The 72,089-nt window shown below is 37.6% G+C and overlaps 2 protein-coding genes and 1 non-coding gene across 3 annotated transcripts in view; 1 reads left to right on the top strand and 2 right to left on the bottom strand.

Annotated features, from left to right (window-relative positions):
• Window positions 1-7,012, top strand: part of LOC148547583 (uncharacterized) — a 7,290-nt gene extending 278 nt beyond the window's left edge. The window contains exons 1-2 of the mRNA XM_088495213.1: window positions 1-815; window positions 6,987-7,012. The exon at window positions 1-815 is cut by the window's left edge and continues 278 nt beyond it. Of these exons, the coding sequence (XP_088351339.1) occupies window positions 1-815; window positions 6,987-7,012 (841 nt within the window). The remainder of the gene's footprint in view (window positions 816-6,986) is intronic.
• Window positions 7,013-17,398: 10,386 nt separating this feature from the next.
• LOC148547582 (small nucleolar RNA R71) lies at window positions 17,399-17,506 on the bottom strand. The gene has a single exon (XR_015897685.1). It is a non-coding gene; the product is annotated as a small nucleolar RNA R71 (small nucleolar RNA).
• Window positions 17,507-27,322: 9,816 nt separating this feature from the next.
• Window positions 27,323-39,184, bottom strand: LOC148547581 (uncharacterized). Its single transcript, XM_088495502.1, has 2 exons — window positions 38,866-39,184; window positions 27,323-27,684 (listed from the first exon to the last, which is right to left on the bottom strand). Exons 1-2 carry the CDS (start codon window positions 39,182-39,184, stop codon window positions 27,323-27,325), a joined length of 681 nt encoding a protein of 226 aa, XP_088351628.1.
• Between the last annotated feature and the right edge of the window lie 32,905 nt (window positions 39,185-72,089).

The following is a 72,089-nucleotide window of genomic DNA, read 5'->3' as shown; positions in this document are numbered from 1 at the left end:
GGCTATGGAACAAGCACTGCAAGCACAGGTGGTACCTGAAGGGCAGCGTGTGGAGTTCGCTACCTATTTGCTCACTGGTGAAGCGTCGCATTGGTGGCAGGGTATCCGACGCCTCCTGCAGCAGGGTGATGATTATATCACCTGGGATGTCTTCCAAGAGGAGTTCTATAAGAAGTACTTTCCGACTTCTGCTAGGACGGCCAATGAGCTTGAATTGTTGCAGCTGAAGCAGGGTACTATGTCCGTATCTGAGTATACTGACAAGTTTGAGGAGCTGTTCAGATTCTCTCGTATGTGTCAAGGGACTCCGGTGGAATATGAGGAATGGAAGTGTGTTAAGTATGAAGGAGGACTCCGGAGCGATATTTTCAGTTCAGTGGGACCAATGGAGATTAGGACTTTCTCCGAATTGGTGAACAAGTGTAGGGTTGCTGAAGAGTGTGTGAAGAGGGCAGCCACTGAGAAAGGAAATCACAAGGGATCATTTCCACAAAACCGAGGAAAGAGCTTTGCACCTAGAGGTCCGCCCTTCAAGAGGGGAGGTTCTTTTAGGAGGCCCAACAACAACAACTCCCAAGGAAAAAGGTTTGGGAAGCAGCCTCAGAATGATCAAGCTTGTACTAGGTGTGGAAGTCACCATCCGGGAGTACCATGCAAGGCCGGATGGGGTTTGTGCTACAATTGTGGAAAGGCGGGGCATAAAGCCGCAAGTTGTCCGGAGAAGCAAAAGCAAGGTGCTGGGAAAGCACAACAGACTGGTCGGGTGTTCACCACCTCAGCTGTGGGTGCAGAAGGATCTGAGACACTCATTCGAGGTAACTGTGAAATGGCTGGTCAAACTTTAAATGCTTTATTTGATTCGGGAGCATCGCATTCATTTATTGCATTTGAGAAAGCCCATGAGTTAGGATTGAAGATCGTAACCTTAGGTTATGACCTAAAGGTACATAATGCTACCCATGAAGCCATGGTAACTAGGCTAGGATGCCCGAAAGTTTCGTTCAGGTTCAAGCAGCGTGATTTTGTCCATAATTTAATCTGCTTACCGATGATCGGTCTTGATCTTATCTTGGGATTGGACTGGTTATCTGAGAACCATGTCCTGCTTGATTGTTCTACAAAGTCGGTGTACTTTATGCCGGAAGATACAGAAGGGCCGGTCGTGGTGAATAATTATTACTTGAATTCGATGATGGTGAACTGTTCTGGAATCGAATGTCAGGGTATCCTGTTGTTAACCGCTGGTGTTTCGGGTGATGATCAAAAGTTGGATCAGATTCCGGTAGTGTGTGAGTTTCCGGAAGTGTTTCTCGATGATATTGAGGAATTTCCACCTAACCGAGAGGTCGAGTTTGCTATTGAGTTGGTGCCTGGGGCGGGACCAATCTCAAGTGCTCCTTATAGAATGTCACCATTAGAGATGGCCGAGCTAAAGTCTCAGTTAGAGGAATTGTTGGGTAAGAACTTTATTCGACCAAGTGTTTCCCCGTGGGGTGCTCCAGTGTTACTGGTGAAGAAGAAAGATGGAAGTATGCGGCTCTGTGTGGATTACAGGCAGCTGAACAAGGTTACAATAAAGAATAAGTACCCATTGCCGAGGATTGATGATCTCATGGATCAGTTACAAGGAGCTGGGGTTTTCTCTAAGATCGATTTGCGATCCGGTTATCACCAGATAAGGGTAAGGGGTGAGGATATCCCTAAGACCGCTTTTAGGACTCGTTATGGTCATTACGAGTACACTGTAATGTCCTTTGGGTTGACGAATGCTCCTGCAGTATTCATGGATTACATGAATAGAGTATTCCGTCCATTTTTGGATAAATTCGTTGTTGTCTTCATTGACGACATACTGATTTACTCCAAGACTGAAGAAGAGCATGCGGAACACCTGAGGACCGTGTTGCAGATTCTAAAGGAGAAGAAACTCTATGCGAAACTGTCTAAGTGTGAGTTTTGGAAGGATGAGGTGAAGTTTTTGGGTCACGTGGTGAGTAAGAAGGGAATAGCCGTAGATCCAACTAAGGTAGAAGCTGTAATGGAATGGAAGCAACCAACCACAGTAACTGAGATAAGGAGTTTTCTGGGTTTAGCTGGCTATTACCGAAGGTTCATCAAAGGCTTTTCGCAATTAGCTTTGCCGTTGACAAAGTTAACTCGCAAAGACACTCCGTTTGTTTGGACTCCTGAGTGCGAGGAGAGCTTTCAGACATTGAAGAAAAAGTTGACCACTGCACCTGTGTTAGTGTTACCTGAGCCGAACGAGCCTTTTGAGGTGTACTGTGATGCATCGTTAAAGGGCCTAGGATGCGTACTGATGCAGCATCATAATGTGGTGGCGTATGCCTCACGACAGTTGAGACCTCATGAAGTTAGTTACCCTACGCACGATCTGGAACTCGCTGCAGTCGTATTTGCCTTGAAGGTGTGGAGGCATTATCTCTATGGGGTTAAGTTCCAAGTCTTTTCCGATCACAAGAGTTTGAAATACCTCTTTGATCAGAAAGAGCTTAATATGAGGCAAAGGAGGTGGATGGAATTATTGAAGGACTACGACTTTGAGTTGAATTACCATCCGGGAAAAGCGAATATAGTGGCGGATGCGTTAAGTCGGAAGTCGTTATATGCGTCTTGGATGATGCTTCAAGAGGAGAAGTTGCTCAAGGGATTCGAGAGTCTAAAAATTGGTGCTCGAGAAGTATCTGGAAACTTGTGTTTGAGCCGATTAGAAATCTCAAGTGACTTTAAGTCCAAACTCCTAAAGGCTCATGAAAATGATGAAGCGTTATGGAAGGTGTTACCGGCTATCGAGCAAGGAAAACAGTGGAGAGTGTCGGAAGAAAAAGATGGGTTATGGAGATTCAAGGGTAGGATCATTGTGCCGGATGTTGGTACTTTGAGGCAAGATATCTTAAGGGAGGCACACAAAAGTGGATTCTCCATTCACCCGGGAAGTACTAAGATGTACCATGATTTAAAGGTGATGTTTTGGTGGCCGGGTATGAAGAATGATGTGGCGGAATATGTTTCAAAGTGCTTAACTTGTCAAAAGGTAAAGATTGAACATCAAAGACCTTCCGGGATGTTGCAACCTTTAGAGGTTCCGCAATGGAAGTGGGAAAGTATTGCAATGGACTTTATGTCGGGATTGCCAAGGACTAGGACTGGTTTTGATGCTATCTGGGTGATTGTGGACCGACTAACGAAGTCAGCTCACTTTTTGCCCATTCGGATGACTTACACCCTTGAGGAGCTAGCTCGGTTATACATAAAGGAGATTGTGAGACTCCATGGTGTACCTGCTACTATAATCTCTGATAGAGATCCTCGTTTCACTTCGAGATTCTGGGGTGCATTTCAGAAAGCTTTTGGAACCCGATTAAGCTTGAGTACAGCTTACCATCCTCAAACAGATGGTCAATCTGAGAGGACGATCCAAACACTAGAGGATATGTTGAGAGCTTGTGTTTTGGACCAACCGGCGAGTTGGGATCGGTATATGCCGTTAGTAGAGTTTGCATACAATAATAGTTACCATGCGAGCATCGGAATGGCTCCGTATGAGGCATTGTATGGGAGGAAATGTCAATCTCCGCTATGTTGGTATGAAGCTGGAGAGAAAGGCTTGTTGGGGCCGGAAATGATAGCTGAGACCACTGAACAAGTCAAGAAAATCCGAGATAGGATGCTTACGGCGCAGAGTCGCCAAAAGAGTTACGCCGATCAGAGGCGGAAGCCCTTGGAATTTGAGGAAGGAGATCATGTTTTCCTGAAGGTTACTCCGACCACAGGAGTAGGTAGAGCGATTAAAGCAAAGAAGTTGAATCCTCGATACATTGGTCCATTTCAGATCCTGGAGAGGCTTGGGCCGGTGGCGTATCGGGTGGCTCTACCACCTCATCTTTCGAACCTGCACGATGTGTTTCACGTGTCGCAGCTTCGGAAGTACACTCCTGATGCTAGCCATGTGTTAGAACCCGAATCGGTTCAGTTAAGGGAAGATTTGACGCTTCCAGTGGCTCCAGTCAGAATTGATGATACTAGTATCAAACGGTTGCGTGGAAAAGAGGTTTCATTAGTCAAAGTGGCTTGGAGTCGGGGCGGTGTTGAGGAACACACTTGGGAACTTGAGTCGGAGATGCGAACGGATTATCCGCACTTATTCTCAGGTAATTGAATTTGAATTTGAATTTTGTGGGCAAAATTCCCAATTAGGTGGGTAGAATGTAAGATCCGGTTAATTAACGGCTAATTAACCCATAAATGAGAATTTATTCTGGAAAGCCAAAAATGTTATTTTTATGGCTTAATATGATAGAGGAAATTGAGACGAGAATTTCGGTACCAATTTTATAGAATTCGGACCAAGATTGGACCGAACGGGCCAAACCGGTCCAACCGGACCCCAAGTGGGCCCTTGGCCCAACATAACTAAACCAAAACCCTAGTTTTCAGCACTCTCTCTCCTCACACAACACCAAAATACGCTGAAAATTGAGATGGAAGGAGGAAGAACACTCTCTCAACTTCCTTCTCTCACTTGATCTTCAAACCACCATAACTTTTGATCTAGAGCTCCGATTGCCGCTCCGTTTGCGGCCACGCGTTCACCGCGGAGAGCTCTACAAAACCCATACAATCAATCTTGAGGTAATCCACGTTTTACTGTTCGAAATTCCAGCCCTTGATTTCGAGTTTCATGAGCAAAAATGTTGAGATTTTGGGTTCTTTGATGTTATAGGACCCAACTCTCTTGAAGGAGAGGGTTAATCTTGTCTCCTTGGACCTTGGGTGTGGTAAGATTCTCAACCCTAGTATAATTTGTTGTTCTATGATGTTTGGGTATTGAGATGTTGTGTATGGGTATGATGATTGTGGCTTAGGTTGTGTATATGTGAATATTGGAGCTTGATTGGTGATTTTGGAAAGCTTGGAAGAGGGTTTTGTGTGATAAAATCTGTTCTTGGAGGTGTTGATACCTTGAGAGCTTGTGGACAAGTGGTTTGGAAGTGCTCCGGTTGAGCTTGGGGAATCGGCTAAGGTATGGTTTTGGTTTCCCGTATCTAATATGTAATGTGGTAGGAAATACTTAGGCTAGAGGCCCTAAGATAGGCATTGAATTGTTGGTGTTGTTGAATGGTTGAAATATATGATGTGTTCATATATGTGATTATGAATATTGATGCCTTGATTGTGTGAAATATGAGAAATGCATGTTGTGATATATGCTTGATGGATGATTGAGGTTGAATTGATGGGTGGTACCATGTTGATGGTGAGTATGATATTGATTATGTATAATGATGGTTAATTGGAAATGGTATTATTGGAAATTGGGATGAGGAAGGATGTATGACATGATATTGTGTTTGTCCTTTAGCCATTTGATTGAGAAGTGTTAAAATGGTTGGATGTGGTTTTGGAAACCTTGGTAAAGTGTCAATGTGTGAGTTGAGGATGGCTTGTTGTTGATTTTGGTACATTTTGAATGATTTCAAAGAGAAGGGTTGAAATTGGCATGTTTGATTGATTTTGAAAAGAGTTGAAAGTGGCTTGTTTTGAAAATGGCACCTTGTGGTTTTGTATGAAAACATGGTTTTTGGGCATACTTTGACGGGACATAACTTGGACTACGGATCTCTGATTTGTGCCAAATCTGTTTAGAAATGAAATTGGATCCGGGATGTCCATGCCGTTCGAAGAACGGGTGAAAAACGATTTAAAATGAGGAAGTTATGTCCGTCGGAAGATTGGGGTTTGAATCTGTAAATTCTGCAGCTTTTAACTTAGAAAATTTTTAGCAGAATGACCCCTCGCGCGTAGGCGCACTTGGTGCGTACGCGCCGTTCTTCGAGAAAGCGCCATCCACGCGTGCGCGTACGCGTGGACCTGTTTTCATCCCAAAGTTGATTTTTGAGTTTTAAAAGCCAAATTTCATACTTCTAAGCCTCCGATCTCACCATGTATGTCTTAAATCATTATGATATGCCTAGCATGAGAAAAAGGGCTAGTGAATGTGGTAACTTGCGAGTGAAGCAAGGGAAAAAAATGAATGATCATTGAGGATCAAAGATGATTATGTGAGATGCGGAGGATGGCGGTGGAAGTGCTTGTTGTGCCATGGGCCGAAGGGCCGTAATTGTTAATGAATTGGCTGGTTATGGATTTAACCATGAGCCGGATGGCTAGATTATTACCGTGTTACGGCGGAGCCATGATTATGGCTAAGTATAAATGCATATATGCTGTTGAATGAATTGTGAATGTTTGCACTTCCACCATCGGAGATGAGTGTTTCCCTGGGTAGTAGCAGTGGCTAGCCACCACGTGCTCCAGGTTGAGACTCGAAGCTCTGTTAACCCAATGTCGTAAGTGTGGCCGGGCACTGTGAAAGGCCCGGATGAGCTCGCCCCCGTAAATATTCACCAGTGATGGTGATGGATAAATATTCACCAGTGAGGGTGATGGATATGGATCATGATTATGATCAAGTTTATGACGAGTATAACTCGAGTTGGGGATGCGCGACAGAGGGTCAGTCCAATGGTTAGCTACCAGGACTTGTCGGGTTGGCTCTATAACCGACAGATGATATCATCAGCCACTAGGGACAGGCATGCATCATAAGCATACTACATGAATTGTTTGAGATTGCCTATTTGACTGCATATTACTCGCTATTTGTCTAAATGTCTTAATTGTTCTTATTTGTAAATCTCTTGTCTGATATAACTGTGTTTGCTATATTATACTCCTGCTGGTGGTTGGGAGGTCTGAAGGAATTGGAAAGGAAAGTATTAGTTAGAATGAAGAATCTTTAGTCAGTTGCCACTTACGGTTTAGCTTGTTTATAAGCTTTGATATTATCTGGAGGAAGTTCTAGGATTGCCTTCGGCTTTCCTCTATTATTATGTATTATATATGTGGAAGCTGTTACCGTGCTGGGGACCTCTGGTTCTCACCCATGCGGATTTTGTGGTTTTCAGATGCAGGACGCGAGGCTTCTCGTTGAGGCATGCTGGGGACTTCTGGATTAGCGAAGATTCTTGTTCTCGGGACTCTATCTTGATTTATATATCTTGTTTAGATACTTTTATCTCCATTAAATAATACAAACTGTGATGACTCCTTCTAGAGGGGATTTTGGAGATTAGGTTTTCGGTATTTGTGTCCCTTTGGGTTTTCCTTGGGGTTTTCCTTATTTTATTATATGTATATATTGCTATGCTCGAACCGGTTACCTTCGCAGCCGGATTTTGAGTCTTGATATTCCTGTTTTTGATACTCTTTATATATATGATCTTGCGTTAGCTTATCCTTTGCTCGTTGTGTTAGTGATCGGAGTGTTGCGCTTTCAAGTTGCGGTTTTTGTTTACCCCTTTTTTTTACAAGGCTCCTAGTTATAATCAATCATTCATACTACTATACGTACTAAATTTTTGTTTTAGAGGTCGTAATACCTTGCCATCTCTGAATTATGACTTAAGCATAAGTCTCTGTATGGTAGGGTGTTACAGTAGGACTGCACACCGATCGGATTGGATATAGCCTATAATTCTATCCGATCCGCACTGCACTCATTGGAGCAGATCGGATACGATATCCACATTTTTTCAGATCGGATCGAATATCGGGTATATTCGCATAATTAAAAAAATTATTTTGAGACTCTGTTGGTCTATTTTTACAAAAAAAGTCCAAAAAATCTTTTTTTCACCTGTTTAAACCTATTTACTCCTAAAATATTATCAATAAAAGTTCTCTTGAATAACAAAAAAAAAATAATAATAACACAAGATCTAAGTTTAATGATTCTAATTTGAAGTATAACATAAAAAATTAAAAACAAGATATCATAAACTATGCTATTTATATGAGACATACAGATATGCGGATATGCAGATCAGATCCGCGGATACCACTGCCAAATATGCAATACGATCCTACCATAGTGCGGATCAGATCTGATCTGATCCGATGGCTCTGTGGATCGGATAATATCCGCAAACTTTGGATCGGATGTAGATAATTACCGCAGATATGCGGATATTATCCGATCCATGTGCAGCCCATATATTAAAGCTCATAAGATTTGTTCGTTGACACCAACTGAGAAATTGTAGGTCCATCGTTATGTGTTGATAAGTTGTTCAGTGTTGGACAAGTTTTGCGAGTGAGTTATGTTCTTATTTCTAACTTAGATTTCAATTATTTTCTATAACTATTGCATAACCATAGTCTACTTTACCTGGAAGTGTAGATGTGAGATTGTCAGAATATACCGTGATAGAAAAAATACAATCAGACTCGTTGAAGACTACATTCACGCCAAATTTCATGAGTAGTTTAGGAATTACGTGAGTTATTTATATTTAGTAAAATTTGTTTGTTCCTAAAAAGAATTTAGGATCACATTTTAGAATTCTAATCTATCTAACACATATAGGTCACAAAAAACGATGATTTAGATGTCACTCATGAAATCAAGTGGTTTGCAGAAGGGCCTAATAATGTTGTGAAGAGATTTGAAGAGTATAACGTTCATGAGTTCAAATTTTGTATAATGAAGAAAGATCAAGGACTTAAATCACAGAATAGTGATGTGGTTATGTCTGCTATTATTAATAGTATTTCAAATGGTAGGAACTATGTTATAGTAGCAAGCGACAATACATACTACGGTAAGTGGTAGATATAATAGAGTTAGACTACTTTGACAAGTTGAGGGTTGTGCTGTTCAAATGTATTTGGGTTGATACCACACTTAACAAAGGAATCAAGATAGATCACTTTGATATCACAAGTGTAAATTTTTTTAACTTGATACACATTGATGATAATGAAACAGATGAGCTATTTATTCTTGCAACGAATGCAAGAATGATTTACTATGTTGATGATCCAGTTGACAAAGGTCGGTGTTCTGTTTGTCATATGAAATTCAGAGATTTATATGATATGAGAGATTTGAATGAGGATAAGTTAGGTGAATCTTTGGTGGAGGACATACTATTTTGTTAATAACAAGTAGATAACCTTGAAGAGTTTTAATTGGCGAGGGACAAGATTAACGAAGCAAAATAAAATGAAATGCATGTTGACGAAAACGATGATAATGACTGAGATGGTGATCATGAAGTAGATGAGTTAGACGACATTGATGCATTCTAGTAATTTGTTACTCTAGAGTTTTTTCAAGTTTAAGAGAATTTAGATAGACATGAATGTTTTTATAATAATATTATGAGATAATGTAGTTTTATTATTTTACAACTATTTGCTTTGACGGTTCTATATATTTAACATTCATTTATAGTGATAGTGAGCAATATATCATGATATAACTATTAAAATATCTAATAATAAGATAATCTTAAATGTTCAATTATTACTTTTGACTAAATTTATGAGAAATATAACAAGATAAAAGACAATGCATAAACTAAAGATAAAGATAATTAGTTATTTTTTGACTAAACTTATGAAAAATTTATTGTAAGCAACTTAAATTATAAGAGGAATTTTTCTATTAATTCTTTAAAAAAATTATTATTGACAACTTAGATCAAAGAAATAAATTAAAAAAATAAATACTAAGAATTACCTTTAATGTGGGGCTGATTTTCATATAATAAAATTATAAAATCTAACATTAAATTAAAAATATAGTTCTAGATTTGATTTTAACTAATTTAAATATTTTTATTCAAAATTTGATTAATATGTAGACTAAAAAGAGGATTTAAATCTACCCTTAATTGACAATGCAATAATGTTTATATTTATGGCCATCGATTAAGCAAGTTCACCAGCTAGTCCACTATCATTTGGAGGTGTAGGATTATTTCTTGCATGGAACATAACCCTTGATTCAATAAGATTACTGAACTAGTTTAATTTGAAATGCAAAATTATTCATCACATGAATTCATACTTGAATAAAATTACAAGTCTTAGTCATAAGAAAATTAATACTAATTAATTTATGAGTAATTACTCATTTATGTAAAAGTTCGTAATTTTGTTAAGTAATAATAGAACTAATTTGTAAAATTTTTATAACAATTTTATGTGATAATTAATTTGTCTAACGAAATAAAATATTAGTAACTGATTTAATAATTAAAATTTGGTTTAATTACTCTGCTGGTCTCTATAGTTTCGTAAAATTTTCAATTAGGTCCTTATACTTTTTTTTCTTTTAATTGAGTCCTTGCACCAAAATTTTTTTTAATTGGGTCTCTACACTTTTTTTTTTCTTTTATTTAGGTCCCTATACCAATTCTTTTTTTTTTAGTTGGATCCCTATAAAATTAAGTCAATTACTACTAAGAGGGACTTAATTGAAAAAAAAAATTTGGTGCAGGGACCCAATTAAAAAAAAAAGTATAGGGACTTAATTGAAAATTTCACGAAACTACAGGGACCAACAGAGTAATTAAACCTTAAAATTTATTAAAAATTAAAATTTTCAAGTAAAAACATTTACAAAATTGATTTAACGTATAACTCCTACTATATTGTTTCGTGCATAATAAGTTTAATAAATTTTGTAATAGTTATACGTTTACTGGTATTTTGGTATTTGAAAAAGGATAATTTTTGGTATTAAGAGTTATTTTGGTATTTGAACAATTTTTGTATAACAATTTGCATAATAATGTATTACAAACTTGAATTGCTGTCATTTTGGTATTTGAAAAAGAATGAAAAAATCATGATGGAACTTGATGGCCATGGACAAAGTCAAGATAATGACGTGAACTTATTCGTATAATTTTTGGGTATAATGGCCCGTAGAGCAATGGAGTGTCCAATTTTAATTTAAAGATGGATCAGATGTCTAAAGATAGACAACACAAAAAAGCAGTGGAATTACATTGAAGTAAGTATATACACTTTAGACATTTTGAAATTTTTCTTTTTAATTAAATTGCTCATTGTCTGCAGTTTTAAGTGGTTGGTATGCTACTTATATTTTATGCGATACTGTATCTATTTATGGTTGTTTCCTCATACTATATTGAAGGTTCTTGTTGGCATAGAGAAGGGAGTTGAATCTATGGCCTTCTTTTAAACTTGATTATTCTTGCCTCAAACCAGAAAATAAAACTTAGCTTATATTCTATCTGCGAGATGGATTATGCAGGAGACAATTTTATTTTGTCTCATAAATTGTGAAAAACAAAATCAGTGTAGGAAATAAGAAGATGACACAGCCATGTATTCTGGTTCAGTTGCCTCGTGCAATGCAACCTACTCTCCACCACAACAGCGGTGAAATTTTCACTATCATATCAAATATTACATATACCAATTTCTTAGGATTCAACTTAATCCTATCTTGGACAAATCAAGCTTCTACCTAAATTTGACTTGGTCAGGCAACTTCCTAGACTCTCAACTCACTAAGTGCTTACCCAACTTAGCAAGGGATACAACTCAAACATCAGAAATAAAACAGAAATAAATTCAAAGAAGATCTAAAATAAATCTTGGCTTTTCTCTCCAAGTTTCTCTCAATGCCTTTTCTCTTAATCGCTTTTTCTTAATGTCTCTCTTTTATTCCTTTTACCACTTGATAGAAACAAAGAAAGACATAACATACAAACAAAATACTCAATAATAAATCATGAAGGAGATGATCAACAGCAGAGTTAGATGAAATATTAGAGGGGGGCTAAAAATATTTACACAATAAAATAAGACTAAAATAAAATTTTAAGGGGGCTAAACTAAAATTTACATATAATTTGTAAGGTCCCACATCGGTTGGGGAGGGGAACGAAGCATGCCTTATAAGGGTGTGGATACCTCTCCCTAGCATGACACGTTTTGACGAGTGAGTGTGGGGGTTTCGGCTATCGTCCCTATTGTCAAAGGCAAAACCGTGAGGCCTTGTGTGCCAAAGCAGAAAATATCGTGCTAGCGGGTGGTCTGGACTGTTACAGATGGTACAGAGCCGGAGCCCGGATCGATGTGTCAGCGAGGGCGCTAGGCTCCCTTAGGGGGTGGTTTGTAAGGTCCCACATCGGTTGGGGAGGGAAACGAAGCATGCCTTATAAGGGTGTGGATACCTCTCCCTAGCATGACGCATTTTGACGAGTGAGTGTGGCGGTTTTGGCTATCATCCCTATCGTCAAAGGTAAAACCGTGAGGCCTTGTGTGGCAAAGCGGACAATATCGTGCTAGCGGGTAGTCTGGGCTGTTACAGAATTGTAAGGTCCCACATCGGTTGGGGAGGGGAACGAAGCATGTCTTATAAGGGTGTGGATACCTCTCCCTAGCATGACGCATTTTGACGAATGAGTGTGAGGGGCTTCAGCTATCATCCCTATCGTCAAAGGCAAAATCGTGAGGACTTCTGTGCCAAGACGGACAATATCGTGCTAGCGGGTGGTCTGGGCTGTTACATAATTTACATGTAAAAAATCAAAATTAGGGGGGCGTTGCCCCCCTTTCTCTCCATGTAGCTCCACCCCTGGAGATGATGTTGTATAGCTTTAACGCTATAAGTTGAACCTGATTCATCACTCTCCTGTGAAGCTCTCCATCTTAGCGGAATATTTCTTTGATGTAAAAACAATGTCCAAAATTTTGAACTCTCACAAGGAAGCTCTCAATGAAACTTAAAACTCTGGTTCTCTCTCTTTGCTTGCAAACTGAAGTCATTTTCCTAATTGTATGAGCTTTGTTTTTTCAGCTAGGGTTTCTTTCATAAGTTAGCTCCTTGATTCTTGAATCTAGAGCTAGATGAGGTCTTTCTTCTTCTTTCTTCCATCAGCTCCAAAAATAAAAAATTTGAAATTAGAAATAAGTAACGCAGCTTCCTTGAAAATAGATCGTCAATGAATTTGATAAATCCAAGCCCTTAATCTTGTGCTTTGCCTCCAAGAAACAATATTGACCATTAATTCACAGTAGAAAAAATTTATCACCATATTTCTCCACATTTTCTGAAATGGATGTGCAGAGGGAAGAAGATATTATTAAGCAATTTACATGCATGTAAATGAAAACAAATAACCTTTTTCTTCTAATTGTATTTTGATTAGACATTTGTTTTTCTTTCTTCTGGTTTGGTGCCTAATGAGAGGTAGAACACCTTTTTCTTCTTAGATGTTTGGTGAGAAAGTGAACTCTTTTTTTTTTCTCTGTGTACTACCCGAAGTAATATAGCATCCCAGCTGAGGGTTGCTATTCCTTTCATGATGACAATGGGCTAGACTCATAGTTTGGATTCAATTTCATTCAACAGTCTTGAAATCACTTTGCTTTTGTATTTGGGCCACTTGTCTTCTATATTTGGGCTACACACTAATAATTTAGGCCTACAACATTAAGCCACACATCAAAATACACTTGAGTTATCAATCCAAATAAAATCATGTTTATCATTACCGAAAGTGTTATTATTATTTACTTAACTCAATAATATCCCATTTGATAACAAACATCACTAAACATGGAAACAAAGAGAATGAAATACAAAGTTTAGATTAAAAACTTTCTTTTGATGATGCCATTTCAGATGTGATAATCTCTCCCTTTTTTTCATAAAAGTAGCTTCCCCTTAATGTGAGCTTTTCAACCAACAATTCTTATGTCATATTGAAATTTATGCCTGATGAGCGGATAATTTATACGCTTTTTGGCATTGTTTTTACATAGTTTTCAGTATGATTTAGTTAGTTTTTAAATAAAAATCACATTTCTAGACTTTACTATGAGTTTGTGTGTTTTTCTGTGATTTCAGGTAATTTCTGGCTAAAATTGAGGGACTTGAGCAAAAATCAGATTCAGAGGTTGAAGAAGGACTGCAGATGCTGTTGGATTCTGACCTCTCTGCACTCAAAGTGGATTTTCTGGAGCTACAGAACTCCAAATGGTGCGCTTCCAATTGCGTTGGAAAGTAGACATCCAGGGCTTTCCATCAACATATAATAGTCCATACTTTGATTAAGAATAGATGATGTAAACTGGCGTTGAACGCCAGTTCCATGCTGCATTCTGGCGTCAAACGCCAGAAACAGGTTGCAAAGTGGAGTTAAACGCCAGAAACAGGTTACAAACTGGCGTTCAACTCCAAGAAAGACCTCTACACGTGTAAAGCTCAATGCTCAGTCCAAGCACACACCAAGTGGGCCCCAGAAGTGGATTTCTGCATCATTTACTCATTTTTGTAAACCCTAGTAACTAGTTTAGTATAAATAGGACTTTTTACTATTGTATTTGGATCATCTTTGATTAGTTTTATGCTATCTTAGACCTTTATGGGGGCTGGCCATTCGGCCATGCCTGAACCTTCATCACTTATGTATTTTCAACGGTAGAGTTTCTACACACCATAGATTAAGGTGTGGAGCTCTGCTGTTCCTCAAAGATTAATGCAAAGTACTACTGTTTTTCTATTCAATTCAAGCTTATTCCTATTCTAAGATATCCATTCGCACCCAAGAATATGATGAATGTGATGATTATGTGACGCTCATCATCATTCTCACTTATGAACGCGTGCCTGACAAACACTTCCGTTCTACATGCAAACAAGCTAGAATGAATATCTCTTAGATATCTAATATAGGGGACCGAGTTCGAGATATTAGAATCTTCGTGGTATAAGTTAGAACCCATGGATGGCCATTCTTGAGATCCAGAAAGTCTAAACCTTGTCTGTGGTATTCCGAGTAGGATCTGGGAAGGGATGGCTGTGACGAGCTTCAAACTCGCGAGTGCTGGGCATAGTGACAGACGCAAAAGGATAGTAAATCCTATTCCAGTATGATCGAGAACTGCCAGATGATTAGCCATGCAGTGACAGCGCATTGGACCATTTTCACAGAGAGGATGGGATGTAGCTATTGACAACGGTGATGCCCTACATAAAGCTTGCCATGGAAAGGAGTAGGAATAGTTGGATGAAGACAGCAGGAAAGCAGAGGTTCAGAGGAACGAAAGCATCTCTATACGCTTATCTGAAACTCTCACCAATAAATTACATAAGTATCTCTATCCTATTTTAATTATCTTTTAGCACACTATAATCTCTTAATACATTTGAATCCGCCTAACTGAGATTTACAAGGTGACCATAGCTTGCTTCAAGCTGACAATCTCCGTGGGATCGACCCTTACTCACGTAAGGTTTATTACTTGGACGACCCAGTGCACTTACTGGTTAGTTGTACGAAGTTGTGAAACAGAATTAAGAACATAAACGTGCGTATTGAGTTTTTAGCGCCGTTACCAAGGAAGGAATGATCACGATTTCGCACACCAAGTTTTTGGCGCCGTTGCTGGGGATTGTTCGAGTTTGGACAACTGACGGTTCATCTTGTTGCTCAGATTAGGTAATTTTATTTTAATTTTAAGCTTTTTATTTCTTATTTTCGAAAAATACAAATTTTTTTTCTTTTTCGTTTTTCTTAATTAAATTTCAAAAATCCAAAAAAAATTATAAAATCATAAAATCAAAAATAATTTTTGTGTTTCTTGTTTGAGTCTTGAGTCAAGTTTTAAGTTTGGTGTCAATTACATCTTTTTAATTTTCTAAAAATTATTTTCGAAAATTTCATGCATTGCATTCTTCATGATCTTCAAGTTGTTCTTGGCCAGTCTTCTTGTTTGATCTTCATATTTTCTTGTTTTGTGTCTTTTCTTGTTTTTCATATGCATTCTTGAATTCTTAGTGTCTAAAAATTAAAAATATTTAAGTTTAGTGTCTTGCATGTTTTCTTTTCTTCAAAATTTTTCAAAAATAAGTTCTTGGTGTTCATCTTGACATTCAAAGTGTTCTTGGTGTTCATCTTGACATTCATAGTGTTCTTGCATGCATCACATGTTTTGATCCAAAATTTCATGCATTGAGTCTTTGGGTTGTTTTTCTCTTTCATCATTAAAAATTCAAAAATCAAAAAAATATCTTTCCCTTTTTCACTCATAAATTTTCGAAAATTTGATTTGATTTAGTCAAAATTTTTTTAAAATTTAGTTATTTCTTATGAGTCAAATCAAATTTTCAATTTAAAAATTCTATCTTTTTCAAATCTTTTTCAAAAATCAAATCTTTTTCAAAATTTCTTTCTAATATTTTCAAAAATTTTTCAAATTGATTTTCGAAAATCTTTTTCTCATCTTATTTCATAATTTTCAAAATATTTTTCTTTTATTCCATATTTTCGAAAATATTACTAACAATTAATGTGATTGATTCAAAAATATTAAGTTTGTTACTTGCCTATTAAGAAAGGTTCAATCTTTAAATTTTAAATCGTATCTTTTAGTTTTTTGTTAGTCAAGTAATCAACTTTAATTTTCAAAATTAAATCTTTTTAAATTTCTTTTTCAAATCTTTTTCAATCAAATCTTTTTAAATTCCAATCACATTTTTTCAAAATCAATTTCAAAATCTTTTCTAACTTCTTATCTTTTTAAAATTTATTTTCAAATCTTTTTCAATCAATCTTATCTTTTTGTTTCAATCATATCTTTTTCAAAACTACCTAACTAACTCTCTCTCTAATTTTCGAAAATTCCTTCCCTTTTTTTTCAAAATTCCTTTTTAATTAACTAATTGTTTTAATTTTAATTTAATTTCAATTTTTATTTTTGAAATTTAACTTTAAATTTTATTTTTATTTTAATTAATTTTCAAAATTCCCTCTCTCTCATCTCCTTCTATTTATTTATTCATCTACTAACACTTCTTTTCATCTCATATCTCTGCTCCTATCCTCACCCTTGTGTTTGGATTATCCATTTTTCTTCACTCTTATTCCCTTTCTTCTTCTACTAACAATAAGGAACCTCTTTACTGTAACATAGAGGATTCCTCTTCTTTTATTGTTCTCTTCTCTTTCATATGAGCAGGGACAAGGAAAAGGGCATTCTTGTTGAAGCTGATCCAGAACCTGAAAGGACTCTGAAGAGAAAACTAAGAGAAGCTAAATTACAACAATCCAGAGACAACCTTACTGAAATTTTCAAAAAAGAAAAGGAGATGGCAGACGCACCTAACAACAATAATGCAAGGAGGATGCTTGGTGACTTCACTGCACCTAATTCCAATTTACATGGAAGAAGCATCTCAATTCCTTCCATTGGAGCAAACAACTTTGAGCTTAAACCTCAATTAGTTTCTCTGATGCAACAAAACTGCAAGTTTCATGGACTTCCATCTGAAGATCCCTTTCAGTTCATAACTGAATTCTTACAGATCTGTGATACTATTAAGACCAATGGGGTTGATCCCGAGGTCTACAGGCTTATGCTTTTCCCGTTTGCTGTAAGAGATAGAGCTAGAGTATGGTTGGACTCTCAACTTAAAGATAGCCTGAACTCTTGGGATAAGCTGGTCACGACTTTCTTAGCCAAGTTCTTTCCTCCTCAAAAGCTTAGTATGCTTAGAGTGGATGTTCAAACCTTCAGACAGAAAGAAGGTGAATCCCTCTATGAAGCTTGGGAGAGATACAAGCAACTGACCAAAAAGTGTCCTTCTGACATGCTTTCAGAATGGACCATTCTGGATATATTCTATGATGGTCTATCTGAACTATCAAAGATGTCATTAGACCATTCTGCAGGTGGATCCATTCACCTAAAGAAAATGCCTGCAGAGGCTCAGGAACTCATTGACATGGTTGCAAATAACCAGTTCATGTATACTTCTGAGAGGAATCCTGTAAGTAATGGAACACCTCATAGGAAGGAAGTTCTTGAAATTGATACTCTGAATGTCATATTGGCTCAGAATAATATATTGATTCAGCAAGTCAATATGATCTCTCAGAGTCTGAATGGATTGAAGGAATCATCCAACAGTACTAAAGAGGCATCTTCTAAAGAAGAAGCTTATGATCCTGAGAACCCTGCAATAGCAGAGGTGAATTACATGGGTGAACCCTATGAAAACACCTATAATCCCTCATGGAGAAATCATCCAAATTTCTCATGGAAGGATCAACAAAAGCCTCAACAAGGCTTTAACAATGGTGGAAGAAACAAGTTTAGCAATAGCAAGCCGTTTCCATCATCCACTCAGCAAAAGACAGAGAGTCCTGAGCAGGATCCATCTAGCTTAGCAAATATAGTCTCTGATCTATCTAAGGCCACTTTAAGTTTCATGAATGAAACAAGGTCCTCCATTAGAAATTTGGAGGCACAATTGGGCCAGCTGAGTAAAAGAGTCACTGAAACTCCTCCTAGTACTCTCCCAAGCAATACAGAAGAAAATCCAAAGAGAGAGTGTAAAGCCATTGATTTAATCATCATGGCCGAACCTACAAGGGAGGAGGAGGATGTGAATCCTAGTGAGGAAGACCTCCTGGGACGTCCAGTGATCAACAAGGAATTTCCCTCTGAGGAACCAAAGGAATCTGAGGCTCATCTAGAGACCATAGAGATTCCATTGAACCTCCTTATGCCATTCATGAGCTCTAATGAGTATTCTTCTTCTGAAGAGAATGAAGATGTTACTGGAGAGCAAGTTGCCAAGTACCTTGGTGCAATCATGAAGTTGAATGCCAAATTATTTGGTAATGAGACTTGGTGCAATCATGAAGTTGAATGCCAAATTATTTGGTAATGAGACTTAGGAAGATGAACCTCCCTTGCTTACCAATGAACTGAGTGATCTGGATCAACTGACATTGCCTCAGAAGAAACAGGATCCTGGAAAGTTCTTAATACCTTGTACCATAGGCACCATGACCTTTGAGAAGGCTCTATGTGACCTTGGGTCACGGATAAACCTCTTGCCACTCCCTGTAATGGAGAAACTGGGAATCTTTGAGGTGCAAGCTGCCAGAATCTCATTAGAGATGGCAGACAACTCAAGAAAACAGGCTTATGGACAAGTAGAGGACGTGCTAGTAAAGGTTAAAGGCTTTTACATCCCTGCTGATTTCATAATCCTAGACACTGGGAAGGATGAGGATGAATCCATCATCCTTGGAAGACCCTTCCTAGCCACAGCAAGAGCTGTGATTGATGTGGACAGAGGAGAATTGATCCTTCAGCTGAATGAGGACAACCTTGTGTCTAAAACTCAAGGATCTCCTTCTGTAACCATGGAGAGGAAGCATGAAAAGCTTCTCTCACTGCAGAGTCAACCAGAGCCCCCGCAGTCAAACTCTAAGTTTGGTGTTGGGAAGTCTCAACAATGCTCTGAACATCTGTGAGGCTCCATGAGAGCTCACTGTCAAGCTAATGACATTAAAGAAGCGCTTGTTGGGAGGCAACCCAATATTATTTAATCATATTTATTTATTTTCTATTGTTATTTCATGTTTTATTAGGTTGATGATCATGTGGAGTCACAAAAACTACTGAAAAATAAAAAACAGAATAAAAAATAGCATTGAAAACAGCACACCCTGGAGGAAGGGCTTACTGGCGTTTAAACGCCGGTAAGGAGCATCTGACTGGCGTTTAACGCCAGAACAGAGCATGAAACTGGCATTAAACGCCAAAAATAAGCAGCAGTCTGGCGTTTAAACGCCAGGATTGCACCCAGAGGAAAGCCGGCGTTAAACGCCAGAAACAAGCATCAGACTGGCGTTTAACGCCAGAAACATGTACCATACTGGCGTTCAACGCTAGAAACATGCTATAGACTGGCGTTGAATGCCCAAAACAAGCATGGAAGTGGCGTTTAACGCCAGAAACATGCTGCAGTCTGGCGTTAAATGCCAGGATTGCATATATAGGGCGTTTTACACGTTTAAAAGGTGCAGGGATGAGAAATCCTCAAACACCTCAGGATCTGTGGATCCCACAAGATTCCCTCAGGATCTGTGGACCCCACAGGATCCCCACCTAACCCTATTCTCTCCTTTTCACACCTTTTCATAACTCTCTTCCCCAAATACCCCCTCACTACTCACATCCATCTTCTCTTCCTCATAAACCCCACCTACCTTCAAATTCAAAATATTTTCCCTCCCAAACCCAACCCTAAATGGCCGAACCTTAAACCCCTCCCCACTTCTATATAAACCCCTCATTCCTTCTTCTATTTCACACAACACAACCCTCTCTTCTTCCACTTGGCCGAAACCTACTCTCTCTCCCTCTCCTCCATTTCTCTTCTTCTTCTACTTCTTTCTTTCTTCGTTTGCTCGGGGACGAGCAAACATTTTAAGTTTGGTGTGGTAAAAGCATAGCTTTTTGTTTTTCCATAACCATTTATGGCACCTAAGGCCAGAGAAACCTCTAGAAAGAGGAAAGAGAAGGCAATTACTTCCACCTCTGAGTCATGGGAGATGGAGAGATTCATCTCAAAGGTCTATCAAGACCACTTCTATGAAGTTGTGGCCAAGAAGAAAGTGATCCCTGAGGTTCCTTTCAAGCTCAAAAGGAATGAGTATCCGGAGATCCGACTTGAGATCCAAAGAAGAGGTTGGAAAGTTCTCACCAACCCCATTCAACAAGTCGGGATCCTAATGGTTCAAGAGTTCTATGCAAACGCATGGATCACAAGGAACCATTATCAAAGTGTGAACCCGAATCCAAAGCATTGGCTTACCATGGTTCGGGGGAAATACTTAGATTTCAGTCCAGAAAATGTAAGGCTGGCGTTCAACTTGCCAATGATGGAAGAGAACGCACGCCCCTACACAAGAAGGGTCAACTTTGATCAAAGGTTGGACCAAGTCCTCATAGACATATGTGAGGAAGGAGCTCAATGGAAAATTAACTCAAGAGGCAAGTCGGTTCAACTAAGAAGGCATGACCTCAAACCAGTGGCTAGGGGATGGCTAGAGTTCATTCAACGCTCAATCATTCCTACTAGTAACCGGTCTGAAGTTACTATAGACCGGGCCATCATGATCCATAGTATCATGATTGGAGAGGAGGTGGAAGTTCATGAGATTATACCTCAAGAACTTTACAAGGTGGCTGACAAGTCCTCCACTTGGGCAAGGTTAGCCTTTCCTCACCTCATATGCCACCTCTGCAATTCAGCTGGAATTGACATAGAGGGAGACATCCTCATTGAAGAGGACAAGTCCATCACTAAGAAAAGGATGGAGAAAATAAGAGATCATGGACCTCAACATGAGCATGAAGAAATTCCTCACCATGAAATCCCTGAGATGCCTCAGGGGATGCACTTTCCTCCACAGAATTATTGGGAACAAATCAACACTTCCTTAGGAGAATTAAGTTCCAACATGGGACAACTAAGGATGGAGCACCAAGATCATTCCATCATCCTCCATGAAATTAGAGAAGATCAAAGAGCTATGAGGGAGGAGCAAGAAAGACAAGGAAGAGACATAGAGGAGCTCAAGAGCACCATTGGTTCTTCAAGAAGAGGAAGACGCCACCCTCACTAAGGTGGACTCATTCCTTAATCTCTTTGTTTATTTGTTTTCCTGTTTTTCGATTTTTGAGCTTTATGTTTATTTATATTTGTGTCTTATTACATGATCATTAGTGTCTAAGTGTCTATGCCTTAAAGCTATGAATATGAATCCACCACCTCTCTTGAATGAAAAATGTTTTAATTACAAAAGAACAAGAAGTACATGGTTTCAAATTCATCCTTGAAACTAGTTTAATTATTTTGATGTGGTGGCAACACTTTTTGTTTTCTGAATGAATGCTTGAACAGTGCATATGTCTTTTGAAGTTGTTGTTTATGAATGTTAAATATGTTGGCTCTTGAAAGAATGATGAAAAGGAGAAATGTTATTTGATAATCTGAAAAATCATAAAAATGATTCTTGAAGCAAGAAAAAGCAGTGAATACAAAAGCTTGCAGAAAAAAAGAAAGAAAAGAAAAAAAATGCGGAAAAAAAATAGAAAAAGAAAAAGCAAGCAGAAAAAGCCAAAAGCTCTTTAAACCAAAAGGCAAGAGCAAAAAGCCAATAGCCCTTAAAACCAAAAGGCAAGGGTAAATAAAAAGGATCCAAGGCTTTGAGCATCAGTGGATAGGAGGGCCTAAAGGAATAAAATCCTGGCCTAAGCGGCTGAACTAAGCTGTCCCTAACCATGTGCTTGTGGCGTGAAGGTGTCAAGTGAAAACTTGAGACTGAGCGGTTAAAGTCAAGGTCCAAAGCAAAAGAAGAGTGTGCTTAAGAACCCTGGACACCTCTAATTGGGAACTCTAGCAAAGCTGAGTCACAATCTGAAAAGGTTCACCCAGTTATGTGTCTGTGGCATTTATGTATCCGGTGGTAATACTGGAAAACAAAGTGCTTAGGGCCACGACCAAGACTCATAAAGTAGTTGTGTTCAAGAATCAACATATTGAACTAGGAGAATCAATAACACTATCTGAATTCTAAGTTCCTATAGATGCCAATCATTCTGAACCTCAATGGATAAAGTGAGATGCCAAAACTATTCAAGAGGCAAAAAGCTACAAGTCCCGCTCATCTGATTGGAGCTAAGTTTCATTGATATTTTGGAATTTATAGTATATTATCTTTTTTTTATCCTATTTGATTTTTAGTTGCTTGGGGACAAGCAACAATTTAAGTTTGATGTTGTGATGATCGGATAATTTATACGCTTTTTGGCATTGTTTTTACATAGTTTTCAGTATGATTTAGTTAGTTTTTAGTATATTTTTATTACTTTTTAAATAAAAATCACATTTCTGGACTTTACTATGAGTTTGTGTGTTTTTCTGTGATTTCAGGTAATTTCTGGCTGAAATTGAGGGACTTGAGCAAAAATCAGATTCAGAGGTTGAAGAAGGACTGCAGATGCTGTTGGATTATGACCTCCCTACACTCAAAGTGGATTTTCTGGAGTTACAAAACTCCAAATGGCGCGCTTCCAATTGCGTTGGAAAGTAGACATCCAGGGCTTTCTAGCAATATATAATAGTCCATACTTTGATTAAGGATAGACGACGTAAACTGGCGTTGAACGCCAGTTCCATGTTGCATTCTGGCGTCAAACGCCAGAAACAGGTTGCAAAGTGGAGTTAAACGCCAGAAATAGGTTACAAACTGGCGTTCAACTCCAAGAAAGACCTCTACACGTGTAAAGCTCAATGCTCAGCCCAAGAACACACCAAGTGGGCCCCAGAAGTGGATTTTTGCATCATTTACTCATTTCTGTAAACCCTAGTAACTAGTTTAGTATAAATAGGACTTTTTACTATTATATTTGGATCATCTTTGATTAGTTTTATGCTATCTTAGACCTTTATGGGGGCTGGCCATTCGGCCATGCCTGAACCTTCATCACTTATGTATTTTCAACGGTAGAGTTTCTACACACCATAGATTAAGGTGTGGAGCTCTGCTGTTCCTAAAAGATTAATGCAAAGTACTACTGTTTTTCTATTCAATTCAAGCTTATTCCTATTCTAAGATATCCATTCGCACCCAAGAACATGATGAATGTGATGATTATGTGACGCTCATCATCATTCTCACTTATGAACGCGTGCCTGACAAACACTTCCGTTCTACATGCAAACAAGCTAGAATGAATATCTCTTAGATATCTAATACAGGGGAACGAGTCCGAGATATTAGAATATTCGTGGTATAAGTTAGAACCCATGGATGGCCATTCTTGAGATCCGGAAAGTCTAAACCTTGTCTGTGGTATTTCGAGTAGGATCCGGGAAGGGATGGTTGTGACGAGCTTCAAACTCGCGAGTGCTGGGCGTAGTGACAGATGCAAAAGGATAGTAAATCCTATTCCAGTTTGATCGAGAACCGCCAGATGATTAGCCATGCAGTGATTGCGCATTGGACCATTTTCACAGAGAGGATGGGATGTAGCCATTGACAACGGTGATGCCCTACATAAAGCTTGCCATGGAAAGAAGTAGGAATGGTTGGATGAAGACAGCAGGAATGCAGAGGTTCAGAGGAACGAAAGCATCTCTATACGCTTATTTGAAACTCTCACCAATAAATTACATAAGTATCTCTATCCTATTTTAATTATCTTTTAGCACACTATAATCTCTTAATACATTTGAATCCGCCTAACTGAGATTTACAAGGTGACCATAGCTTGCTTCAAGCCGATAATCTCCGTAGGATCGACCCTTACTCACGTAAGGTTTATTACTTGGACGACCCAGTGCACTTGCTGGTTAGTTGTACGAAGTTGTGAAACAGAATTAAGAACATAAACGTGCATATTGAGTTTTTAGCGCCGTTACCAAGGAAGGAATGATCACGATTTCGCATACCAATGCCACAAATTATTGAGCATGATCAACTCAGCAACAAGTCATAACAATTAAGCATCAATTATTCACCAAAACAGCGTAAGTTCTCATATAAAAAATAATCTCATTAAAGCAAAAACAATTATTCATCAAAGTATCAGAGCATGAGAATCATCAGAGCCATCAAATTAATCAGCAAAGCATCAAAGCCTAAACAATTGATCAATTAACACCAAAGCATTCAAAAATGCAGTTTTTCACAGCACATATTCAATTACTCCACTTTAACTCTGTAAAATCTGGTCAAACTGTAATTAATTAAATAATAAATTAAATAGGAGTGAATATGGTTAGAAAATTTAGCAATCAGAATTTGATAACTTAAATGTGATATTCGGATTTAGTAAATTTTTCAGAGTCGGAAAACATAGTTTTCTGCGTAAAAATGCGTACTGGAATTTCGATCGGCACTACCAGCTGAGATCTGTCTGGTACTGTAGCTGAGAAAAGTGATTATAAGAAAATAAGGTTAAGAAATAAGGATTTATAATTAGGGAAGGTAGAAATATTTAAGATGCGATTTAAAGCACTAATCTCAAAGGTTTTGACCCAAAGTTAGGCCAACGGACTAAACCAAGTGAATTGGGCCCAAGTGGATCCAAGCCCAGCATATATAAGCCTTAACTTAAAGCCATTCAGCCACCACAACTCTCATTTAGTGTGGTTGTTGGCTTGTTGCTAAAATGAAAAGAGAGAGAGATGAGAAGAGAGAAACCCTAACTCTCTTTGATCTTCAAATTATCATAACTTTCTCTCCATAACTTCGATTGACGAGCCATTTACGGCTACGCGTTGCTCTTCTCCTCCTCTTCGAGTCTATCTAAGTTTTGTGGTGAGTATATAACTCTCCTCTGCCCAGTTTCAATTTTCTTCTTATATTTCGAATTTAGTTTGGGTTTTGAGGAAATCTTGCGATTTTGGTTGCTTAGGAGTGCTCTAGTATGAGCCATTGGTGATATTCATCACAAAATTTTGTGGGTTAAGGTAAGAAACCCTCTAACCCTTGTGATTTATTATTTTTATGAACCCTAGGTTGATGTATGTATGTGAAATTGGTTATGTTAGTGTATTTGGTGATTTTGGTGCACAATTGGGAGGTTGGTGTTGCTTGTTGGGCCTTAGTGAGGCTTGGAGCTAAGGGTTGGTGGAGACTCTCAAGAAGAAGTTCAATTATTTTGGCTACAAGAGGTACGGTTTAAGTTTCATTTAAGTACCGTGTGGTGTGATGAGAATTCCTAGAATAGATGCCCCTAGGATTAAGTTTGGATTGTGTAAATGGTTGGTGCTAATATGCATAGTTGATATGTAATGTGAATTGATGATTGAGTTGAGAATTGTGTGGATTTGTATGTTTGGTGTGTTGAGAATTTGATGAATTGGATAATGAATATTGGGTTGTGGAATATGCATTTATATTGTGAATTTGGGCCGGAGGCCGAAAAGAGGTAAGGAAGGTAAGTTGATGTGTGTATTGTGTGATGATATAAGAGATTGGATGGATTTTAGATATTGAATGTGTGAATAATTGGTTTGATTATTGAATAATATAGTTTGGGGAATTAAGGTGAGGAATTTGATAGTTTTGGGTGAAATTGTGTAGATGAGATAGGTTTGGTTTTAGTTGAATGTAATTATGTGAATGTGGTTGGGTTGTGGTCATTTGGATGAGCGGAAATAAATTTGGCTGGTGAAGATTGGAAAAGTTAGTGATTTCTAGTTTTGGGTAAAAATTTATTTTTGACCAACTTTGGCGGTCCGTAACTCGGTCCACGGAGTTTGGAATTATTCAAAATTAGATTTTTATGAAAGTTTATTCAACAATCTTTCCAACGGTTCAGAAATAGTTGAAAAAGGAATTTTGTAGAAGACGTTATGTGTGTTGGAAGTTTGGGGTTTGAAAATGTAATTCTGCAGCTTTTTAACTTAGTAAACAGTTTGGAAAATTTTGCTTCCACGCGTACGTGTGGTGATGCACACGCGTCAGTCTCAATTTTTACTCACCCACGCGTGCGCCTGGCTGACGTGTACGCGTTGCTGCACGGATGCGAATGCCTCGTAGAAATCCAGAAAGTTGTGCGGGTATTGTGCTGGGTTTGTGCGAGACTCACAAAACGCACCCACGCGTACGCGTGGCTGACGCGCACGCGTCACTCTGATTTTCTGACTTCCACGCGTGCGCATGGGCGACGCTCACGTGTCACTCTACTTTTCAGCCTTCCACGCATGCGCATGGGCGACGTGCACGCATGACCCTGTTTTTAGCAAAAGTTGATTTTTGAGTCCTTAAAGCTGAATTTCAGAATTTTAAGCCTCCATTCTCATCCTCAAAGTCTTATATCTTTATAGTATGCCTAGTAATGAAAAGAAGCTAGGATATGTGGTAAATTGTGGATGAAGTAAAGTGAGAATCAATGATGAATGATGAGTATTGATGATGGTATGAGTTACTGAGGGTGATGATGAAAGTCTTACGTTATGTATTGAACTCTTTTGAACTTATAGGGGCTCTTATGTTTCTTTTGGGAGAGATTAGGAGATATTGTTGTCAACTACTTTCATACTGTACCCTGGTCGGCCTAAACTTCGCGGGCCACAACTAGTGGCTATTTACTTATGTTATATATATATATATATGTATACTGTCCTTCTCTTATTCTCCTTTATGCTTTTATCTGTATATCGCTTTCGGCTTCACGCTTTATCTTTCAGTTGTCGATGGGTGAGCGATACGACTTCGCGATTTTATTTTTACTCTTTTCAGGCTTCTCGATTAATACTCCTTTCAATTATACTTATAATTATGTATTAAAAATTCACCTGAGAGTCATACCACAGTAATATCATTGACTTATGACTCGAGCATAAGGATTTGAATATTAGGGTGTTACAAACTCCACTTTAACCTACTCCCCCTTTTGTTATCAAGTGAGGAAACTAAAAGTAGTCTAGACTTGCAAAAAATGAATTAGTTCCCAAAGTTCACATAAATAGAACTGAAATAAGTGCAAAGTTAAAGTTACAATCATCTAGAGAATAGTAAAAACAGTGTCTAAAACCAAATTGTTTCAAGGAACTAAGTGCAAGATAATCAAAAGTCTTTAACATGAGACATCCCTAGGCATCCGAGCCTTCATCCTCAGTGTCCAATGGCTCCTCTTGATTAGTGGCCACAGTGTCATCTTCATGAATGTTGTCCACATATTTCAGAAGAACTGCTACTCTATCTCTTGACTTGCACAATGCATTTTCATTCCAAACGACAAGCTTTCTCTCTTGTTGGCTTGTGGAGATAAGGTGATTGGACAGATTCACAAACTCCTGCAGAACATCCTTAACAACTCCATACAAAAGTGATTTGTGTCGAGTGGAGTTAGATGTTCTAGTGGTGGAAGGGGGAGGAATGTCATCAAGTTCTTCCTCATCATCATCAAAGACCACTCTTTCAGATCTTGTGGGTCCTTTCTTTTGTTGTTTTACTGTACCACCCCTTTTTGGGTAAGAGTTTTTATTTTCAAATGTCTCATTGGTCAGGTCAACACTAAAGAATTCAAAAATGCAGGTTAGAAACATGCCATAAGAAAGTGACACGTTTTTATCACTCCTTATACAATTATGCATATGCCTCATCATTAAATAAGCAAAAAAAATTTTAATTTTCATAATGATAGCATACAATACCAGTGTGTCACAAAATGAAACCCTTTGGTATGAATCGCTTTGAGGAAGAATTATATGATTCACTATATGATGAAATTGAACACGAACTGGACCTAGAGCTTATGCTTAGGAGTGAGACCATCAATTGGAGATATTTTCACAAACAGAAGCTAGGGCATCTTGGTATGGAATACCTAATCCTTCATCTCATTTTCTAGAGGTATAAGCATTGTCACTCATATCCGAATACCCTAGGACATCACTAATGGTTTCACTATTCAGATTTAACTCACGCCCTTTGATATAAGAATGAACATTTTCATATTGTTCATACCCTGGGTCAAGCTATACGACCCGGGCTGATTAAAGACAATTCGACCGACCTCCTCAGGTCTGGAATTTCCAACCTCTTCTTAAAGAGTTCGGCCAAATTGCTACAGAGAGCCCAAGCAGGCCCAAATAAAGGGACACAGCCCAATCTAAAGGTAGCCAGAGCCTAGAAAGATAAGGGCGGTCCCCCAAAAGATAAGATGACTTCACTCAAAGATAAGATAAGATAAGATAACTATCTTATCTCCAGAAAAGTCACTCTACACTACTATAAATACACTGGAGCACCCAGGTATAACTCATACTCTGATTCTACTAAAAATCTGCTTAAAGCCCATGCTAACTTAAGCATCGGAGTCTCTTGCAGGTACAACCACCCTCCGGTAACGAAGGATTAGCAGCACTATCAAGTCCAACAAGTCGGACACGTCAGCTCCGGCCACTACCGCATATCTCGACTGAGATCGACCTACAGTTTCAGGTAACCCCCGGAACATTGGTGCCGTTGCCAGGGAACTTGGAAGTCATCCCATCACCATGGCAGACAACATGAACAACGAATACAACTTTGATTTAGAAAACAGGACGCCGCACAAGAACGTGGACACCACACCTTAGCAAAACAGAGAAAAGCATCCAACAAATATAGAAATTCTAGAAGCTCTCCGAGAATAGCAGAATCGTCTCAAACAGCTCAAACAGGAGGCAGAACACCAACGCGAAGCTGAGAGGGAACTTTGGAGGGAAAGTAGACGACGTCGAGAATTAGAAGATAAGCTCCTAAAGCTTGAAGCTAATCTCAAAGCTAAAACAGTTCAACCCGGTCACAGCAACAACCCCCATAAGGATCAAGATCCTTTCAATAAATAAATCATGAAAGCTAAGGTTACAAAGGATTTTAAAGCTCCCGACATGACCCTATACGATGGTACCTCCGATCCAAGCTATCATCTCAGCAACTTTAGAAGCAGAATGTATCTCACTGATGCTTCGGACGCTATTCGTTGTAAAGCCTTCCCAACTACTCTAACAAAAACGACAATTAAGTGGTTCGACAGCTTGCCTCCAAGATCCATCACAAGTTTTGATGACTTAGCCAAGAAATTTCTTACCAGATTTTCCATTCAAAAGGACAAAGGCAAACACGCCCCAAGCCTATTAAGAATCAAACAAGGAGATCGGGAGAGTCTTCGATCTTACATGGAAAGATTCAACAAAGCATGCCTGGACATACAAAGCCTACCAACAGAAGCAGCCATCATGGGTCTCATCAATGGCCTGCGAGAAGGACCCTTAGTCACTCTATATCAAAGAAATAGCCAACATCTCTAAATGAAGTGCAAGAACGGGCAGAGAAGTATATCAACATGGAAGAAAATTCTCAGCTCAGAGAGACCTCAAAATTCGGACTCTCCTACTCCTCCCGGAAAAAGGATAAAGAGTCCAAGAAAAAGGAATATCAACACGGAGAGGCGCCTAAAAAATATCACAATTACACTCCTCTTCGGGTGTCTCTTGTGGATGTTTTCCGAAAAGTATGCCACACCGAGAAGATTCCACCACCTCGTCCAATCAAAAGCAAAAAAGGAGTGAGAAATCGGACATAATACTGTGAGTACCACCGAATCTATGGACATCCTACAAACGAGTGCTTCGACCTGAAAAATATCATAGAAAAATTGGTAAGAGAAGGACGACTAGATCGATACTTAGCCAAAAAAACGGATGAACCCAGAAAAAGAAGAAGGGATGAAGAGGTCGGACGAACTGAACGACCACCCCGCACCCTAGAGAGGCACGTCCACATGATAAATGGAGGATTCGCAGGAGGAGGGATCTCCAAATCATCTCGCAAAAGGCACCTTAAAGAAGTATACCATGTTGGAGGAGAGGAAAGATCACCCGACCTCCCTACCATTACTTTTACCCAAGAAGACGCAGCAGGTGTCATCCCGGGACATGATGATCCCATGGTCATTACTATCATATTGGCCAATGCCAACCTCCACCGCACACTGGTGGACCAAGGGAGCTCGGCGGATATCCTGTTTAAATCCGCATTCGACAAACTCGGCCTACAAGAAAAGTGCTCAAAGCATATCCGAACAGCTTGTTCGGACTAGGAGACACTCCAAGCCAGCCTCTTGGATATATTTTACTACACACAAACTTTGGAAAGGGAACCCGATCAAGGACACTTAACATAGACTACATCGTAGTCGATGTGAGCTCAGCCTACAATGCCCTAATAGGTCGGACAATGCTAAATCAGCTTACCGCAGTAGTATCAACCCTACATCTATGCATGAAGTTTCCAACCCCAGAAGGGATAACCACGATAAAAGGAGACCAGAAAACTGTGCGACGCTATTACAACGAAAGTCTGAACCTTAGAGGCAAAGGAGAAGAAATCAACACTATCGAGCTCGGGGGAGTTCGAGGTCGGGAAGAACTTCGACCACAACCGAAAGGCGAGATCGAGGAAGTACAAATCGGGGATGTCCCAGATAAGACAACAAGTATTGGGGCAACTTTGAAAGGAGACATAAAGGAGTCTCTAATACAGTTTCTAAGAGATAATGTCGACCTCTTTGCATGGAAGGCCGCAGACATGCCGGGCATAGATCCCAAACTAATGTGCCACAAACTAGCAGTATACCCAGGATCTCGGCCAGTAAGCAGAAGCGTCGAAAGCTCGGACTAGAAAGATCCCAAGTTGTGGAAGAACAGGTACAAGCTCTATTGGAGGCAGGATTCATAAGAGAAGTCAAATGGAAAAGTGGCGAATGTGCACTGATTACACCGACCTCAATAAAGCATGTCCAAAAGATCCTTATCCACTTCCAAGTATAGACACTCTAGTGGATGCCTCCTCTGGATACAAGTACCTTTCCTTCATGGATGCTTATTCAGGATATAATCAAATCCCAATGTACCCACCTGATTAAGAAAAGACCTCATTCCTAACCCCAAAAGCAAACTACTGTTATGTCGTCATGCCATTTGGACTCAAAAACGTAGGAGCTACCTACCAAAGATTAATGAATAAGGTCTTCATAGACCATATCGGGAAACTCATGGAGGTATATGTGGATGACATGTTGGTAAAAACACAGAGGGAGGAATCATTAATATCTGACCTCGCCAAAGTGTTCGACACCATCAGAAAGCATGGCATGCAACTTAATCCCACAAAGTGTACCTTTGCAGTAGAAGCTGGCAAATTCCTAGGTTTCATGCTAACACAACGAGCAACCGAGGCGAACCCAGATAAATGTCGAGCTATACTCAACCTGAAAAGTCCGACCTGCGTCAAAGAAGTACAATAACTCAACGGAAGACTGGCAGCCTTGTCCAGATTTCTAGCCGGATCGGCCATAAGATCTCTCCCCTTTTGCGCCACACTAAGGAAGGGAAAGAGGTTTGAATGGACCACAGAATGTGAGCAATCCTTCCAGGATTTCAAAAAGTTCCTAGGACAACCACCCATTCTTACTCGGCCACGAGAAGGAGAAGCACTCATATTATACCTCGTAGTGAGAAGTCGGGCAATAGCCTCAACGCTAGTTAGAGAAGACGAAGGTGGGCAACAACCCATCTACTTTATCAGCAAAGCCCTACAAGGGGCCGAACTGAACTATCAAAAGATAGAAAAGTATGCATACACTCTCATACTAACTTCTCGAGGACTTCGCCCATATTTTCAAGCTCACACCATTAAAATTCGGACTAACCAACCCATAAAAGGCATTCTACAGAAGACAGACTTAGCTGGAAGGATTCTATAATGGGCAGTCAAGCTATCTGAGTTCGATCTCAATATGAAGCTCGGACGGCCATCAAGTCTCAATATTTGGCCGATTTCATTGCTGAGTACACTGACACCTTGGGAACTCCTACAAAATGGAACCTCTATGTAGACGGCTCTTCAAACAAAACCAGGAGTGGTGCATGGGTGATAATTTAAAGCAACCAGGGAACCCAAATCAAACTCTCCTTAAAATTCGAGTTCCCTGCTTCAAATAACCAAGCCGAATATGAGGCATTACTAGCTGGTTTGAGACTGGCTAAAGAAGTGGGAGTTCAAAAGCTTATCATCTTCAGCGATTCGCAAATAGTCACCTCGCAAATAGCAGGGAGTTACCAAGCTAAGGACCTTACCATGAAAAAGTACTTGGATAAAACTAGGGAACAGCTTGAACAACTCGGGGATTATGAGATCCGCCATATACCTCGGGAACAGAACGCTCGAGCTGATGCACTCTCAAAATTAGCCAGCACCAAACCAGGGGGCAACAATAGAAGCCTCATCCAAGAAATACTGCAAAATCCATCAATCTCGGAGGAAGAAAAGGTCCTAGCAATATCAGGTCAAGACCAAGGATGGATGACCCCCATAATCAATTACCTCAAATCAGAGACACTCCCTACAGATAAGAAGGAGGCAAAGAGGCTGAGAAAAGAAACATCTTATACAAGAGAGGGATCTCGACACCCCTATTAAAATGTGTGTCGACCTCCAACACAAAGGAGGTCTCGGAAGAAATACACAGTGGCATATGTGGCAACCATCTTGGAGCACGAGCTCTCTCTAAAAAAGTACTTCGAGCCGGATTCTTTTGGCCAACTTTGCAAAAAGAAGCAACAGAGTTCGTAAAGACATGTCCACCATGTTAGAAATATGCTAACTTCCACATCGCCCCACCTGAGGAGCTCATCAGCATAACATCACCTTGGCCATTCGCAAAATGGGGACTCGACCTCCTGGGACCCTTTTCCCAAGGATCAGGACAAGTCAAGTTCCTCATTGTAGGGGTCAATTACTTCACAAAATAGATTGAGGCAGAGCCCTTAGCTAATACCACTGCTCAAAGAAGTCGAAAATTCTTATACAGAAACATTGTCACAAGGTTTGGGGTTCCTCACTCCATCACCACAGACAATGGTACTCAATTCACAGATGCAGGTTTCAGGAAGTTGGTAGCTGACTTAAAAATAAAGCACCAATCCACATCCGTAGAACACCCACAAGCTAATGGACAAGCATAAGCAGCTAACAAAGTCATATTGGCTGGGTTAAAATGAAGATTACAGGACGCAAAGGGAGCCTGGGCTGAAGAGCTCCCACAAGTCCTCTGGGCATATCGGACAACTCCACACTCTACCACAAGGAAATCACCTTTCTGACTGGCTTACAGAATGGAGGCAATGATCCCAGTGGAGGTCAAAGAAGGATTCCAGAGAATGATCTACTACAATGAAGAGGCCAACTCCCAACTCCAAAGGGAAGAGCTCGACCTACTTCTCGAAATCCGAGAAAGAGCTAGGATCAGGGAGGAGGCGTTAAAATGTTGAATGGCCTCAAGATACAATCGAAAGGTAGTACAGTGAAGCTTCGCCAACAACGACCTCATCCTAATCCGAAATGATATCGGGACAAGTCGACCGGGAGAGGGGAAGCTAGCAGCTAACTAGAAGGGACCCTACCGAGTCACAGAGGTACTAGAAAAATTTTACTACAGGGTGTCCGAACTCGAGGGGCGAGAGCTACCAAGGTCTTGGCACCCCTGCAACCTAAGAAGGTATTACAATTAAGAGGAAATAAAGATCTTAGGTCAAGGTGCACTCTTTTTCCTGAAAAAAGGTTTTTTAACGAGGCACCGAGCCAAGATCTGTAAAATTGTCTGACTTAGAGGGGGTAAATACCCACATGTATATATTTTATTTGCCTATATATCTACTTTCTATTGGAATAAAACTTCTCAGATTTTCTACAAAGTTTCTCTACCAAGACGCATTAATCTTAACAATAAATTTCATCGTCCGATTATAAAGCTACAGATCGACTAAGTGAGAACCAAACTCACCGCCAGATTTCTACAAAATTGGCAAGATGAAAAGGTAATAAAAATAGGTTAATGCAAGAAGTTATAAAAAGTAATCCATAGAAAGAGGCCTGACGAGGTCTGAGTAAAAATGGATTGCTAAAAATAACTTAGAATGGACCGACATGAAGAAGTCGGACCAATCGACATAAAAGCGACAAAAGTTATAAAAAGTAATCCATAGAAAGAGGCCTGACGAGGTCTGAGTAAAAATGGATTGCTAAAAATAACTTAGAATGGACCGACATGGAGAAGTCGGACCAATCGACATGAAAGTTACAAAAGTTATAAAAAGTAATCCATAAAAAGAGGCCTGACGATGTCTGAGAAAAAATAGATTACTAGAAATAACTTAGAAAGGACTGACCAAAAAGAAGTCAGACCGGATCAATCAAAGCGACAAAGTTATAAAAAGTAATCCATAGAAAGAGGCCTGGCCAGCCCTAAGTAAAATAGATTACTAAAAATAACTTAAGAAGAATTGACAAGTGAAGTCGACCAATAGTTACGGATCGGATCGACATGAGAAGTCAGACCAACGAAAGGCGTGCGCTATAAAGGACACAGCTCGACCTAAAAAGCCACGACCACGCAAAAAGTCATCAAAATTGTTTAAGAGTAAAAAAAGTTCCATAAGAACATTAGCAAGTCATCAAACAAAGCTAGCCCCAAAGGTCACTCCGACTAAAGCAAGAAACAAACAAACACAAAGGCAATCAAAGAGGTCGGACAGCAAAGTCCAAAACTCTAAAGATTCTTAGAAGCATCAAAGGTTGCAAACAAACATACCAAAAAGTTACTACAATAAAAACTCAGAAGGCCACCGGAAGGTTGACCTTAGGAGTTCAAAAGCATTTGTTTTTTCCTAAATAAAGTTGCTAAGAAAAGCAACCGAAATGTCAAGGCCACATCAGGGCTCAATTACAAGAAAACAGAGTTTAAAAAGCCCACAGATCGGGCTATACAAAAAATACATCACAGAAAAATCATCAAGGGTTCAAGTTCTCCTCAGCAGCAGCACCCTGAGTTGTAGAAGGAGGAATAGTCTTCAAAGCAGTCGCATCCACGGTCCCATCCTCACGATTGAGTATCTCACAATCCGGATCGGGTTGGGAATGGTCGACCTCGGCAGAAGGATTTGAAGAAGTCGCGGCTGCAGAGGCTTTAACTGGCGGCACAGGTGGAGGATCCTCTCCTTTATCCTCATCCGGGGCAGGGACGATTTTTCCATCTTCAACAACATTATCCAAACTAAAAAGACTTAGGTCGAGCTCGGGAACAAGAACTCAGACCTGAGCTTTTATGTTCTCATACGCATCAGTCACACTGCCTACAAGATGATCCTGGAGCTCAGCATAGTCAGCATGAGCAGACTCCAGCCTCTTCCTGGTCTCCAATAGCTCACCATAGGTTAGAGAGTATAACTCTCCTTCGACTTCCTGGGCATCTCCTTGGCCAAATTCGCAACCGCCTCAGCTCAGATAGCACGAGACTTTTCCTTCTCCAAATCCAATTCCAACTTAATAACTCTAGCGTCCAGATCGTCCTTCAGACCTTTGATCCTATCAAACTCCGACTTTGCATCCTCCAATAACTCTTTAGTTGTATGAATTGGGAAACCTTGGATAGTTTGGGACAAGGCTGCACTCATATGGGCCATCCGAATGCTACTACTGGTAATATAATTCAAATGACGAAGAATGGAAACATCGTCCATAGGAAGTCGGCCATAAGGAGCGATCTGGTTATCCACAAACCCCGCAGCATCAAAGTTAGGGGCATCCAGATTGAAAGGCTTGACAGTCCTTTGCTTCTTGGGGAGAGGAACTACAGCAGAAGGAGAGGCAGCACCCGAGGTCTATTGAGGAGGATCAGAAGAAGCCAGGCGAACCTGAGGAGTTGGTATGACCTTCCTCGGCCCAAAAGTGTCCGAGGTCGACCTCTCCAGTGTAACCTTCGAAGATCCCTCCCCAGGACCTTTGGCCGAGATGTTCTGGGCCACAGTCGCCTTCTTCGCCCTCTTAAAAGCCTTCATGGAAGCAGTAGTCTTCACCATCTCTGAAAAAAATAAAGCAGCAAAACCAAAGTTACAAGTTAGAAAGAGATGGAGTGACAAAACAAACAAAATAACAAAGACAAAACTAAAAAGAAATTGGCAGCTACCCAATTCAGTTCGAAGAAGGGAGGGATTCCCCAAGAACCTCTTCGTATCAAGATGAGGAGGCTCCCCCCAATTCTCCTCCAGCACATGTACAAAAGCCTGCTCGACTTCATCCAACATTTTTCAAGTATACCTAGACACTACCACATTCTTTTGCCAGCATAAGGGGAATGCAGGTTTATTATTTTGGTGCAAGAAGAAAGGCCGAGCTTCTTCAATAGCTCGGACCTTGAAATAGAAGTTCTTAAAATCCCTAAAAGACTCATCTAACATAGCAAAAACTTTCTTTCCCTGGGCAGCTCGAAAAGAATTCCAAGAAGCCTTCTTCTTAGCTGCCCCAGGTTTCGTCAAAACGAAAAGGTAAAAAAAGAGAGTTTGAGAAGGTCGGACATCCAACTCTTGGCACAACAATTGGAAGATCTTTATGAAACCCCATGAGTTTGGGTGAAGTTGAGAAGGAGCTACATTACAGGACCACAACAGGTCGGTCTCAAAGAAAGTAAAAGAAAGGGTGATGTTCAGTTGGCTAAAAAAGTAATCATACGCATAAAAAAAGGGGCGTTCCCCCGAGTCAGAGAAGGAAAAGAAACTCTCTCCTCAGGATCAGGCACTACCAACTCATAGTTTTTCTCCTGCTCTCTATTACTACAAATCCTATGATGCCTCCTAACCCGTACACAGTATTGGAATCGACCACAGAAACACACATCAAGACAAGAGAATCCAGCCAGTCAGACATGCCATCTGGGACCTTGGTAGACATCTCAACAATATTTTTGCGAAGAGACATGGGTCAACTAAGTCCTACAGTGAGAAAAAAGAAAAATAGGTTACTAATCAAACAACTCGGACAAAATAGGAGACATCTCGGACAAAGTATAGAGATAACTCGGACAATAGCATGCGAATGTCAAAAGACTCAGAAACAGCAGTAAAAGAAAACCCCAGGACTCACACCAAAGTCCAGGGGCATCCTTTGGACGCAGTAACAAACTAAAGATTCAGGAAAAATCTTGCAAATCTAAGCCCTAAAAGCACAAAAGATTAATCCTTCTCTGACAAAGAAAAATCCATACAAAAACAGCGAACATCAAGCATGCAGAAAACATCAAAAAGATGCAACCTTTACTCAAATTTACAGTCCATTATTCCAAGATACAGATAGAAGAAGATCCATGCATAAAGAAATCAAATAAAAGGGGCAGAAACAAGCAACAAGTCAAATAAACCCTTCAGGCGCACATTACAGGCACAACGACGCAGACAAGATTCCAACTTTCCAAATCCAAAATAAAAACTTCCTCATCCCCAAACAAACACAAGCAACAAAAAATGGCGTGAAAAGTAAAAGAGAGAGAGAATATGAAAAACCAACCTGCAGTGGAGAGGAGATGAAAAACCCTTAGAAACCAAAGCAAACGACAAAACCACGCCAAACAATCGCTGTCCGAGCAAAAAGGAAGTGCAAAGAAAGGAAAGAACAAAAGAACGAAGCGCTAAAGCAAGGAGTCTAAGAGAAAAAGAAGAAACTGAAGGAAGAGGCTTTTGAATTCAAATGAAGAGACAAAGAGGGAAACAAAGGAAACGGCAAAAGAGTTAATAGGTTTTTACTCCCGCACGTTCCCAAGAAAATGTAAAATGCACATTGCAATTAAAAAGGGTGAGGAAAAAATGCTCCATATTCAAGCCAATAAGTGGAAACTCTACAACGAGATCAAGATGCTCGAGCCCGGCTTCCCCAACAAAGAGATCGAAGTCTAAAAAAAGACACGACTCCAAAAGAAAGACCACGCACAAGCAGGGGTACTGTTCATACCCTGGGTCGAGCTGTACGACCCGGGCTGATTAAAGACAATTCGACCGACCTCCTCAGGTCTGGAATTCCCGACCTCTTCTTAAAGAATTCGGCCAAATCGCTACAGAGAGCCGAAACAGGCCCAAATAAAGGAACACAGCCCAATCTAAAGGCAGCCAGAGCCTAGAAAGATATGGGCGGTCCCCCAAAAGATAAGATAACTTCACTAAAAGATAAGATAAGATAAGATAACTATCTTATCTCCAGAAAAGTCACTCTACACTACTATAAATACACTGGAGCACCCAGGTATAACTCATACTCTGATTCTACTAAAAACCTGCTTAAAGCCCATGCTAACTTAAGCATCGGAGTCTCTTGCAGGTACCACCACCCTCCGGTAACGAAGGATTAGCAGCACCATCAAGTCCAACAAGTCGGACACGTTAGCTCCGGCCACTACCGCAGATCTCGACTGAGATCGACCTACAATTTCAAGTAACCCCCGGAACACATATCATGTTTGCATAAAACTCGCGGACAAGATTAGGGTAAACAGGCTTCTTAATTTTAAAAAGTTGATTCCATTCCAAAAAGGTTATATTTTTCACAAAGGTGAGTCCTTTCTTTTCCAAAGCAAGTAACTCAACAAGATACGTAGGGCACGAGGGTCGATGAACAACCACTTGTCTATAAAACTCATAGTTCATGATAGAAGTGAAACGGTGAAGGTTGAAGTGAGAATGAGAGATAGCAAAATGAGATTTGAAAGCAAATTGGTCAATATTTGGAGGTTCTTTAACTGAACAAAGAGGGATTCGAGGGTTACCTCTTTGAGAGCGTTGAGAAACAGACTTAGGTTTGGGTCTTTGTGGTTCAAGATACTCTTCTTCAGTGGCTGGACGTTTTCCCTTTGAAGCAATTTGTTGTGAAAGAGCACTTGATGGTTCGGCTTTCTGAGAGGAGGAGGGATGCCTTGCCATCGTCTTGGTTTGAGCCATAGGGTTTGTGCGAGGAGGTAAGAAAGATGGAGAGGGTGTGTGAGAATGTTTTGGATCATGAGAGTGAGATGGTGCTCGACATTTTTCAGAGATTCTAGGAAGTTGGTGAGAGAACGTGCCTCTACCGGTTGCAGTTTTCTTTCCCATCTTAATAACACAAGGGTGTTGTAGTTTTTCAAAAAATTTGAAATGATGAAAATGAAAAAAAAATTGAAGAGGCATGCAAGATATATGAAGAATTTATGTTATGCAACTGCAACAAGTTAAATTTTTCTTGAAAAAGTGGAAGTTTAGAACTCTATGAGCACTTGATTTGAAAAGATTTGACCGATGGTTGAAAAGATATTTTATTAAAATAAAATATTAAGTGCAGAAAAGACAAAACAAAAATTTTCAATGTATGACAAAACCAATGAGACCCACTTACACACAAACCAACTCTTATTTGGCCCAAAGGGTTGTGTTTAAGGAAACACAATGGACCACTTGATATCTAGAGAAAATGGTTGGCCCACATGAAATCCATTCAAAACTGAAGACCATATACAACGTTCATTGATGAAAACTCTTCACTTGCCCAGAAATATCTCATCTCGACCTGAGAGACAAAAACCTCATACAATATATCAGCAAAGTTAAAACAAGAAATCATAACTAAGTATGCCTAAACTTATTCTTAATTTACAGAACCTATCTTCAGCCAAGGGTTTAGTGAATATATTAGTCAGTTGTTCCTCTGATTTAACAAATTGAATGTTTATATTTTTCTTTTGAACATGTTCCCTTATTGAGTGAAATCTCATTTCAATATGTTTTGTTCTTGAGTGTAAAACATGATTTTGAAAATACTAATAGCACTCATGTTATCACACAATAAGAGAATATTATCCACATTCAATTTGTAATCAGCTAATTGAATTTTCAACCATAACAATTGGGAACAGCAAAATAAAGCAGTAATATATTCAGTTTCAGCAGTGAAAAGTGCCACTGTAAACTGCTTCTTGCTTAACCATACATTCAAAAACCTGCCCAAAAAATAGCAAATACCAGAAGTACTTCTTCTGTCTACTCTATCTCCAGCAAAATTTGCATCACAGTAACCAATTACAGAAAAATCATTAGACCTAGGATACCATAAACTAAAGTTAGATGTGTCATGAACATATCTAATGATTCTTTTAACTATAGAAATATATGACTCTTTAGGTTGTGTTTGGAATCTTGAACAAATTTCAACACTTTGCACAATGCCAAGTCTAGATGATGTTAAATACATAAGAGAACCTATCATTCTTCTATACCTAGTCTCATCAACATCTTTCTGAATTTCACCCTTTTCTAACCGTGAATTTGGGTGCATGGGAGTGCTCATGGGTTCGGTATTCTTCATTCCAAACTTTTTAACTAGTTTCTTGGCATACTTCTCTTGGTGAATAAAAATTTCATTAGGAGTTTATTGTATTTGAAGTCCAAGAAAAAAGTTAAGTTCACCCATTATACTCATGTCAATTTCACTAGTCATGAGTCTACCAAAATCAGCACAAAGTGATTCATTGGCTGAGCCAAAAATTATGTCAACAACATAAATTTGAACTAGGATGAAAGAATCATTAGAATTCTTAATGAATAAAGTAGTGTTTGTGGTGCCTCTTTAAAAATTATTTTTCAAAAGGAAAGAGCTAAGTCTTTCATACCAAACTCTTGGAGCTTGTCTTAAACCAAAGAATGCTTTAGAAAGCTTGAAAATATGGTTTGAAAATTCTTTATTTTCAAAACCAGGAGGCTGAGCCACATACGCTTTCCTGTCAATAATACTATTCAAGAAAGCACATTTCACATCCATTTGAAAAAGTTTAAAGCCACAATGGGCAGCATATGCAAGGAGAAGCCTTATTGCTTCCATTCGGGCCACTGGTGCAAAGGATTCGTCAAAATCTATTTCTTGCTATGCTTTCATCTTCACCCAATTTGTTCCTAAAAATTCACTTGGTTCCTGTCACTTTCTTTGCAATAGGATTTGGAACAAGAGTCCAAACTTGGTTCTTGTCAAACTATTGTAACTCTTTTTTCATGGCTTGACCCAAGAGGGGTCACTAAGAGCTTCTTTGACATTTCGAGGCTCTGTTTGAGAAAGAAATGCCGAATTATTTTCTTTCAAAGCCCTTCTTAAAGTGGATCTTGTGGTGACACCTTGTGAAGAATCCCCAATGGTGAAGTTTTGAGGATAATTCTTTAGAAATCTCCATTCACGAGATCTTGGAGATCTAGGAACAGATTCAGGAATGTTTGGATCATTGGTGCTGGAGTTTCTAGGAATATCACTAGTTGAAGGAGATAAAATAAGATTGTCTCCTGTAGAATCTTCTACAGTAGCTGATTCAGAATCAGGTTGCCCAGTTTCACCTTTTTCTTGATTTTGGGCTTCACTTCTATTGCTATCCACTTGGTTACCTGCATCACAGTCTTCTAACACACTTGAAACAATATTAGAATCACAAAATATAACATGTATGGACTCCTCAATGACTCAAGCATCTTGATGATAAACTCTAAAGGCTTTGCTAGTTATGGAATAGTCAATGAAGATACATTCATAAGCTTTTGGATTAAACTTTTCTAAATTTTCTTTGGTGTTTAAAACAAAGCATTTACTCGAAAGATATGAAAGTAAGTCAAATTTGGTGATTTTCTTTTCCAAAGTTCATAAGGGATTTTCTTTAAAAAAAATTTTATGATTGTTCTATTCAAAATGTAGCATACCGTATTCACAGCTTCAGCCCAAAGAAATTTAGGAACTTAACTTTCACATAACATGGCCATAGCCATTTTTTGAAGACTTCTATTTTTTCTTTCCACAATAATATTTTGTTGGGGTGTTCTTGAACAAGAGAAATTCTGTGAAATTCCAAGTTCATCATAAAATGATTTAAAAAGTTAATTTTTAAATTGTTTACCATGATCACTTCTAATAAAAGTTATCTTTAAATCCTTTTCATTTTAAACTCTTTTTTGCTAAAAATCTCAAAGGCCGAAAATGCATTATTTTTGTCTGCAAGGAATAGAATCCAATTAAATATTGTATAATCATCTACAATTACTAAGTCATAGTGTTTACCTCCTAGACTTTGAGTTCTAGTTGGGTCAAAGAGATCAATATGTAACAATTCAAGAGGTGTTTTAGTAGAAATGTCTTCCTTTGTTTTGAAAGAATTCTTTGTTTGTTTTTCCATTTAACACGCATCACAAGTGATGTCTTTGTCAAACTTGATTTTAGAAAGACCTTTCAATAAATCCTTTTTAACAAGTTTGTTTATTTGAAACATACTAGCATGGTTCAATCTTTTGTACCAAAGCCATTTTTCAGATTCTTTTGAATGAAAAGAAGCTACTTTTTTTATTCTTAAGCTCATCTAGAGTGGGGCCATACACATTATCACAATGTTTTACCATAAACAAAACTTTATCAGAATTTTCATTCACAATAAGGCATTCTAAACTTTTGAAAATTACTAAGTAACAAATGGGGTTCTTGAATATGAAGCTCTTTTGTCAAAGTGTGGTTTTTTAAAGAGAACCTCATTATTTGTGAAATAACCCAGACCAAAAATTTTTGAAATAGATTCGGTTCTTGATGATGATGCATTTTTATAAAAATATGATTTTCAAAGGCAACATCATTGTAGAGAAATACCCAAGACCAGATTTATCAAATAAGAGTTTTGTTTTTTAAGATGATGCCATGATTTTAGCAAATGATTTTTCAAAAACTGTATCATTTTTAGTTACATAACCCAAACCTAATTTTTCAAATAATGGTCTTTGATTAGTAAGTAATTTGTCCAAGTTGCTTGAACTATGTACAAATTTTGCTAAATCATTATTTAAACTTTTAATCATTTCATTCAATCCTTCATTTTCAGCAACGAGTTCTTGAGAAGGATCAAGGATGTGCCTTCCTTTGAACTTTTCAATTTCATATTTTAAAAATCTATTTTCTTCAACAAGATCAATAGCACATTCAGTTTTCTCATTTTTTCTTTCAAAAAATCATTTTCTTCTTTCAATGTTTCATTTTTAAACTTATATTTATTGTATTTATTCAACAATTTTTTAGAATGATGAGTGAGATCATCAATAATGACATGTAAGTCTTCAATGGGCAAGTCAAAGTAATTTACCTCATCTAATTGATTATCACCAGCCATAAAATAGATTTGTGCTTCATATTCGGAATCTTCATCCCCATCCGAATCATTCTTTAAATCCTCCCATAAAGACATGGGCACCTTCTTCTTTTCTTTCTTCGCCTTGTCTTTCTTTTTGAGCTTTGGGCAGTTATATTTGTAGTGATTTGTCTCTTTGCAATGGTGACATATGACTTTGCTTGGATCTTTCTTTTTCTCCTTTGATTGATCCCTTGTACTTGCCTTTACTCCTCATTAGCCTTCTCAATATCCTAGCAAAAAAGACAATTTCATCATTCGAAAAACTATCATTAGATTCATCATCCAATGATTCAACTTTTGATTTTAAGGTCACTCTTTTCTTTTTTGTGTCTTGGCTGGTGTTTGTGGTTTCATATGCTAAAAGTTTTCCTCTCAACTCATCATAGGTTAACGGACTTTGGTTGTTGCTTTCGGCTAGAACAGTAGCTTTTGTTTCCCATTCTTTTGTAAGGCTTCTAAAGACTTTTCTCACAAGGATTTTTTCAGTGTGGGTCATGCCCATAGTATCCAAACTGTTTATGATGATTGAGAATCTTTCAAATATCTCATCAATACTTTTTCCATCCTTCATGAAAAACATTTTATACTATTTTTGTGGCATATTAATCCTTGTTTCTTTGACTTGTTTGGTACCTTTATGTGTGACTTGGAGTTTATCCCAAATCTCCTTTGCTGTCTTGCATCTAGATACCTTCCTATATTCCTCAAAGCTGATAGCACAGTGCATCAAGTTTATGACTTTGGCGTTTAACTCAACTTTTTTTCTTATCTTCATCATTCCATTTGGCTTCTTCCTTTGGAGTCACCACTACATTGACACTTGTGTTTGTTGAAATTTTAGGACCACTCACAATGATTTTTCATATGTTGTAGTCACTGGATTGAACAAAGATACTCATTCTTTTCTTTTAGTAAGCATAGTTCTTCCCATTAAAGAAAAGAGGCTTGTTGTTTGACTGACTCTCTGTTAGAGTGTAGGCCACAATGTTTGCACCCAAGTTGTTAGCCATTGGACCCTTTCTCTAAGCTGTGAAACTTGATTCTTGAGACCTTGATCATGATACTGTAACACCCTAATTACCCTAAGCCTTACCTCATGCCGTAAAGCAAAGGTTAATCAGAGGTTACGACAACTCTAAGGCTTATACATAAATATATATAGAAAAGAATAATAATTCTAGAAGCCCGATGAAGAAGTAAGCTCAAAACAGAGTTTCAAAAATTGCAAGGTCGTTCACGTCGCTTTTTCGTGGGATAACGAACTTTTTTCTTTGCTTCTCTCTTGATATTCTTGCACCTCGGCCATGACCTTGTCAAATGCCTGGCGCAGAATTCCGGTCAACTCCTTATACTTGGATGCAAATTCGCATATATTGTGCGACAGAAACACCAAATCGTCGAATCTCTTGCTTCTCGACTCCAGTAGAGGCTCATCTTGGCTGCTCTTGATGTGTGTGTGCCTCCTCTTTATGTTCTTGCTCTACCGTTCCAGTATGTATTTTGGTGCCACGTTATCCACTCATTCGAATCTTAGAACGCTCAGGAAATAGTGGCACAGTATGCCCCTTGACTCAAATAGCAGGCATTGTCACTTTATCTCTCGTGATACTGCGTCGTATGTGACGAAAAATTTGTTGAATGTGAAGTTGGAAACCTGCTCTATGACTTCGTATGTTGTGAAACCTAAGGTGGAATGCATTGATCTTGTCATGCAGTTCACTTTACCTCTGAATTGTGCTTGAACTTTCCTGAACTTTTTGTGGGTATACACGTGCTGAAACTGGCCTCTATTGCTGATTTTGTTGCACACGGTATCATGGTGTGAAAATCTACAGCGTTGAATTCTCTCTCTCTATGCTCTCTGCTTGCTAGGTAATTGTCGTATTACTTCACGAATTGTCTCAGGGAGCTATTGCATGTGATGAACTTATTGAAAAATGCGTGCATGCTCTCACTTCTTTGTGTGCTTCTCATCCCACTCTAGAAGTGGTGATCCAGGTAAACTGGAATCCATATATGCCGATCTTTGTACAGCTCTGCAGAATGAACCGAACTAGTTAGCTATACTAAACCGAACTATGTGCATGTCTTGACACAAAAGGTAAAGGCATGAAAATAATTCGAATTAAAACATCGGTTTCCTGAGAGCCACTTGTTGCCTCCGAGACTGAACTTTGTGATGAAATTGTTCCAGTTTCTGTCGAATGCATCTTTTGTGAACGAGTTCCAAATGACGTAGCTCATCTCTTGTTCGATTTCTTTGTGTCGCTTGTAGCTGTTTAGTTTGTTTGGAATCTTCTTCATGATGTGCCAGATGCACCAATGGTGAATTGTTTGTTGGCATGCACATCTCAATGGCCCTTTGCATCAATGCACATTGGTCAGTGAGAATGCCTTTTGGTGCCTTGGCTCCCATGCAACAGAGCCAACACTCGAATAGACATTTGAAGGATTGGATGTCCTCATTTTTTATCAGCGTGCATCCCAGAAGTGTCGACTGACCGTGGTGATTCACGCCCACAAAAGAACCAAAAACCAGATTGTACCTACATAAATACACACTCTCACAAATTGGTGAACCGGAATTTGTACATAGGGTGAACGTACAAACTTACTTTGGGTGAACCAAATACCTGTTTGTGTTGTACGTGGTGTTGAATGAAACGACATCTCCAAAATACTCGCATGCCGCCCTACTTCTTGCGTCAGCCCAGAATGCATGTTTGATGGAGTGATCACCTTCGAGGTTGAGCTCAAAAAATAAATTTTGGTTCTTCTCTTTCATTCTTAATAGGTACTTTCCGAATTCTTTCGCGTCGTCTTGTTCGGACACACTCCGTACTTCCCATGTGATGTAATTCCTCACATCTTTTTCTATAAAACTTAGTTCACAGTGATTGCCGACTACTGCTACGAATGATTGGTAAGTTTTGCTAGGTCTAATTATGGCTTCCTCATTGGTTTCAATGATGTGACGCATGAACATGCTTAGTTCCCTGTGTTGTTTGAGCATCTCTGCCCGGTCTGGGCAGCAGAGGTGTGAGTGATTCAAAATAATTTTAAAAATTGTCCAAAGACCCATGTCCTTCAATATGTGTACATATATCCTGGCTGGACAGTTTATGCTGGCTGAGGGATTTGTCTTCATAGTAGGAGATATCTTGGATTTCACCTCCCCTCTCTGCTGGATACAATTAGTTTATTCTTAATCTTGTCTCCGTCCCGAGTCGTGTTCCTTATTTTTGTAGAAAAACTGGCAAGTTTGGAATAATTTTTGTAGAACTTTCCGACTTCTTCTAATGTCTTGAAAATCATCCCGACCTTTGGCACAAATTGTTCATCCACAACACACATGGTCTGCAGAATGAACCGAACATGTTGTTATGGTGAAACAACAGTATAAAACTAGATGAATGACATATTATCCATTATATAAATTCAAATTCAAATAGCTTTCTACATAATGAACCAAAAATGTCATCATGGTGAAACAATTCCATAGTACTGAGTGAACAAAACATAATCCATTATATAAAATTAAATTCAAACAGCTTTCTGCATAATGAACCGAAACATGTACCCATGGTGAAACAATTGTATAGCACTGAGTGAACAAAACATAATCCATTATACAAAATCAAATTCAAAACACCTCTGTCTACAATTTAGATATTATCAATTCAATTCAATTCAATTCAGATTCAGAACACCTCTGTCCATTCAATTCAATTCAAATAAAATTAGTAGTTGTATTCCATTAAATTCGATTCAAAATTGAATAATCCAAACCTCATCATCTTGATTCATTTCAGAAGAATAATCCAAATCGCTTTCATTCAACTGATTTGAAGTTGATTCATTTATTATTTCAATTCAGAAGTTCAGATCGAAGAAGAAAACAAAAAAGAACAAGAACGACCAAGCCTATTACGTTGAAGTTAATCCAGATCCATCACGAAGAACGCGAGTAAAAAAGAAGAAGAAAAACAAGAAAAAAACGTGAGAAAGGAGAATGACGAAGCCTATAATACGAGCAGAGAAGAAGAAGAAGAAAGAAAGAAAGAAAGAAAACGCAAGCAGAGAAGAAGGTTTACATTGCAGTAGCAGGTTTACATTGAGCAAAGGTCATACAAGGTTTACGTTATATTAAGCGCGTGAATCACAAACGATTTGGAGATTGGAGGACGCGCGTATAGCAAAAAAGACTTGGATAACATCCATGTATTTTTTACATGGATGTGGAGCATTATTGAATCACAAATTAAGCTATTTCAAATTAAATGACTTATATAAAGATGATATCATTTATTCCTATAAATGCTAAATTGAATAAGTCATAATTACTTTTGATTTGGAATTAAATGAGAATAAAACCAGATATTATCGTTCTGACTTTAGATATATTATGGTTTGGATTTTGGATATATATTTTTATTTGGACGTTAGGGTTTAATGGGTGCCATGCTCAAATATAAATAGTGACTTCATGGTTTCGGTCCCCAACACACCAAAACCGCCTTTGTCGCCCTTTCCCTGTCAAAAGAGTCACAATTCAGCCCTATTAGGAATACAGAAGGCTTTGGTTGAGGAAGATCGAAAGAACCACAAGATCCAAACTCTTCCAATTATGATTTATTTTTATGAATTCAGGTATGCTTCTCCATTCAAGTATTTTATTTCTTAATGATTTAACATAGATCATCTTTAGGTTTGGAAATTTTGAGAAAATTCCAACAAGTGATATCAAAGGCGTCTATGATTAAATCATTAAGAAATTATAAATTTATTTTATTTGAATTTGATCTTAATTTGAGTTTGTGAAATTAGATTTAAATATGTGTTGTTTTTGGATTGTGTAACACATGTTAATAAAATTGAAAGAGTACATAAAGAGTACATAAATAGTACATAAAAAGTGTATAAAGAGTACATAAAAGCACATAAAGAGTACACAAAGTATAATATATATTATACCATTTTATATGGATTCATTCTTTTGGCAAATTCATTGTTTGTTTTTATGTTTTGCACGGATTGAATTATAATGATTGATTCTAATCTTAATTGATCAAGAAATTTTGGCACATGAATTTGTTGTACAGTTATAATCATATTTTTCTTTAAGGTCATGAATTTGGATTATTATATCCACCTGTTTTATAAAGATTTAGTTTTGAAATAAATTGATTGAACATTATGCTGCCAAAGTAGTATTTTTTTATGAAAATTAATTTATTTAAAACATTAGGAATATGGTGATATGTAATTCATGCGAATATTGGTCAGCCAAAGAAATGTATATATTTGGCCGAATTACATACACATATTGATGGTAAATACATGTTTGGGTAACTAATTAAGAATAAAGTAATGCTTATTATTTATGCGGACAATAATCGACCGAAAGAAAATTTATTGTTTGACCAAATAATAAGCATTGCACACTTTTGTTTATTTTTTATTAATTATGTGGTCAATAATCGGCCCAAAGGAAGATTATTGTTTGACCAATTAATAGAAAATATATGCGGTAATAAATAGGTTGCATAGTTTAAGTTTTCATGAGCGCATTCAGTCGGTCTAAAAAAAGGCTTAATGTGTGACAGAAATTGACAATATTTGATTATTGTAATGAGAGTATCATTTACATTTGATTTTTCTATCCAAAGATTAAAAATTAATGTTGTTCTAGATATCTCAATATGAATTTTTTTCATTATTTAACTAATATTTACTACATGTTCCTTTTTTGTTCTAATAGAAAACTATGGCTTTAGCTACTAATGTTTCTTTACAAATTAGCAGTATTCCTATACTTAATGATTCAAACTTTAAGGTTTGGAAGGATACGTGGAAATTGTCCTCAGTTGTATGAATCTAGATATAGCTCTTCGAGAGGAGAAACTCACTTTCACTCCAGAAAATCTCAATGAGGTTAAAATAGAGAAGTGGAAAAGATCCAATCGAATGAGCATTATGATCATGAAATGCTCAATTCTTGAGGCATTTTGGAGCTCAATTACTGAGGATAAAGATGCCAAAAAGTTCCTAAAAGATGTTAAAAAATTCTTTTCTAAGAATGAAAAGGCAGAGGCAAGTAGCTTTTTGAGCAAGCTTGTCTCCATGAGGTATAAAGGTAAAGGGAATATAAGGGAGTACATTATGGAAATATCTCATTTTGCTTCTAAATTGAAAGCACTAAAGTTAGAGTTGTCTAAAGATTTACTCGTGCATTTCATTTTGATCTATCTTCCTGCACACTTTGGGTAATCCAAAGTGAGTTATAACACTCTGAAGTTCACTTGGTCCCTAAATGAGCTTATATCTCACTGTGTACAAGAAGAAGAGAGGCTGCAACAAGAGAAGACTGAAAGTGCTCACATGGTTACATCTCCTCAGTATAAAAGAAAGCATGATACTATTGTGGATGCGCCTTCTCAGCAGAAAAAATGTTAAGAAACAGAATCAAGTTTCAACCTGTTTCTTCTGTAAGAAGGTGAGACACATGAAGAAGGATTGTACCAAATATGTCACTTGGCGTGTAAAGAAGGATATGCTTCTTACTTTCGTTTGTTTTTAGGCTAGTTTAAGTTATGCACCTGTTGATACTTGGTGGGTAGATTTTGCTGCTACTACTCATATAAGTGTTACTATGCAGGGTTGCCTGTGGAGCCGACCGCCAAATGATGTTGAAAGATACATCTATGTGGCAGACGGCAATATAGTTGTAGTCAAAGCTATAGGAACCTTTAGATTATGTTCCACGAGTTGATTTTACTTGGATTTGTTTGAAACATTTTATGTATCGTCATTTAGACGGAACTTAGTTTTTGTTTCTCGTTTGGACAAATCAGGTTATTTTTGTTCGTTTGAAAATAATAAAGTCAGTCTCTTTTATAATTCGAATAATATTTGCTCTGGTCGTTTGGTGGATAATCTATATAGGCTTGATTTGAATTCCTATAATAATGAAATACTGTAAACATGTACAAAACAAAAATTAAATGAGAATTTGGCATCATTATGGCACAAACGCCTAGGTCACATATCTAAATAGAGAATTCAGAGGCTCATGTCGGATGGAATTCTTAGACGCCTAAATTTGGAGAACTTTGAAGTCTGCATTGAGTGCATAAAGGGAAAAAAGACAAATGAAAGGAAATTAGGTATTGAGAGAGCTAAATATGTCTTAGAACTGATACACACCGATATATGTAGCCCATTCTCTACTGTCTCTTGGAATGGAGAACGGTATTTTATTACGTTCATAGATGATTACTCTCATTATGGGTATCTATATTTAATTCATGAAAGGTCCCAAGCCTTAGATGTTTTCAAGTCTTTCAAAGCTGAAGTTAAACTTCAACTTGGGAAGAAAATTAAAGCTATCAAATCTTATCGTGGTGGTGAATACTACAGAAGATATGATGGTTCAGGTAAGCAACATCTCGGGCCTTTTTCTCTTTTCCTAGAGGAGTACGGTATTGTTCCGCAATACACCATGCGAGGAAAACCTAGCATGAATGGTGTTGCAGAGCGAAGAAATCGAACTCTTAAGGACATGGTGAGAAGTATGATTTGTCATTCTTCCTTACCTGAATCACTCTGGGGAGAAGCCTTAAAGACCGCAGTGTACATCTTTAATAGGGTGCCAAGCAAAGCAGTTAACAAAACTCCTTATGAAATTTGGACTGGAAAAAAGTCCAGTATAAAGCATTTGCACATTTGGAGATGTCCAGCTGAGGTGTGACCTTATAGGCCGCATGAAAGAAAATTGGACTCAAGAACAATTAGTTGCTACTTTGTTGGTTATACTAAGGGTTCACGGGAGTACAAGTTTTACAATCCTACATCAAGGTCTATTTTTGAAATGGGAAATGCGAGATTTCTTGAGGCTGTTGAGTTTGGGGGGAAGGAAATATTAGGAATGTTGCTTTTGATGAGGATTCTATAATTGATAATGATCAGGTCTTTGTACTTATTATTATTCAAGATACAGTTATAGTACAAGAGCACATAAGAATCCTACTGTAGATCCAGTTACAGTACAAGAGAACAATAAAAATATTGTTGTTGCTCAAGATACTACTACAATACAAAAAATAATGAGAATCCTCCTCAATCCCAACCCATACAGTAAGCTCAACAACCTCAAGAAGTGTCATTAAGAAGATCCAACAGAGAAAGGAGAAAATCCACCTATGATCTCAAACAAGCTTTCCGTCAATGGTATCACAAGTTCATCAAGTCATCAACTCATGGTTTTGAGGTAGATATTATAGATGAATGTGCATACCGCAAGTTCAGTGGAAGTGCCGAGTAGATGCTTGAGCAATTCGGGTATGGATCATTGGATAGCTGTTAAACGCGTAATGCATTATCTGAAGAGAACAAAGGATTACATGCTCACTTGTCGGATATCAGAAAATTTGGAGATCATTGGGTACTCTGATTCCGATTACATGACATACGGTTACAAAACTTTGTCACTGAGCTCCATATAATAGATGATATTGAAATGCCATTGAAGATATTTTGTGACAATAAGTCAGCAGTACTAAACTCCAACAATAATAAGAGCTTGAGAAAATCGAAGCAAATAAGACATCAAGTTCTTAGTTGTCAAGGAGAAAGTTCAAGAAAAATAGATTTCCATAGAACATATAAGAACAAATTATATGCTAGCAGACCCATTAACCAAGGGATTAATCCTTAAAGTCTTTCATGAGCACACTGGTCGGATGGGTGTCAATATTTGTGATGCCTTGGTTTAGTGGGAGTTTATTTTATGCTATATATCCTATGATAGATATTGAATTATCTTTCTGCAGAATTAAGTTAATGATTTATTTTATGTTATGTTAAATGTTTATTTTGCAATAATTGTTTTGTGTTTGATCTCAATAAAGTTTTAAAGTTTGACCAGCTGGAAATAGACATGTACGAGATCACTTGGCATGTAATTTTCATATTACTCATCCAAATTTAATCTATGTTAAATATATTAGTATGGTGATCATCGTAGTTTAGTCATGACACTAATGTGATAAAAGTTGCGGTAATTCCATATCTAATATATGAGACAGACCAGATTGTTAAAGTAATAAGGGAAATAGAATTCAGATACGCGCATAAAGTTTATGAGATGTGATTATGTCAAGAAAGACTATATGTACAGCCCAATTGGAAAATTGTTAGAAAATTATTTAATTTTCTAATTTGTTTGTGGACAACACATATATTAATTATAATCACAAATTAAGCTATTTCAAATTAAATGACTTAAATAAAAATGATCTCATTTATTGCAATAAATGCTAAATTGAATAGGTCATAATTACTTTTGATTTGGAATTAAATGAGAATAAAATTAGATATTATCTTTTGGACTTTAGATATATTATTATTTGAATTTTAGATATATTATCTTTTGGACTTTAAATACTATTTTTATTTGGGATTTAACGTTTAATGGATGTCATACTCAAATATAAATAGTGACTTTAGGGTTTCGGTTTCCAACACACCAAAGCCGCCTTTGTCGCCCTTTCCCCATCAGAAGAATCACAATTCATCCCTATTAGGAATACAGAAGGCTTTGGTTGAGAAAGATCGAAAGAACCACAAGATCCAAATTCTTCCAATTATGATTTATGTTTATAAATTCAGGTATGCTTCCACATTCAAGTATTTTATTTCTTAATGATTTAACATGGATCATTTTGGATTAAGAAATTTTGAGAAAATCCTAACAAAAACAAGAATTTTTCAATTAGTAAAAACTTTGCAGTTTGGCTTTAATGGAAGAACCGCCTTTTGGTTTTTCGTTTTACTTGTTTTTTTTTTTAGAATTAATTAATAAATGGGTTATTTTAAAAAATGGAAAATTATAATTTTTTTTTAATAACTCTTGTAATTTGCAAAGAAAAAGTTTTATTATAGGCAATTGGTTTAAGTTATCAAAATTTACATTAAATTAGAAATTAGTGTTAATTATAATAACGTAATTTATTTCATCTAATAATTATTAAATATATTATAGAAAATAATTAACCCATTATTTATGAGAATAGTGGATAAATTCACCAATAATAATAATAATAATAATAATAATAATAATAATATATGATTTAAATTGTATATATTTACCATCAAAGTTTAAAAAATTCACAAACCCATCCATATATTAATTAATTAATATGTAAGTGAAAATATTTGACTTAGTTATCCGTTATTATTTCAAAAGTTATACAAAATACAAATATTTACAAATAAGATTTTGTTAACTTATACACTAAGAATACGTATTAAGGGTATAATAATAAAAAAGTTTTTAAATTTTTAAACATTTTTAGTCAATTTTATTTTATAATTTCTTCAAAACCAAAAGTTTTGAGAGCTAACAGATTTTAGTAAATTTGGCCAATAATTAACAAGTATAAATATTAAATTATCTTCAACAAATAAATTTTATTAATTTATATATATAAATTTTAGTAAATATAACCTAAATATATATTATGTTAATTTATGCGTATAAATTCTGATAAATATAAATATAAATTATATTTTTTATATATTTAAATTTTTGTAAATATAAATACAAATTATTATCATGTATTATTGCTACTTTAAAAATATGTTCTTAAAACATAAGATAACAAATTACAAAACCCTTGCATCTATATGAAAAAAAAAAAACCCTAAAATATGAGGATGGTATAACTGTTCAAAGTAGTTGAATCTTTAAGGACCTCTTGGACCTTAAAACCAACTATAGAATTCAATTTAATGTTTTAAACTTCAATTTAATGTTTGGTTGAAACTAATCACATTCTACACCTCATTTACTACTTTGTGAATTGTGATTGTCTTCATATTTTCTGAGTCTAAATATCAGATTGACTCTTATGCTCTTTCATAAAATATTTTGTAGAAATTAATTTTTCGTTTTAATACATTTATTATTGAAGAAAAAAACCTAAAGAGTTATGATTATTGAATCAAAATTACGACAATGCATATGTAGAATATTTAAATAAATCAATTCCTATTGTCTAAATACCTTAAAGTTAGTTGCATTGATTTATATATTTATCTGACAAAAATAATTTTTCTATAGGATTTTTTATTTTTATTATTTGTTAATGACAATAAAATTTGAATCTATAACATTTTTGCATACTATCTAAACTCATCAGAGATAGACAAATCCTAGCACAGTAGCAGCTTAAATGGAGGTACAATTAATTTAAGTTTGCATCTTTTGTTTGGATATTTGTTCATATTTATTATTATTTTAATTAAGACAATTTATTATCTATAGTTCTTATAATTAGGATACGATTTTATTTTTCTTATAGAAAAATACTAGACGTCCAAGTATATTTTCAACTTAATTTTTAATGAATTCTTTACGCACTCCTTTTTTTTAAATCTAGGTAGGCACGCTCTTCTTCGTTATCGTTATCTTCTTCTTTTTCTTTCGTTATCATTATTTTTTTTCTTTCTCCTCTTCTTTCGTTATCATTATCGTGGTCACTATAATCATCTTTTTCTTTTTTTTTTTAAGCGTTTCTCTTTTTAACGTTATTGTCATTGTCACTCCTGTCACTATCATCGTCATCATCGTTACTAGTAACGGACCTAAAAAATTTTAATTATAGAAATAAAATTATATTAAAATAAACTTTATTAGACATTAATATTTATATTTATACTTTTATCTAGCTATATTTAATTATACTATATATATTGGGAGTATGAAAATTTAAAAAAGTTGATTACAACTTTCTATTTAAAACACCTTTCATTATATATAATTTATAAAAAAATAATTTTTTTCTATTTCCAAAACATCAACTTAATTAAATTATAAATAATTTATCATCTTAACTAATTTTATTGTTATTACTTTTACACACATTTAATATATAAAAGTGTAAATCAATGGACGTATATGCTAATTTATAATTTAAAAATAGAATTATATGTAAAAAGTATAAACATTAAACTCTATATTCTTAAATAATTATTCTATTACTTATTGCAAATTTTAACTATTGATTATCTCCTACTCAATTAAAAAATTCATTTGCATTGTTATAATATTTAAGATATAAGAAATTTATTAATAATATACAATTGTTACAAATAAAATTATTTAAAAGTAAAAATAAGAAATATTAATTAATAGATAAATAATATTATTTTTTTATTTCTTTTTATTTTTATAACAAAAAAAGTACTAATAATTTTACTTATGGTTAAAAATTAATCTTTAATTTGATAATTAATTAATTAGTTAATTTTAAAAAATATTATTATTTATTAATTTTTTATTAAGTCAATTTATTTATTTATTTTTAGTTTAATGCTAAATTAAATTTGCAAGATGAAATAAAATAAAAACAAATAAAGACAATATAATAATTTATAACTAATTATGGAGACAAAAACAATATAAAATTTAAAAGATATGAGGCATATATATATATATATAATTTAAAATATTTTTTACATAAATTGTAATAATATTTTAATATTTTATTGATGTTAAAACATAAATCAATTTTTAAATTATGTTTAATGTCTTATTTTAATTATATAAAATATTTAATATGTTTTTTGTTTCAATAAATAATAGAATAAAATATTATTTTGGTCCCAACATTTGGGCTAAATCCTAATTTGGTTCCTAACGTTTCAAATATTCTATTTCTATCTCACAAAGTTTTAAACAGGTTCAATGTGGTTCTATAGTTAAATTTGACACTAATAGTTAACAAAATAAATGACGTAGACGTTAATAACGTTATTAGTTAAGTCATATCTTCTTCCATGTGTTAGAAAACATAACCAAAACTTTCTTATAACACTTCTCCTCAATTCCTTTTGTACAAAACTCCAAATCCTAACAATCAATTGCCAACATTTCAAAATCAAAGAAAAAGTTTTTATATTAGTGATCGTTGGTGGATCAATCTTACTTACATACTGAAATTGAATATTATTGGCTCTTCAACATGCGAACTGTTTGTGTCAAATTTAATGGTGGGACAATATTGAACCCGCTTAAAACTCTTTTGGGATTGAAATAGGATGTTTAAAGTTTTTGAGATTGAAATAGGACGTTTGAAATGTTAGGGACCAAATTAAGATTCGGCCCAAATGTTGGGGACCAAAATAATAGTTTACCCCAAATAATAATATATACCATTTCTAAATTTATTTCAAGAACACATATTAAGAATAAGACTAGACACACTGACACGTAATAATATTTAGGTATGTCCAAGCATGTTCGAGAAGAATTTTTTACTTTTTATGAAGACACGGTTGGACACAGCAGACATGCGTGTCAGACGAGTGTCGATGAGTGTTGTGTTCGAAATATATCTGACACACGAACACGACAACTCATCGAAGTGTTTGTGCTTCATAGCTCCTAATAAATGAAATACGCATAGCACCCAAATAATAAAATACATTCGCAACAAAAAATTGTGTATTATATATACAAAAATTTGTATATTATACCAATAAAATATGCATAATACATAAATTTTAGTGTACAACACAAAAATTTTAATGCATAGCACAAAAATTTTGATGTGTAGTACATAAATTTTTGGAGGACTACATAACTAGAACAGTGACTCACCCAACTAACAACATACATTTGCAACAAAAATTTGTGTGCTATGTGAAAAAATTGTGTTATATGCAAAAATCTTTTTACCAATAAAATACGCACAACACATAAACTTTTAGTGTACAATAAAAAAATTTTGGTGCATAGCATAGACATTTTGATATATAGCATAAAAATTTTTAGAGGACTACATACCCAGAACATTGACTCACCCAATTAACAAAATATATTTGCAGCAAAAATTTGTATGTTATATCGATAAGCTTGTGTTATGTGCAAAATTTTTTATGCTATGCTTCGAAAATTTGTGTGCTATATCAATAAATTTTTGTGTTCTCCAACCAAAATGTGTGCTGCATGCAAAAAAGAAAGAATAGTAACATATGCACGCATTTTTTTACTGACTTTACACCAACTTAATTGGACTTAATTATAAAAACTGTAACACCCCGTTACCTTAACCCTTACCTCTAGCCGTAAAGCAAAGGATAACAAAGTGCCACGACTGTTCTAAAGCTTATAATATATAATATATGTCCAAGAATTTATATAACTAGAATCCCAATGAAGGAATAAAGCTCAAAGTCGCATAATGCGGAATTATGAAACGTGAGCGTTTACACACGATAACTAAACGCGTAGGCATGGACAGAACAAGACATAATATATATAAAACTTTGTAGATGGCTCCAGGATACACAAGGTAGTACTTAAATTAAACAAGACATATATATAAGTATGATATACCAAAAGAGGACTAGTCATAGCCTGCGGAGTTTAGGTCGGCTAGTCAACTGAATATAACAGAGTTTTCGAATTTTAAGACAGCTTATACAACCTATCTCTCAAATCAAGCCTCTAAGGCCATAAAGTCTAAAACAGAAAGATGAGAGAAAGTACTACAGCAAAATAATCAAAAATACCAAAAGAGTGCATAAGATCCTCCACTCCGTCACCATATCGCAACTCACCGAGGTGGGTTGCGACCTGCATCTGAAAAATAATAACATATTGGTATGAGAATCGGAGGTTCTTAGTATGGTAACAGTACCCAATATATAAGATGTAAGGTTCTGGGACGCCAAAGGAAATTCTAGAACTTCACATCGATACCGATATTCAAACTTAGAATAAATAAATACCTTGAACCATAAACAGGGTATGCTATCTTAAGGATTTCTAACTAACATAGCACCGCTGTCCCACAGCCTTCGCCAGCCTAATCTTCATGCGATCCCATCGCCACCGCCTACTGAGCCTCCTCAATCCCAGTAGAAAACACAATTAATGTAAACAAGTAAAGCACAAGTGATATACATATATAGCAAGTAAACAAATAGCAAGTAGACATGTGATTCATTTAGGCATGACTGAAGTTAAGTGGTGCACGAAAATTACTTCACACTATGTAATTCCGCACAACTAACCAGCAAGTGCACTGGGTCGTCCAAGTAATACCTTACGTGAGTAAGGGTCGATCCCACGGAGATTGTTGGCTTGAAGCAAGCTATGGTTATCTTGCAACTCTTAGTCAGGATATTAATTAGTGGCTATCAATTGACTTGCATATGAATAAGAGAGCATGGATTGAAGGTTACTTGTTATGCAGTAAATGAGAATATGTTGGAGTTTTGGAGATGCTTTGCCTTTTGAATCTCTGCTTTCTCTCTATCTTCTTCTTCACGCACGCACGTCCCTCCTATGGCAAGCTGTGTGTTGGAGGATCACCGTTGTCAATGGCTACCATCCTTCCTTTCAGTGAAAATGGTCCAGGTGCGCTGTCACCGCAGGCTAATCATCTGTAGGTTCTCGATCATACCGGAATAGGATTCGCTATCCTTTTGCGTCTGTCACTACGCCCAGCACTCGCGAGTTTGAAGCTCGTTACAGTCATCCAATCTCAGAATCCTACTAGGAATACCACAGACAAGGTTTAGACTTTCCGGATTCTCAAGGACGCTACCAATGGATTCTAGCTTATACCACGGAGATTCCGATTAAGGAATCTAAGAGATACTCATTCAATCTAATGTAGAACGGAGGTGGTTGTCAGGCACACGTTCATAGGTTGAGAATGGTGATGAGTGTCACGGATCATCACATTCATCACAATAAGGCGCAAATGAATATCTTAGATAGGAACAAACATGATTGAATAGAAAACAGAAATACTGGCATTAATTCATCGAGGCACAACAGAGCTCCTCACCCCCAACAATGGAGTTTACAGACTCATGCCGTCAAAAGGTACAAAGTTCAGATCTAAAAATGTCATGAGATACAAAATAAATCTCTAAAAGTTGTTTAAATACTAAACTAGTAACCTAGGTTTACAGAAAATGAGTAAACTATGATAGATGGTGCAGAAATCCACTTCTGGAGCCCACTTGGTGTGTGCTGGGGCTAAGACTAAAGCTTCTCACGTGCATAGGGCTGTTTTGGGCATTCAACGCCAGCTTTGGATCCAATTCTGGCGTTGAACTCCAACTCCTAACTTGTTTCTGGCGCTGGACGCCAGACAGCAGCATAGAACTGTCGTTGAACGCCGGTTTACATCATCTATCCTTGAGCAAAGTATGGACTATTATATATTTCTGGAAAGCCCTGGATGTCTACTTTCCAACGCAATTGGAAGCGCGACGTTTGGAGTTATGTAGCTCCAGAAAATCCACTTTGAATGCAGGGAGGTCAGAATCCAATAGCATCAGCAGTCCTTTTTCAGCCTGAATTAGATTTTTGCTCAGCTCCCTCGATTTCAGCCAGAAAATACCTGAAATCACAGAAAAACATACAAACTCATAGTAAAGTCCAGAAATATGAATTTTGCCTAAAAGCTACTGAAAATAAACTAAAAACTAACTAAAACACACTAAAACTATATGAAATTAACACCAAAAAGCGTATAAAATATCCGCTCATCACAACACCAAACTTAAACTGTTGCTTGTCCTCAAGCAACTAGATAAATAAAATCAAATACAAATAATTTAAGAAGCAATAATATCTCAGAGTTTTTGAGTGAAGCTCAGATTCTAATTAGATGAGCGGGACTAGTAGCTTTTGGCTTCTGAACAGTTTTGGCATCTCACTTTATCCATTGAAGCTCAGAGTGATTGGCATCTATAGGAACTCAGAATTCAGATAGTGATATTGATTCTCCTAGTTTAGTATGTTGATTCTTGAACACAGCTACTTTATGAGTCTTGGTCGTGGCCCTAAGCACTTTGTTTTCCAGTATTACCACCGAATACATAAATGCCACAGACACATAATTGGGTGAACCTTTTCAGATTGTGACTCAGCTTTGCTAAAGTCCCCAATTAGAGGTGTCCAGAGTTCTTAAGAACACTCTTCTTTTTGCTTTGGACCTTGACTTTAACCACTCAGTCTCAAGTTTTCACTTGACACCTTCACGCCACAAGCACATGGTTAGGGACAGCTTAGTTTAGCCGCTTAGGCCGGGATTTTATTTCTTTAGGCCCTCCTATCCACTGATGCTCAAAGCCTTGGGATCCTTTTTATTTACCCCTGCCTTTTGGTTTTAAGGGTTATTGGCTTTTTCTGCTTGCTTTTTTTTTTTTCTGCAAGCTTTGTTCTTTGCTACTTTTTCTTGCTTCAAGAATCATTCTTATGATTTTTTAGATTATCAATAACATGTCTCATGTTCATCATTCTTTCAAGAGCCAACATATTTAACAGTCTTAAACATCAAATTCAAAAGACATATGCACTGTTCAAGCATTCATTCAGAAGACAGAAAGCATTGCCACCACATGTAAATAATTAGAATGTTCTTATTAAAAACTCGAAAATTATTGCCTCTTATTCTAAAGAAATTCTTCTATTTTATTCATGTTTGATGATGATGAGAAAATTAAATTATAGCTTAATTGGAGATAAAATAAAAAATATAGATACTAATTACTACTATATGACTCCTAAGGTAAAACTAGAATAAGTACAGTTATCACAGAGTTAAGGCTAAGATTGGAATTTAACAACCTTTGTTCTGGGGAGTGGATGTTCCTCTAATCTGTGGGGTGCTTGGTCTTTCAAGAGATAATTTCTGGCGCTTCAATTCCCTTAAGTCGTGCCCTTGCTCCTCCTGTTCTTTAATCAAATAGCAAAGAATGCTACTTTGTTCCTTCTGTTCTTTCATTATTTGTTCCATAGCTTCTTGCATCTTGGTAACTGATGTTTCAAGATACTCCAGTATTCAGATTGAGGGATTTCTGGGAGAAATTCCTGTGTTTTCTTCTTGATGGGGTTATCCTATGCTTGTTGTTTTTCCATTGATGCTTTGGTGATTGGTCGCTCAATTGAGATATACTCAGTTATTCCCATCCTTACTCCAGCGTCTTTGCAGAGCATAGAAATCAAGCTTGGATAAGCCAACCTGGCATCTTTGGAATTTTTATTTGCAATTTTGTAAAATTCAGTTGAAATCAGTTGATGAACTTCCACTTCTTTTCCCATCATGATGCAATGGATCATCACTGCTCTTCTGATAGTGACTTCAGAACGGTTGCTAGTGGGCAGCAGAGAATGCCCAATGAAATCCAGCCATCCTCTGGCGACTGGTTTGAGATCTTCTCTTTTGATTTGATTAGGAACACCCTTCGTGCTGGTGGTTCACCTGGCTCCAGAGATGCATATGTCCTCTAGAATCTTATCCAGGCCCTTGTCTGTTCTCATCATTCTCCTATTGAAGGAGTCTGAATCATCTTTCAGCTGAGGTAGCTTTAAGATCTCCCTGATCTTGTCAAGGTGGGTATGACCAATCTTTCCTCTGACCACGGTCCGATAGTCATAGATATCAGATCCAGATAGTCTTTTCCTGTCTGTATGCCACATATTAGCATAGAACTCCTGGACCATATTCCTTCCCACTTTCGTTTCAGGATTGGCTAGGATCTCTCAGTTCCTAATTCGAATTTGCTCCTAGATCTCCGGATATTCGTCTTCTTTCAGATCAAATCTGACTTTCGGGATCACTGATCTTAGACCCATTATTTTGTAATAATGGTCTGAATGTTCTTTAGTTAAGAACTTCCCTTGATTCCAAAGTGGTTTTGGAACACTCTCTTTCTTGCCTCTTGGAGTGGGTTGTTTTCCTTTAGGAGCCATGATCTTAATGATCATGGATAAGCACACCAAACTTAGAGGTTTGCTTGTCCTCAAGCAAAAGAAAAGAAAGGAGAGGGAGAGAAGGAGAGCTAGGTGCAATGGTGGATGGGAGGGGAGGGAGGCCGAACCCATATTTAAAGGGAGAGGGGGTGGGTTTTCGAAAAATAGGGAGAAAGATAAGATAAAAGATATGATTTTTAGAAAAAAAATATGATAAGAAAAGATATGATTTAAAATTGGAAAGATATGAAAGATATTTGAAAAAGATAGATTTGAAATTTTGAAAAAGATAGTATGGAGATTTGAAAAAGATATTGCTTAGTTGAAAAGATTTTTGAATGAAAAGAGAGATATTTGTTTTGAACATTTTGAAGAAGAGTTGAGTTGGATTGAAAAAAAAGGATTTGTGCTTATGGATTAAGATACATTTAATATTTTTAAAGAAGAGTTTTTAGAAATTAGGGATTTTAGAAATCAGGGTTCTTAACATGTTTATGCAAGAAATCATGAATTGGAACATGAAAATTAGGATTAAAATGAAAAATATGAAGAAAAAACGAATTTACCTCCTCCCCACCATCCTGGCGTTTGAACGCCCAAACGCTGCATGTTTTGGGCGTTCAACGCCCAAATGCTGCTTCTCCTGGGCGTTCAACGCCCAGCTGCTGCTTATTTCTGGCGTTGAACGCCAGGAAGTCCTTTGTTACTGGGCGTTTTTCTGAACGCCCAGAACGCTGTAAATCTGGCGTTAAACGCCCAGAAAGAGCTTCTTTCTGGCATTCAACGCCCAGATGGCTATCCTTACTGGCGTTGAACGCCCAAAACAGACTTTTACTGGCGTTTTCTTGCCAGTGAGCTCTTTTTCTCTGTTTTGCGTGCAGAACCCTTCTGTAACCCTGTGAACTTATACAATTGACTCTTTACCTTAGGATCAATGAACTTTATATAAACAAATAAAATCAAGAATAGGGCAAAATGCTTAGAGGAAGTGATGCCCCATGGTTGGGTTGCCTCCCAGCAAGCGCTTCTTTATTGTCTTTAGCTGGACCTTGCTGAGCTTTTAATCTAGCTTCAGCCTTGAGCACTCTTGCTCAACATTGCCTTCAAGATAGTGCTTGATTCTCTGTCCATTAACAATGAACTTCTTATCAGAATCAATATCTTGAAGCTCCACATAACCATATGGTGATACACTTGTAATCACATATGGTCCCCTCCATCGGGACTTCAGTTTCCTGGGGAATAGCCTGAGCCTAGAGTTAAACAACAGAACCTTTTGTCCTGGTTCAAAGATTCTAGATGACAGCTTCCTGTCATGCCATTTTTTTTATTTTTCTTTATAAAGCTTGGCATTTTCGAAAGCAGTGCATCTGAATTCCTCTAGTTCATTTAGCTGGAGCAATCTTTTTTCTCCAGCTAATTTGGCATCAAAGTTTAGGAATCTGGTTGCCCAGTAGGCTTTATATTCCAGTTCCACGGGCAGGTGACATGCCTTACCATACACAAGTTGGTATGGAGAGGTCCCTATAGGAGTCTTGAATGCTGTTTTGTATGCCCACAGAGCATCATCCAAGCTTCTTGCCCAATCCTTTCTACGGGTACTTACAGTCCGTTCTAGGATTCTTTTTAGCTCTCTGTTAGAGACTTCAGCTTGTCCATTAGTCTGTGGATGATATGGAGTCGCCACCTTGTGGCGAATCCCATACCAGACCATGGCAGAGTAAAGCTGTTTGTTGCAGAAGTGAGTGCCCCCATCACTGATTAGTACTCTAGGGACCCCAAACCTGCTGAAGATATATTTCTGGAGGAACTTCAGCACTGTTTTAGTATCATTGGTGGGTGTGGCAATGGCCTCTACCCATTTTGATACGTAGTCAACGGCCACCAGAATATAAGTGTTTGAGTATGATGGTGGAAAAGGTCCCATGAAGTCAATTCCCCATACGTCAAACAACTCAATCTCCAAGATTCCTTGTTGAGGCATGGCGTAACCATGAGGCAGATTACCAGCTCTTTGGCAACTGTCACAGTTACGTACGAACTCTCGGGAATCTTTATAGAGTGTGGGCCAATAGAAGCCACATTGGAGGACCTTGGTGGCTATTCGCTCACCTCCGAAATGGCCTCCATATTGTGATCCATGGCAATGCCATAGGATCCTCTGTGCTTCTTCTCTAGGCACACATCTCCGGATTATTCCGTCTGCACATCTCTTAAAGAGATAGGGTTCATCCCACAAGTAGTACTTTGCATCAGTAACTAATTTTTTCTTTTGTTGCCTGTTGTACTCTTTGGGTATGAACCTTGCAGCTTTATAGTTTGCAATGTCTGCAAACCATGGTGTTTCCTGAATGGCAAATAAATGCTCATCCGAAAAAGTCTCAGAGATCTCAGGAAAGGGGAGGGACGTCCTTTCTACTGGCTCTATTCGGGACAGATGATCAGCCACTTAGTTCTCTGTCCCTTTTCTGTCTCTTATTTCTATATCAAACTCTTGCAGAAGCAACACCCATCTTATGAGCCTGGGTTTTGAATCCTGCTTTGTGAGTAGATATTTGAGAGCAGCATGGTCAGTATACACAATCACCTTTGATCCTACCAAGTATGATCTAAACTTGTCAATGGCATAAACCACTGCAAGTAATTCTTTTTCTGTGGTTGTGTAGTTCTTTTGGGCATCATTTAAAACGCGGCTAGCATAATAAATGACGTGCAGAAGCTTGTCATGCCTCTGCCCCCAGCACTGTACCAATGGCGTGATCACTGGCATCACACATTAGCTCGAATGGTAATGTCCAGTCTGGTGCAGAAATAACTGGTGCTGTGACCAACTTGGCTTTCAGCGTTTCAAACGCCTGCAGACACTCTGTGTCAAACACAAATGGCGTGTCAGTAGCTAGCAGATTGCTCAGAGGTTTTGCAATTTTTGAAAAATCCTTTATAAACCTCCTATAGAATCCTGCATGCCCCAGAAAGCTTCTGATTGCCTTAACATTGGCAGGTGGTGGTAATTTTTCAATTACCTCTATTTTTGCTTGATCCACCTCTATTCCCTTGTTTGAAATTTTATGCCCAAGGACAATCCCTTCAGTCACCATAAAGTGACATTTTTCCCAGTTTAAAATCAGGTTGGTCTCTTGGCATCTTTTCAGAACTAGTTTCAGGTGATCAAGACAGGAGCTGAATGAGTCTCCATATACTGAGAAGTCATCCATGAAGACTTCCAGAAATTTTTCCACCATATCAGAGAAAATAGAGAGCATGCATCTCTAGAAGGTTGCAGGCACATTACACAGCCCAAATGGCATCCTTCTATAAGCAAACACTCCAGATGGACATGTGAATGCTGTTTTCTCTTGATCCTGGGGATCTACTGCAATCTGGTTATAGCTTGAGTAGCCATCCAAAAAGCAGTAATAATCATGACCTGCCAGTCTTTCTAGCATCTGGTCTATGAATGGTAAAGGAAAATAATCCTTTCTGGTGGCTGTGTTGAGCCTTCTGTAGTCAATACATATGCACCACCCTGTAACTGTTCTTGTAGGAACCAGTTCATTCTTTTCATTATGAACCACTGTCATGCCTCCCTTTTTGGGGACAACTTGGACAGGGCTCACCTAGGGCTGTCAGAAATAGGATAAATAATCTCAGCCTCCAGTAATTTGGTGACCTCTTTCTGCACCACTTCCTTCATGGCTGGATTTAGCCGCCTCTGTGGTTGAACTACTGGTTTAGCATTATCCTCCAATAAGATTTTGTGCATGCATCTGGCTGGGCTTATGCCCTTAAGGTCACCTATGGACCACCCAAGAGCTGTCTTGTGTGTCCTTAGCACTTGAATAAGTGCTTCCTCTTCCTGTGGATTTAAAGCAGAGCTTATGATCATTGGAAAAGTGTCACCTTCTCCTAGAAATGCATATTTCAGGGATGGTGGTAATGGTTTGAGCTCGGGTTTAGGAGGTTTTTCCTCTTCCAAAGGAAATTTCAGAGGCTCTTTCATTTCCTCTGAATCCTCCAAATCAGGCTGAACATCTTTAAAGATGTCTTCCAACTCTGATTCGATACTCTCAGCCATGTTGATCTCTTCTACCAAAGAGTCAATAAGATCAACTTTCATGCAGTCTTTTGATGTGACTGGATGCTGCATGGCTTTGACAGCATTCAACTTAAACTCATCCTCATTGACTCTCAGGGTTATTTCCCCCTGTTGGACATCACTGAGAGTTCGTCCAGTTGCTAGGAAGGGTCTTCCTAGAATGAGAGTAGCACTCTTGTGCTCCTCCATTTCCAGCACTACAAAGTCAGTGGAAAAGGCGAATGGCCCAACTCTGACAATCATGTCTTCAATCACGCCTGATGGGTATTTAATGGAGCCATCAGCAAGTTGGAGACATATCCGGGTTGGTTTAACTTCTTCAGTTAAACTAAGCTTTCTGATAGTGGATGCAGGTATTAGGTTGATGCTTGCCCCAAGATCACATAAAGCTGTCTTGGTGCAATTACCTTCTAATGTGCATGGTATCAGGAAACTCCCAGGGTCTTTAAGCTTTTCAGGAAAGCTTTTCAGAATGACTGCACTGCATTCTTCAGTGAGGAGAACTCTTTCAGTTTCTCTCCAATCCTTCTTATGACTCAAGATCTCTTTCATGAACTTGGCATAAGAAGGTATTTGCTCAAGTGCCTCTGCAAATGGAATCTTTATTTCAAGAGTCCTGAGATAATCTGCAAAGCGAGCAAATTGCTTATCCTGCTCCTCTTGACGGAGTTTTTGAGGATAAGGTATCTTGGCTTTATATTCCTCAACCTTCGTTGCTGTAAGTTTATTTCCTACAGAAGTGGTTGAGGAAGCCTTTTTAGATGGGTTGTCATCAGCACTTGTGTGTGTCTGATCCCTCACTGGCAATTGAATGCCAGAGTTAGGAGCTGGAGTGGCGTTAGACGCCAGCTTCTCAGTTCTTCCTGGCATCTGAACGCCAGAACTGTGCTCCTTTTAGGCGTTCAACGCCAGATCCTTGCTTGTTTCTGGCGTTGAACGCCAGTCCTGAGCATGGTCTGGGCGTTCAGCGCCAGTCTTCCACCAAATTTCTGGCGTTTTAGTGCCAGAATTATTTTTTCCTGGGCTCTTACTGTCCTCTGGTGAATTTTGGATGGTTTGCTCATTTCTTGGCTTCTTGCTGCCTTGAGGTGGGGTATTTAATGTTTTCCCACTTCTTAATTGGACTGCTTGGCATTCTTCTGTTATTTGTCTTGACAGCTGCTGCTTTGTTTGCTTCAATTGTTCTTCCATGTTCATATTAGCCATCCTTGTCTCTTGTAGTTTATCCTTGAATTCAGCTAACTGCTTTGTTAGAAAATCCAATTGCTGATTGAATTCAGCAGCTTGCTCTGCAGGACTGAGTTCAGCAGTTACTGTTTTAGCCTCTTCTTTCATGGAAGAGTCACTGCTTAGGTACAGATGCTGATTTCTGGAAACTGTATCAATGAGCTCTTGAGCCTCTTCAATTGTCTTTCTCATGTGGATAGATCCACCAGCTGAGCAATCTAAAGAGATCTGAGCTCTTTCTATAAGCCCATAATAGAAGATGTCTAACTGAACCCACTCTGAAAACATTTCAGAGGGGCATTTTCGTAGCATCTCTCTGTATCTCTCCCAGGCATCATAAAGAGATTCATTATCTCCTTGTTTAAAGCCTTGGATGTCCAGCCTTAGCGGTGTCATCCGTTTTGGAGGAAAGTATTGATTCAAGAATTTTTCTGTCAGCTGTTTCCATGTCCTTATGCTAGCCTTAGGTTGGTTATTTAACCACCTCTTGGCTTGGTCTTTTACAGCAAATGGAAACAGTAATAATCTGTAGACATCCTGATCTACTTCCTTATCATGTACTGTGTCAGCAATTTGTAAAAACTGTGCCAGAAACTCTGTAGGTTCTTCCTGTGGAAGAACGGAATACTGGCAGCTTTGCTGCACCATGATAATGAGCTGAGGATTCAACTCAAAGCTACTGACTCCAATGGAAGGTATGCAGATACTACTCCCATATGAAGCAGTAGAGGGGTTAGCATATGACCCCAGAGTCCTCCTGGACTGTTCAATTCCACTTAGATCCATGATGGAGAAAGGGAGATGATGTAAAATAAAAAATGTATATTTTTTTTCTTTCTTTTTTATTTATTTATTTAATTATTTCGAAAATAAATTAAAATAAAATAAATAAAAATAGGTGAAGATTTTCGAAAAAAATGAGGAGAGAGAAAGTGGTCAGGAAGTTTTGAAAAAGATATGAATTGAAAAAGATTTTAAATTTTGAAAAAAATCTGAATTTTAAAAATAATTTTCGAAAATTTGTTTTAAAAATAGAGAGAAAAGATATTTTTGAATTTAAGGAGGAGAGAGAGAGAAACAATAAGATAGCCCAAGATTTAAAATTTTTAGATCTAATGCTCCTTGTTTTCAAAAATTCTGGAGGGAAAACACCAAGGAACACCAAACTTAAAAATTTTAAGATCAAGACGCAAGGAGAACTCAAGAACACTTTGAAGACTCACAAGAATACAAGAACATGAAGAAAGAACACCAAACTTAAAATTTTTAGAAAACCAAACTAAAATTTTCGAAAAACAAAGAAAAATCAACAAGAAAACACCAAACTTAAAGTTTGGCACAAGATTTATTCAAAGAAAAATTATTTTTGAAAAAGATTTTGAAAATAAGATAGCCAATTACTAAGAACATAAGCACCACGCTCTAACTAATTGAGCTATAAATTTAAAATGTTTTAACAAGGTATAAATAATAAAAGACTCTAAACCAAAAAGACAAATTTTTTTTCCTAATCTAAGCAATAAAATAAACCGTCAGTTGTCCAAACTCAAACAATCCCCGGCAACGGCACCAAAAACTTGGTGCACGAAATTGTGATCCCCGGCAACGGCGCCAAAAACTTGGTGCACGAAAATTACTTCACACTATGTAATTCCGCACAACTAACCAGCAAGTGCACTGGGTCGTCCAAGTAATACCTTACGTGAGTAAGGGTCGATCCCACGGAGATTGTTGGCTTGAAGCAAGCTATGGTTATCTTGCAACTCTTAGTCAGGATATTAATTAGTGGCTATCAATTGACTTGCATATGAATAAGAGAGCATGGATTGAAGGTTACTTGTTATACAGTAAATGAGAATGTGTTGGAGTTTTGGAGATGCTTTGCCTTTTGAATCTCTGCTTTCTCTCTATCTTATTCTTTACGCACGCACGTCCCTCCTATGGCAAGCTGTGTGTTGGAGGATCACCGTTGTCAATGGCTACCATCCTTCCTTTCAGTGAAAATGGTCCAGGTGCGCTGTCACCGCACGGCTAATAATCTATAGGTTCTCGATCATACCGGAATAGGATTCGCTATCCTTTTGCGTCTGTCACTACGCCCAGCACTCGCGAGTTTGAATCTCGTTACAGTCATCCAATCTTAGAATCCTACTAGGAATACCACAGACAAGGTTTAGACTTTCCGGATTCTCAAGGACGCTACCAATGGATTCTAGCTTATACCACGGAGATTCCGATTAAGGAATCTAAGAGATACTCATTCAATCTAATGTAGAACGGAGGTGGTTGTCAGGCACACGTTCATAGGTTGAGAATGGTGATGAGTGTCACGGATCATCACATTCATCACAATAAGGCGCAAATGAATATCTTAGATAGGAACAAACATGATTGAATAGAAAACAGAAATACTGGCATTAATTCATCGAGGCACAGCAGAGCTCCTCACCCCCAACAATGGAGTTTAGAGACTCATGCCATCAAAAGGTACAAAGTTCAGATCTAAAAATGTCATGAGATACAAAATAAATCTCTAAAAGTTGTTTAAATACTAAACTAGTAACCTAGGTTTACAGAAAATGAGTAAACTATGATAGATGGTGCAGAAATCCACTTTTGGGGCCCACTTGGTGTGTGCTGGGGATGAGACTAAAGCTTCTCACGTGCATAGGGCTGTTTTGGGCGTTTAACGCCAGCTTTGGATCCAATTCTAGTGTTGAACTCCAACTCCTAACTTGTTTCTGGCGCTGGACGCCAGACAGCAGAATGGAACTGGCGTTGAATGCCAGTTTACGTCATCTATCCTTGAGCAAAGTATGGACTATTATATATTTCTGGAAAGCCCTGGATGTCTACTTTCCAACACAATTAGAAGCGCAACGTTTGGAGTTCTGTAGCTCCAGAAAATCTACTTTGAATGCAGGGAGGTCAGAATCCAACAGCATCAGCAGTCCTTTTTCAGCCTGAATCAGATTTTTGCTCAGCTCCCTCGATTTCAGCCAAAAAATACCTGAAATTACAGAAAAACACACAAACTCATAGTAAAGTCCAGAAATATGAATTTTGCCTAAAAGCTACTGAAAATAAACTAAAAACTAACTAAAATACACTAAAACTATATGAAATTAACCCCAAAAAGCGTATAAAATATCCGCTCATCATTAAGCAATGCAAACAAGCATATAGAAGATGCATATGATGAATGTCTGTCCTATTGTCTCGTGATATCACTTATCGGTCTATAAATGCCAATCCAACACATCCTCCCAGATGTAGCCTTCCTGCCACGCCAGGGATATAGGCCCCGCACACTCATGCAGCAGATCTGCCACACTAGAGATATAGGCCCTGCACACTCATGCAGCAGAGAATCTGCCATGCCAGAGATATAGGCTCTGCACACTCATGCAGTAGAGAAGGAATCAACAACAACTGTCTCACCATAAATCATTCAAAGGATATAGTGTCTGGTACACTCTTATAACAAAAAAACTGCCACGTCAGGGATATAGGTCCTGCACACTCTCATGTAATCTAATAATTTCATGATTCCTTTCCAAGTTCTCAACTCATCATAACCATCCCCGGTTTTCAATTTCTCAACTTCATCATAAGTATTTTCATTTCCCAAAAATCTCTTCCACCATATACTTCACAACTCAACGTTCACCAATTCAAGGTAGAAATTACACAAACCTTCCAAAACCTATGTCACCAGATCTAAACTCATAACTAAAATATTTTTTTATTTACTCATTATTTTTTTCCTTGATTCAAGACCCTAAAACTAGCAAAAAGGTTTTAAACAAGTGTTACGGAAGTTTGCAAGCTTGTCGGGAAGGTAAAACGGTAAAAACAAGGTTTTCATTGAAAAACAAGGTAGTGTGCGTACGCATAAGGTTGTGCGTACGCACTCCCAGAAGAGTTTTCTCAAAGTGTGCGTATGCATAGAGGTGTGCATACACACACAAAGTAAAATTTTCCATTTTGTGTGCATGCATGGATACGTGCGAACGCCCTCAACAGAAGGCACTTCCCAGCTTATGCGTACGCATGATGTTGTGCGTACGCTCCCAACAGTAGGCATATCCCTGTGTGTGCGTACGCACCAGGGTGTGCGTACGCACGTTTTCAAAATTTTACAGGGTGTGTGTGCGCACAAGTGAAAACATGGCCCCTGCCCAGAGCACGCGCACAGCAGTGTGCGTGCGCACACAAACCAAAACTCACAATTTCTGCAACATCACAGAAATCAGATTTTTGATACCAACTTCCAATGATCATATCTTTTTCTACAAATTTTCAATTTCCACAAAATCTATACTGTTTTAAAGCTCTTTGAATTATCTTTAATTTGATACAAAATTCAATCAATTTCAAAAACTGTAGCTCAAGATATGATCCGCCAAAGTTAACCCAAAATCCGTTTTTACCAAAAACACTAAAAACTCAACTTCACCAAAACTCTCAATTCAAAACCAAACCATTCACAACCCAAACAATACCAAAACAACACAAAAGTCTATACTATTTATTCCTCAAACTTAACCATCAATAACATCCTAATTACGCTATTTCACACCATCAAAATCATTATTCATCAATATCTAAATTCAACCTAAATCACATCAAAGCTCCTAAATTCCATCATTATTCAACTATACAACATCCAACCTTTAATATCCTAACTTATCAACTCCTTCAACACTTATTAATTCA

The sequence above is a fragment of the Arachis ipaensis genome, chromosome B8 (genome assembly GCF_059453495.1).
Source record: "Arachis ipaensis isolate K30076 ecotype BB chromosome B8, ASM5945349v1, whole genome shotgun sequence".
NCBI lineage: Eukaryota > Viridiplantae > Streptophyta > Magnoliopsida > Fabales > Fabaceae > Arachis > Arachis ipaensis.
This window is presented reverse-complemented; position numbering and strand designations above follow the sequence as displayed.

Excerpts from the sequence above, each read along its gene's own strand:
- LOC148547581 (XM_088495502.1), bottom strand. The coding sequence starts at position 39,184 with ATGGGAAAGAAAACTGCAACCGGTAGAGGCACGTTCTCTCACCAACTT. Across the intron at positions 27,685-38,865 it reads TTCTCAACGCTCTCAAAGAG|TAAAACAACAAAAGAAAGGA; the intron begins GTAACCCTCGAA and ends GGGGTGGTACAG.